The following is a 72,089-nucleotide window of genomic DNA, read 5'->3' as shown; positions in this document are numbered from 1 at the left end:
GGAATATAGAGATGTATTTTCCGAGGTCTTACCAGGATTGCCACCAACAAGACAGTTGGAGTTCACTATCGACCTAGAACCTGGATCAGCACTAGTGTCGAAGGCACCCTATAGAATGGCGCCTAAGGAGCTACAAGAGCTGAAGATTCAGCTACAAGAATTGCTCGAGTTAGGTTTTATTAGACATAGTGTATCCCCGTGGGAAGCACCAGTCATTTTTGTCAAAAAGAAGGATGGCACGTTGAGAATGTGCATAGATTATCGAGATCTGAATAAATTGACACTGAAGAACAAATATCCTTTGCCGATGATAGATGACTTGTTTGATCAATTACGAGGAGCGAGTTTTTCTTGAAAGTTGACTTGAGATCATATTACCACCAGTTCAAATTTTGACAGAATGATATACCTAAGACAGCTTTTCAAATGAGGTATGAGCACTATGAGTTCATAGTTATGCCATTCGGTTTGACGAAGGCACCAGTAGTTTTTCATGGATCACATGAATCGAGTGTTCCATCAATAACTGGATAAATTTATCCTAGTTTTCATAGATGATATTCTCATCTATTCGAAGAATGAGCAGGAGCGCCAAAACATTTGAGAACGATGTTGGAAACGCTAAGAGTTGAGAAGCTTTTTGCCAAATTCACCAAGTGCGAGTTTTGGTTGAACGAAGTAACTTTTCTAGGACATATTGTATCATCCGAAAGAATTAAAGTTGACCCCGTCAAGGTACAAGTTGTACATGAGTGGAGATCACCAACTACGCCTAACGAGATTCGCAACTTTTTAGGCTTAGCAGGATACTATCAGAGGTTTATTGAAGGATTTTCCATGATAGCAAGACCGAGAAAAGAAGCTAAGTACAATTGGAAAGAGGAGTGTAAAGAGAGTTTTTAAGAGCTTAAAGGAAATTGACTACAACACCAGTGCTGCTAGTCCCGGAAATGGATAAAGAGTATACCATCTACACAGATGCGTCAAAGAATGGGCTAGGATGTGTTTTGATGCAAGAAGGAAGAGTTACAGTCTATGCATAACGATAACTTAGACTCCACGAGATACATTATCCAACGCATGATTTAGAGCTTGCAGCCGTTGTGCATGCCCTGAAAATTTGGAGACATCATCTCTACGGAGTTAGATGTGAGATTTTCACGGACCACAAAAGTTTGAAATATTTTTTCGAGCAGAAGGATATTAACATGAGGCAAAGGAGATGGCTCGAATTAGTAAATGATGTTGACTGCAACATTAATTATCACCCTGGCAAGGCCAATGTAGTAGCCGATACATTGAGCCGGAAGGTCTCGTCAAAGTTTGGATGTCTTCTCACGAGAGAGAATGAGCTTATAAAGGACTTTGACAAGATGAGGATAGAGATGATAAAACCACCAGGGACGATAGCGAGTATTGTTGCGACGATGCCTAGTTTGAGGAAAATGGTGATTGAAGCACAAGGAAAGATGAGACAATGAACAAGTTACGAGAAAGGATAAGAGCATGAGATCTCAAGAGTTACCAAAAAGCATCAGACAATGCTATTTTATTTGAGGGGAGAATATGCATTCCCCGCGATGATGAACTTAAGAATACGATCATGAGTGGGACTCATGACACGCCTTACACCGCCCACCCAGGAGGCACAAAGATGTATCAGGTTGTGAAAAATAGATTTTTGTGGGACGGAATGAAATGAGACATAGCTTCGTTTGTAGAGCGATGCTTAGCTTGTCAGCAAGTGAAAGCATTACACCAACGACCCTATGGGAAGTTAAAACCGTTGGAGATTCCCGAGTGGAAATGGGATCACATAGCAATGGATTTTGTGATAGCTTTACCGAAAAGTCAAAGAGGAAATACAGCAATTTGGGTGATTGTAGATCGACTAACAAAATATGCACATTTCATACCGATCCTAATCGCGTATGGACCAGATAAGTTAGCACAATTGTATGTTCGTGACATTATAAGATTGCATTGAGTACCAGTGTAGATCACCTCAAAAAAAAAAAAATTACATCACGTTTTTGGATGAGTTACAGAAAGAGTTGGGTACAAGGATGAATTTTAGCATAGCAGACGATAGAAGATATGATAAGAACTACTATCCTTGATAGAGGAGTAAATCGGGAGAATGTGTTGCCACTAATTGAGTTTGCATATAAGACGTGAGACAAAGTTTCGAGATAGGAGACAAAGTTTTTTTTGAAGGTTTCACCCTCAAAGGGGATGAATAGATTTGGAGTTAAAGGACAGCTTAGACCCAGAGTTATAAGTCCTTACGAGATATTGCAAAAGATAGGTCCAATAGCGTATAGGTTGGTTTTGTCACCTAGCTTTGGAAATGTGCATAACGTGTTTCACGTGTCACAATTGAGAGGATATATATTTTCGGCAATTGAGTTATGAAGAGAGACCTCAGATGATGTTAGATCATAAAATTCGGCAATTGAGTAATAAGTCGATTGCATTGGATAAGGTCCAATGGAGATATGATAGTTAAGAAAGAAGTGGAAAGAGAGCTTGAGGATAAGATGTGAGAGAAGTACCCGATACATTTACAAGAGGTACAAATTTCGGGACGAAATTTATTTTAAGGGGGAAGGTATGTAATACCCGGGCTTTTGATGACGTGTTTAATTGCTTAAGTTTGAGTAAGTAGGGTATAAGATCCCTTGTTTGATTACTTTGTATAGAGATGAGGAGTTATATGAAGTTTTGTTGTTATATTTTAAAGATGTTGAGATGTTCTTTTGATGATGTGAGGATGATGTGTGATTTTATATCCGTAATTGAGTTTGAGTATTTGAATAATTCGAGATAATTATTTGAATGAGAACGGTGAACTCGGAAGTGAGATCTGAGTCCGTTAAGACGTTTTTGAAATTTTTGACTTTTTGACGATGAATAGTAAAATACTGCTATTTCGTCTTTTTGTCGACTTTCAAAATCTTACGTGCATGTCGTCGAGAAATATTCTTAATTTTTCGATACGAGTCCAATAATGAAAGTTTTTATTTTGGACGACGAGTGAATAGTAAATCGGGATTTCTCGATAAACGAACCGAGCTCGTTTATCAGAATTTCGAGAACGAGCTTGCGTTTTCTATATTTATATAGAATTACGAGTGTAATGAAAGTGAGTAGGAGTTAAGAGGGTGAGTAACGAAGAATGTGGGTAATTAGTCGTTAAAACGAGACGAAACGGGATATTTAACGACTAACGGGTTAATATCTTAAATATCTAAGGCTACCCCACCAAAACTGAAAGATATTATGGACTAGATTAGGATATATTTGATATATTCTAATACTAAGTAAGACAGTTCAAGTGTGAATTCCTTAGTCGTAATTGTTGACTCAAGTGTGAATTCCTTAGTCGTAATTGTTGACTAAGGAAGACAAGACAATTTAGAATTGTCTTCTTCGCTTATAAATAAGGGAGCTTGGTCTTACGAATCGATATATGAAAATATACGAAAACATTAGCTTAGAGCTTTTGACTTCCGATTTGAGCACCGAGACGAGCGCCGATCATCTTTTCGATCACGTATCTAAGTAGGTAAGATCTCTACCTACGTTTTGATGGTTTTCTTTTCGATTTTCGTCGACGTCGAAAAACGTCGATTCTCGACTTTATTTTGAAACGACGTCGGATCGTCGTGAAATTTTAGTATGTTGTTCTTGGGTAGATGTTGAGCATGTTTAATGAAGGGAGTAAGAACGGAACGAACCGTAGCTATGAAACCCATGAGGGCAGCCCCGTTTTTCACATATTAGCTTGTCTTTCGATTTTTGTTTGATCGTTTTGACTTGATATTTGTGCTTAGGGGTATGCTAGAATCGATATATATTAAATTCGTATTTTTCCAAGCACGAAAATTGTATAAATTTTTAGAGTATGATTATTTAAATTCGTGAAGTTTGAGACGTTGCATAATGAATATTATTGCGTATATGTGTTCTACGATATCACATGAGCATGCTAATTGATTTACAATTTATGGATGATAATTGTTGAACGAAATTAAAACTGGAATTCTGTCAAAATTTTACAGCAGTTTCAAGCTTATGTTTCGATGAGTTTTCATTGCTTGATGGCTCTGAAATTTTAGTATGTTTATCTATGATTTGTGTATTTCGTTTCTGCAAAATTTCATGTCTTTTGGATGATGTTTGCTATTTTAAAGATATTTTGAAAAATCCTTGACAGAATCTGTCAACTATTGGTAGACTTCACAAAAACGTTTATATCTATTAATCCATGAAGGATTTTGCATCACCGTTTTTTTTAAACGAAACTAGACTTCAATACTTTTCTAAAAACATAAGATTTCGATTTTTATGACCTCTGAAACAGAGCAGTTTATTATTTCAAAAATGCCCTGTTCTGCTGTCATATTTGTCCAACAGTAAAAGTGTATGAGTTTCATTGTTTATTTGGCAGATCATATGAACGTTTTCTCTTGTGAAAATTTAACCAAATCTTCAAGGATACCTTTAGTTTTGGATGATTAAATTTGATGGAATTTTATTAAGGTTTGCCTTGGTTTCTAATGGCCTAAACAAAATTGGCAGAAACTGTCAATCTTTGACAGCCTGCACTAAAAGAGCAATATCTCCAAAAACCTTTAACCTTTTTGGTTAACTACCATTTTTAGAGTGAACTACACTTCATGAAGTTTTTGAGATCAATTGGTATGATAGTTTATGATGATTGAGTTGGTTGTTATGAATTTTTAAAGATGACACAAAAACAGCAAAACTTTCTAGAAAACAACTTGATTATATTTGTTTTGATGGATGATACGATATGACTAAATGGTGTGAGTTGTGAGAGTTATGATTAACGCACATAAATGTTGGTATCTGACACTCGAACAATTGGTGTCGAGTATAAATGATAGTTTACTGATAAAGAGTTTTGATGATTTTGAATTGTTTGGTTTGCGTTGAAAAGATGTCAAGATGTTAAGTTTTGAGTCGAGAGACGAGTTCACGTAGTGAGATTCACGCGTTGAAATCTCGTGGCTGACATTATATATGAATAGGTCATGCCGAAATTTTTAGTGAAATCAGAATTTGAGCATAGTCAATTCTTGTTGACCCGTGACTCAAATACATGCCTAATGGAAAGTTTAACTTTCTAATCGGTTAATTAGACGAGATGAGAGCGAATAGATCTGCTAAGAAAGTGGACTTTTCGATGTGTTAAATATTTCTTTTAATTGAAGCGCTGCTAATTATAACATAAGGATGTTATAATTAATGAGTAATGACGAGAGATAATAATTGTTATATTGATTAACAATCAAGAGAGATGAACATTAGAGATACTAATGTTTCATAAAAGAGATTAGATTATTAATCGAGGTTTCTTTTATAACTTCTCGCCAATTCTTCATAACGATGAAGGTCCTTTTGGGAAGTAACGACTTGAGGGAGAGAGTGACGTTACTCATTGATACAGAGACACAACGAGGTGGGCATTACTTTTACTATACGTATATAGAGATCCCCTGCGTGTCGTAGGCCTCTTATACGAATGAATGCATGAGATGATTTAACTGTTAATTTCAGTTTTATATATATCTATCAAATGAGTTTAATGTTACATTTGAGCAAGTTATTTCGTTACAAAATATTGGAGTTAAAGTTATTTCAAGTATTGTCTTGCCATAAAATGTTTAAATTTTAGTATGATATCTATCTGCTTTGGCTTTGCCAATGATGCAATCGAATTCGGGTCCTGAGCAGTTGATAGCTATCCTGCCAGGGCTAGTGTACACCAGTGACCGTGAGTCATCTAGCGGGTTGGCCGGTCAAGTGACCGTGAGAGGTGGCCACCTCTTCGGCACACAGTTTCAGATATGATAGATTACAAAAGAACTTAGTCTGATCAGACGAACTTTAAGAATCACAAATGAACTTAGTAAGCTTGGGCCTTTTTAGCGAAAAACTCCCTTGCTGTACTGATTATGATGGCATGACAATTTATAGTTTTGAAGCATGTATTTTTATACCTAGGCATATGTGCCCACTGAGTGCTTTTGTACTCAGCCCTGCATATGTTTTCTAAATGTGCAGGTTGAGCTGATGTGATGATGGTGCTGCAATGAGCGGAGTCTCCAGGGTTGTTAATAAATAGTTAACCTGTCTAGAATATGTCTTCATACATATGTCTAGCTACTTTCCGCTGCAAGATGTTGTTGATGTTATAGTATGTTATGTCATACTTTGAGTCTTAAGAGAATGGTTTCATACGATGTATAACTTGATTAATGATATTAATTAAGTTTTATGCTGTCTTTCATAGACTGTTTTCAATTGAGTATTAATGAATAAAAAAAAAATACGAGTTTTATTAAGATGAGTAAGTTTTACGGCTATAAATGACGCCCCTTTTCTTCCCCTTCTTCTTTAACCCCATCCCTAGTCGTGGATCACTCGGCCTAACTATCCCTAGTTAGGGCGGGCTGTGACACGTGAGGTGTTTAACTTGCATTTTTTTTCAGGGGAAAGATGTACGATTTTATTACTCAATATCCTGACGTACAATATCCCTTAGCCAATGTGGAAAAGCATGCGTCCACTGACAAGAATTCTCAATCCTACGCGCATACTGCGCTAAATTATGCGTGGCCTCATTTGCCGATCTATACATATGATAGACACCAAGAAAAAAATTACTCCTGGCTGCCTCCATAATCTCACGAATGTCTTCCGGCAAAAATTACTCCTGGCTGCCTCCAGAATCAGTTAGAGCTTTTGTCCTTCGCTTGAACAGTCGTTGACTTAAGTTAGTTTGTCTTCTTGTTAACTGAACGTCTCTAGTTCACGGTGTCCTTCGTATCACCAGTATCTTCCTTCAGTTGTTCCATCTTAAGTCAAGCTTTGATCTTCTAAGTCTTCAGTTTCTTCGGTCTTCGACAAGGGGAAACTTAAGTTACCTATAAACTCCAGTCTAGCTAAAAAATTGAACTCTAACAGTTGAGTTCACCAAGAAGACCTATGCTAGAAAGAGAAATCTAAGTGTTTTGGTATCATCAAAACTAGGGCAAGGATATTTCATTAATTTCCCAATATATCCTACTATAAAATGGCGTGTATGATAGGGCTTACATTTAGGATTAATCTAGACCATCAAATTTTATAAATCCAAGTGATTATATTGGTTCCTATTTTATAGCCTAAGAAGTGTTTTTATTTTAGTCTCCCCCTATATATATATAGAAACAACATACTCGCATGGTCATTTTGAAGAAGGAAACACAATATTTGCCAACTAATTGAAAAAACACAAAATCTGGCCATTTTTTTTTTTATGTTTTAGGGCTATTTTGCTCTTAATTAGGACAGACTAAATTCGGGCCGGATTCGGGTTTGCGAGCGGGTTAGACACACATTACACTATTAGTGCCATTAGTGTCATATATTCAGTATTGCACGAATGGTACTTATGGCCATATTAGTGCCATTAGTGCGATATGAATGATACTTATGGTCATATTAGTGCAATTAGTGTCATATACTTGTGTGTTGATATTATTTAGATGAGTACAGTTATATGACAATTTTGAACATTTCCACGTAGGATTTAGATTATCCATTTAGGGTTTAGATTTTCCATTTAGTGTGCTGCATGAATGGTACTTAGAGCACCCACAGTGGGTGACCCGATAGGGGAGACTCGAGTCACCCACAACATCGGGTCACCCACTACAATCTCCTATGACTCGAGGGTGACCTGATAGATCAAGCTTGACCTGATCTCCGTTTTTGAACGCGCGTTTGATGCACGCGCCCCTATTAAAAAAATTTAAATTTGAAACAGCTTCATAGCCGTTTGTTCTCTTCTCTTTTTTTGATTCTCCCCAACGGCTTCATAGCCATTTTTCTCCTTTTTTTTTCCTTTCTATAAATACCTCTCATTCACTTCTTCAATCATACACAAATACCTCTCACTCAATCTTTCTCATTTCTTCATTCACACATACAAAAAATGGAATGATTCGATGATACTTCGTCGTCTTCCTCCGACGAGGTAGCGCAGACGATCATCGATGAGATGCAGGAGCAGAAACAATTGTTTGCTCAAATGTACTCCCAATCGGCGTCGGAACGTGTTGTTCATCACCGAAAATACGTCCACCGTGATCGTGAGGCTACCCATTTACGTCTTATGCAAGAGTACTTCAACGACAGTCCGACGTACAGGTCTACATTTTTCCGACGTTGTTTTCAGATGCAGAAGGAGTTGTTCTTGCGCATCGTCGAGGCTGTTCAAGGTAAAGATACTTACTTCCAGATGAGCCATGATGCACAAGGTCGGGACTCTCTCACGCCTTTGCAGAAATGCACGGTGGCTATCCGCCAATTAGCCATCGGCGTCAGTGCGGATACTTTCGACGAGTATCTCAAGGTCGCCGACACGACGGGACGTCTATGCCTCAAGAAATTTTGCAAGGCTGTCATTCAGGCTTACGGAGCCGAGTATCTTCGACGTCCTACGCAGGCGGACATCCAACGCCTTCTTTAGATGCACGAGCGCGATATGGATTTTTCGGGATATTCGGGAGTCTTGATTGTATGCATTGGGCGTGGAAGAATTACCTAAAGGCGTGGCACGACGTATATACACGCGATGATCAAGGGGAGCCCACCTTGATCTTGGAGGTCGTTGCATCCCACGATTTGTGGATTTGACATACCTTCTTCGGTGTCGCCGGTTCGAACAACAACATCAATGTTCTGAACCAGTCGTCTCTACTCTCCGACGTGTTGGATGGAACGGCGGCGCTGGTGATCTTTGAGGCCAACCGACGCTACTACCAGATGAGCTACTATTTGTGCGACAGCAAATATCCAGAGTGACGCTGCTTCGTCAAGAGTCCGTCGATGACGACCAATCCAAAGAAGGCGAGGTTCAAGAAGATGCAAGAATCGGCACGGAAGGGTGTCCAACGTGCCTATGGAGTTCTTCAAGCTCGATGGGGAATCATTCGAAGTCCGGCGCGGGGATGGTACGTTGAGAATCTCAAGGACATCATGATGTGTTGCATCATTCTCCACAACATGATTGTGGAGAACGAAGGTGAAAGAGCTGCCCATTGGAGAGATGACGACGCAGGACACAGGGCGTCTAGCAGTGACTCGCCCTAGAGTGCTCGAGGGACCCCGGTTTGCCTCGAGGAATACGTACAAAAAGTTGTAATTCTCCGAGATAGACAGATACATGCTCAACTCCAACGTGATTTGATCGAGCACGTTTGCACGTTTCGGACCTCTGGGGCCGGAATAGTTATTTTATGATGTCTTTAAATTTTTAAGATTTATATATTTTTCTATGTAATTTTTAGAATTTTAAAATTAATGCAATTTAAATTTGAAGTAAATTATGTTATTTAAATTTGTGCAATTAAATTTAAATAAAAAATACAGAAATCAAAACTTAAAAGATCAGGTCAGCTATCAGGTCACCCCACTGTGGCCTCTTGACTCAATGTGGTCCCCCTTTTATCAGGTCAGCTATCAGATCACTCCCACTGTGGATGCTCTTATGGTCATATTAGTGCCATTAGTGCCATATACTCTCTTATGTAGTGTTGCACGAATGGTACTTATGGTCATATTAGTGTCATTAGTGCCATATATTTAGATTTTTTTTTTGGTTGGCACATATGGCACTAACCTGCACGCAAACTTGAATTCAACCCGAATCTGGTCCGTCCTAATTAAGGGCAAAACAATCTTTACACGTAATAAATAGCCAGATTTTGTGTTTTTTCAATTAGTGGCCAAATATTGTGTTTTCTTTTTCAAAATGACTATTTCAAAAGCGCTATATATATATAGGGTCAGCTTCAATGGAGACCACTTCCCTATATAGAGAATAGAGACCAAATCAGAGCCATTGATCTCACCAAAATCAATGAATCAGATTAATCCGAATTCTTCAAATTTAGGAAATCCCGTAAATTCCTCATTTTCCAATTCTGAGAACCAACAAACATTATTATGAACTTACGAACATACTAATGTTCGTCGATGTGTTCGTATAAAAAACAAATGAACATACTAATGTTCGTCGATATGTTCGTGTAAAAACAAATGAACATGCAAATAAACATACTTATGTTCGTAAGTTCATAATAATGTTCGTTGGTTCCTAGAATTGGAAAATGAGAAATTTACGGGATTTCCTAAACTTGAAGAATTCGGATGAATCTGATTCATTGATTTTGGTGAGATCAATGGCTCTGATTTGGTCTTCATTCTCTATATAGGGGAGTGGTCTCCATTGAACTCTTCCTTATATATATATATATATTTGAGCTAGTTATTAAGTAATAAAATCAACTTAAGAAATACAAGTGAATTGCAGTAAAAAAAATGTGAATTATGAAACACGCACAGTTACTATATTTCGGTACAAAAAGAGTGAATTCGCTACACAGTTTCGTACTAAATATATAATTTAAAATTAAGATATTTTGTGGCAATATTAGGGCATCATATCAGAAAATTGAGAAGAAAAAATGTGGGGGTCCGACTATTCAAAAGTTTTAGATAAATGTCTGAATCATAGGCCACATACGCAGGTCGGCGGAAATCCGTATAAATCACTCTCTCTTAATTGATTGTTTTTTATGGTTTAAATACGTAGAGATCAACTACTCAAATGACTTATGTACCCTCGATAAAAAAAAAAAAGAATAACTAAATAATCAAATCCTTAATTAAAAAAATATTAAATACTAAATGGTCCCCTCAAAATCACTTAAACCCCTAATTATGAACATAATTGAAAAACAGTTTTAACCACTCGGGGTAGTCACCGTCTTTCTTGGAATAATGATCGATAAATAAGTTTGAATAATTGAGCACTGTTAATTAATTTTCGTGTTTATATTTAATTACCGCAAATTATGTTGTTGGTTTTTTGAAATTTTTGTGTATTTCAAATGAAACGTGGCTTTTAATGGTCCTTGCTGTCAGAAGAGAGTAATTTAGGTCTAAAAAGGAAAAACCAAAAACAAACAATAATGGAGCTAATACTTGCATGAATGTCATGAGAAGAATAATTAGTGATATTTATTGATGCATCACTCCACCAAATTTTCAAAAATTTCCATTAATTATCACATCACACTTGTCTGCGTTTTAGTAATATAAAAAACAACTTTTTCGTTAGTAATTAATTCTGATGATTAATTTTTACAGAAGTAAAGGGCATTAGTATTAATTGGTGAATAATCACTGATTTATTTTGCTATACTTTACTTATAGAATAGATTGTAATAATTAATATAAATTTTAATTCTTATTTAGATTTGGGGTAAGTATTATCTTAGAGCATCAACAACGGCGGGTGCAATGGCGGGATCGAACCCGGCCTATCGCACCTGCCACCGTTGCCGCACCCGGGTGCAATGGAGGTGGAGCATTTGAACGCTCCTGCTGCAAAGGTGGAGCGAGGAGAATGGGTGTGCTACACGCGCCCCATTTCAGTAATTAAAAATAAAAAAATAAACGGGTGGAGCGAGGAGAATGGGTGCAATACCATTGCTGGACTGGGTGCAATAGAAGTGGTCCCACTTCTATTGCACCCACTATAGATGCACGGTTGTTGATGCTCTTATAAGCCCTTTTTTTGGACAAACTTTAAACTATTTGGCATTACAAGCATTAACTAATGAAGGAATATTATTTCTCAAATATTACATGACATATAGGAAGTATGCCGTGAAATACTTTGATGAAAATGTTACTTGGGAAATGAAATTGCTGGCTCAAGTTGCACTTAAAAAGTTATAATTAAGATATGCAACCCAGATTTTAATTTTAAATAAAGTTTTTACCAATGCATTATATTTTCATTTTGTTTTGGAGCAGTCATTTTACGTTCGAAAACTCCAACCGCGAAAAACTGAACGTTAGTAATCAAAATTGCAATTTTGGGCGGTTAAAGTTTTCCAAGTTACAATATATTTCCTTCGAATATTTGAAGCTGGAAGCTTACCACCCTCGTAAGCATATTGCTAAGATGGTTACTTAGATTTTAATTGAGTGACATAGAAGGTGTTTAGCTAAAGTTAATTAATTCTTTAAAATAGTTTATAAGTTGTTTCGAAGTTCAAGTGTTTAGTAAAATAAGTTCATAAACAACGTATAAGCTGTAAAAATAAGTTTCTAAAGCTTATAATAAGCTTATAAAAAACTAAGTGTATTAATTTACTCCAACTTAATTTTTCATAATCTTATATGCAACAATGATTTTATAAATATTTTTTAACTATGATTTGTTATTTTCATCTTATACACTTTAAAGTTTATCTATTTTCAATTTTCTTTCTTGAACAAATATTTTATCTCCCTAACACAAAATTCTCTCACTAACTTATAAGTTCAATTATCTAACCACTTTAACAACTCATAAGTTTTTCAGTAACTACATGTTATAAGTTATTGGACCATATAAATTCTTTGAAATAAGCTTAGACAAACACTCTCTTATTTTCCTTTATAAGTTTGAGATATAAAATAAAAGATCATGCATCCCTAGAAGAAAAGTTGTTGGACTCCGATAGATATACCGACGAAAAGCTCGTCGTCGACGAACTACCAACAAACTACCGACAGTCCATCGTCGATAAGTCACCATTCGAATCATCGACACCATTAACAACAGCGTCAACGACGGCAAGTGGTGGTAAATGTTTCCGCCGAGTTTCTGACAGTATCATCGATGTCATGGCCGTCGGAGTGATGGTCGACGGATCGAGGCCGTCGATAAGTTTTTTTAAAATCAATATAATTAAATTTTAAAAACTTTGCCAATTATATCCTTTTCATCGGTGGTTGTCGACGTCATCTTTCGTCGGTGAACCTTTCTGGCCGTAGGCCTTAAATTCAGATAAGGACCTCCTTCCCGCCTTTTCTTCGCTTCTCCATCTCTCTCCCATGCCCCTTTGTAAATCCCGCCGCCGCTGCCCTCCGCCGTCAACGCTCTCCATCACCACCTTAAGTTACTTTTTCTTTTTTCCATCTCTAGTGCTCTCTCCTATCTCTATCTCTCACTCACTCAACTCTTCATTTCTCTTCGCGCTCTCACCCCGCCGTTCTATGTATCTCTCTTTCTCTCACTTACTTCTTTTCACTCTCATAGTTGTTGCCGTCCACCGCCGCCGAGCTCCATTGTCGCAACTGTGCACCCACCCTTGCATTCACATGTATCTTTGCATTAGTTCATTCAATTAAGCCCTAATTTTGGGTTGTTAATTCAAATTTTGTCTATAGGATAGTAATTTGAGTAGTTTTTCATATTGGTTAATCTCTAATTCATAAGTGATTTTTCTAAGGATTATGCGTTCTTGATGTTGAATGCATAGTGCCATATATATTCTGTAATAGCTTGGTTTCACACTTGACGACTATCCCCACAGACCAACACGAGTCTTTTCTATAGTGTTTTGTCTTCATTCGCACGCTCCTCGGGGAATCACCCATGTTGAAATGGCTCCAAGCTAAGCACGCTTAAGTTTGGAGTTTCTTCCACGTGATCACTAGAAAAGAAAATGTATCTTGTTGATATGAGTAGCACCTATCAAATCATTTAAGCTCTCATAGAATATGCAGTCTCATACCTACATATTTCCATAATCCCTTTCTTTCTGATGTGTTTGTTGGTTCGTTCATGTACCCCTCCGCTTCGAAGCACTTATAGGAGCCGCTCTTTGTTCGTGCCTTGTGCACCGGTGATCACTCTTTACTTTTGCCCCCAGGCTTCACATATTCTGACTTTATTTTTTTTTGTTTTTTTGCTTGACCGACCATTATGCAACACTTGAGTTTTTTTAAGCTTGTGCCATGCTATATGATATATATGGCTTTTATTTTTGACAATTTATTATATATTTTAAAGTATTGTGGTCTCCAATTTTTTAATATTATTGATTAGTTATTGTGAGGTTAAGAAAAATGATGGTGATTTGGGGAATAGTTACTTAGTTTATAGTTTGTGGTTATTATTTAATTACTAATGTGTGATCTGCTTGTGAAATGATATCTAGCTTTGTGGGAAATTAAATAAGGGGTGCAATATTTGTATAATGAAGATATGGAACAACTCTTTTAACAATGTATAGAGAATTTTTGGAAAATAATTTATTAAATTTGTTTATTGATGTTGTTGCAATTAATTAAATAGTGTCAAACGATTTTTGATGATTAAGTAGTATGATAAGTATTTATATATGTCATCCTTGTTAGTATACCATTCCATCTTAGAAGTCGAGGTCAAGAAGAGCAGAGGCTGAGAAAGAGAGTTAGCATCGAGGATAAGTTTTTTTTTTTTTTTTTTTTTCATTTTTTTCATTCTCTTTTATTTAGATGAGCATGTATCTAGGTAATAAATAGAGATTAGATTGGAGATTTGTTTTTTTTTTTTTTAAGTAAACATGAAATTCTCATTCAAGTGAAAAGAATACCAGAAGTACTCAAATGATGACAGTTTTACAATCTTGATATCACTAATAAGACTGTAAGACTAGAAACACCGGGAGAAGAAAACTAGAAAACTGTCGGCATACAATCGATAGGAAATGAGCTCCACTCATTCAACGACACACAAAAAGATAATGGAAATTGAGACCAACCATTTTCACTAGCAAAATTTGATACTCTCCACAATGTTCTCCACGGACGGTATTGAGTTTTTGAAAACCTTATCATTTCTCGCCTTCCAGATTCTCCACACAACACATTACCAAATAAGGCCAAAATTTTTCTTCTTCACTTTACCTAAACCAGAACTCACAAATTCCTCAAAATGCTCTTTCAAAATAGCCGCATAAAGCAAAGGACGATGAAGCCAATCACAAACTTTAGCCCAAACCAAAAGTGCAGCATAGCAAATACTCCCTCCGTCCGCCAAGATTATGTCACTTTCATGTACAATTTGTACATGAAAGTGACATAATCTTGGCGGACGGAGGGAGTAATAAGAACATGACCTGAAGATTCATCCTGAGCCGAACACATAGTGCAGATGGCGTCTTCTTGTGACCGTAAAATTCTCCTTCTGATCAAGTTATCATTCGTTGACAATATGCCAAGCATTGCTTTCCAAGCAAACGCCGAGACCTTCAATGGAATGGCTTTCCACCACAAGCTTGGCCAGTGATTTGTATCTTCTTCATCGCTTCGTATTGCATTTGCAATGGTGAAATACAGGTCCCTTGAATGAAATATCCCATCCTTCGACTTCTCCCGAAATCGAGAGTCTGGTCGATTGTGATCGAACTCCAGCCTGCAAATACAGTTCCAAAGTTCCAAAAAGTCATAATAATCATAGGCATTGAAGGCACGACTCCATTTAAACACCCATTCCCGAGAGACTCCATCAAACTGAAAGAACTCATTCATATTACAATGTTTTTGTTTAAACAAACTATACAATCCCCTAAACCTATCACACAGCCTGCCAACCTGTTTCAACCATGGATCTTCCCAAAATTTAATAGACAACCCATCGCCCAAAGACAAACCAATGTTATTACAAAATAAGGTCTGATTTATGCTTAATTTACTCTATTTTTAAGGGTTTGTTTGTGCATGTTTTAAGATAATCTTCTGGAAATTGGTGCGTTTATGGTGTATTTTATGCTTTGCATGAGATTTAGGCTTTAGAGATGGAAGAATGCAGTTTTGAATGAATTTGGAAGAATTTGGCGTTCTCCAGGTGTTCTGGTTTCCGAAGCAGAGGAACCGACATTTCCAGAGCAGAGAAATCACCATTCCTCTGGAGTCAGAGAAATCAAAGTTCAGTGCAGCGAAATCCGCAAACGCCAGAGGAATCGAAGCGAGCGCGGAAACGCCAGAGGACTCATAAGGCGCCAGAGGAGTCGCCATTCCGGAGCGCTAGTCGAGGTCAGAGGAGTCGATGCCAGAGGATTCGCTTCCCCGCTGCCAGAGCGGAGAAATGCCAGAGCGGAGGTCCATTTCTCTGGCGCAACCTATTCCGCTGGCGAGGTCAGAGAAATCACTTCGCCAGAGAAATCAACATGTCAGAGAAGTCGCTAGTCAGAGAAGTCAAGTCCTCAATTTCAGAGGAGTCACCATTCCTCTGAAGAAAGCCAGAGCTGAAGAAGACCAGAGCGGAAGACATTCCACTGGTGACCCATTCCGCTGACGAAGTACCAGAGATATCACCCATTCCTCTGGCGAATGCCAGAGAGATCATCATTCCGCTGGCGAGGTCAGAGAAATCATCTAATCCTCTGGCGTGACCCGTTACTCTGGTGACATCCATTCCTCTGGCGAGAACTGCGAATTCGGCGAAAAGTGGGAGTATTTTCCAGAAGCGCGCATCCAGCTGGAGAGTTGCCTTATTTCACACGATTCTATTACCTTTAGAATTCCACTTTGCATGGCAACTTCCATGGTGATCCGAAGGAAATCTGAAGCTTATAAATAGGTCCTCTTTTGACCTATAGAGCACCAACCCCCCGAACCCTAGCATTCATACTTTAGTTTTTAGCTTTAGATTTTTATTGTTTTCTAGTTTTCAAGGCTTGGATCAAGATTGAAGATTCAAGCGCTACTTTAGTTTTTATTCGGTTTTTATATAATTCGTTTTTACAATTGCGTTCTTCTTAATTATGTTGATGTTTTATTTTACTATGTCTAGCTAGTTTCCTTTAGCTGATTCTAGGGTTTGTAAATAGTTGATTGAATTTATGTGATTTATTTGTTAATACCTTTGTGCCTTCCAGTTTATGATTCATAATTCCTGGTGCTTAATTTCTTGTGAATTATTTGGCCAATAGTTTGCATGTTTAGCTTTTCGGTTTGAGACCTAGCGGAGATAACTGTTTAGCGGATTCAGGAATGTATGGTATGATTTTAACCTTGAGACCTAGCGGAGATAGGTGGATCATAGGGAGCTATTCTTAGGAGCTATTGGGAGTTAGTAGATTTTCTTGAGACCTAACGGAGATAGATAATTTACTAATCCACGATCGTTGCTGCTCTAGCGAGAGTAATTGATTAATTAAGTGATCTCTCATCATAACTGGATTAAATTGGTACATATGATTAATAGATTAATTATGTAGATTTAATTGATGAATTTACTACCCTAGGATCAGTTGTCTTTTAATACTTGATTTTTCCTACGTGATTTTAATTATTGTTATTAGTGTTTTAGTTTAAGTTAATTAAACTTTCCTTCTTTCGTTTGCCTGAATATTACTAGAGTTTAATTAGGATTACTTAGAGTGATTCGTTGTAATAGTCCATGTGGATACGATACTCGGTTACTTGTTATTTGTGCTACAATTGCACTGTGTTAGTTGCGGTAATTTGTTGCTAATAATTTAGTGATCAACTTTTTGGCGCCGTTTCCGGGGACTATTTAGAATTTACTTTAATATTTCTGATTAGACTTAAGCATTATTTCAGGCGTTATAAGCTTATTTTTATTTTCTAGTTTTTAAATTTCTATTTTTGTTTGTTGTCTCAGGCGTGTATGATCACGAGATCCAAAGGAAATGAACATCTAGTACCTTTGAACTTGGAAATCGAAAAGCAATACAAAAGAGACAACCGCGAAAAGAAGAAGCAAGCAATGGCAGAGCAACAGAATAACATGGACCTTGAAACTCCTGTGCGAGCCGTGACAAACCTTCAGAGGCAGCTAGATGAAGAGAGAGAGCGCAACCGGGCTCCTCCACCAGAGCCACCACTGAATCACATGTATCAGCCTCGGGTTGATCAATTTCAAGGAGGCAGATGGGGACCAACTGTGCAGGCTAACACGTTTGAGCTAAAGCCGGGATTGATAAACATGGTGCAAGCTGAACAGTTTAGTGGAGCGGCTTCTGAAAATCCGCATGCTCACATTACCCAGTTTCTAGATATCTGTGACACTATTAAGCAGAATGGAGTGCCACCTGATGCCATCAGAATGAAGATGTTTGGATTTTCTCTCAGAGACAGAGCAAATGAGTGGTTCAAGAGTTTGGACAGAGGTGCTATTACTGGATGGGAGGATTTGTGTAGAGCTTTCCTGGCAAAATACTTTCCTGCTTCTAAAGCTCAGAAAATCATTGCAGAGATTTCTCACTTTTCCCAGCTAGGAGATGAGACCATTCATGATGCCTGGGAAAGATTTCGTGAGCTGCTCAGGAACTGTCCACAACATGGTTTCACGGAGGATCAACAAATCATTCACTTTTATAATGGTTTGACTGGTCTGACAAAAAGTATGGTGGATGCTACTGCAGGTGGATGTCTTCTCCATAGAAATACAAAGGAGGCTTATCGTGTGATAGAAGAGATGGCCTCCAACAGTTATCAATGGCCGAATGACAGAAATTCTACGAGAAGAATTGCAGCTGTAAACGAGGAGAGAGATGATTTTAAAGAGAAATACGAAGCTCTTCAAAAGCAGTATGAGTTGGAGAGAAAAGCACTGCTAGCCAAAATCCCTCAGCAGCCGATTTTATCCGATGTGGCACAGTCTGAAGATGCTAATTTTGTCCAGCGGCAGTACCAATTCCATAGGCCAAACTATCAGGGACATCAGGGTGGAAATCTCCCGTATCATCCAAATAATAGGAATCATCCAAATTTTTCCTATTCAAATCCCAACAATGCTTTGCAACCTCCACCAGGATTTTCTGTTTCTAGTGGGGGAGTAATCAATGAGCCAAAGAAAGATTCAATGGAGGAAATGATGAAGCAAGTATTGGTGAAGGTCACCGGGATGGAGGCAAACTCGGCAAACTTGGAAACCAAAATGTTCAGCATGGAGCAAAATGTGTCAGCACTGTCCAAGCAAGTGCAGATATTGGAGACTCAAGTTGGTCAGATGGCCAACCAAGCAGCTGCGCAGCACAAGCCAGGCCAATTTCCTAGCAATGCTCAGTTCAATCCGAAGAGCCAATATCAACAACCTCAGCAAAATCAGCAATGTCATTCCATCCGGGTGGTTGATAATTCAGTTGAGGATGAAGAACAGCGGGATCATACAGAGCAGAGGAATCACTATTCCTCTGCAGAGCAGCGAGACCGTACAGAGCAGAGGAATCACTATTTCTCTGCAGAGCAGCGGGACGACAAGAATGGAGATGAGAAAAATGTAGAGCTTATGGAGGATGATGACCTGGAGACGATTGTGTGCGATTCGCCGCCTACTTCTACGGTATCGTCGAATACCTCTGCTGTTAAGAAGCCTATTCCTACTCCTATGTTTCCCAGGCCAGAGTACAAGCCTGTAGCACCTTTCCCTCTTTCATTTCCGAGGCCAAGATTAGATGAGCAAAGCTCCAAATTTTTGGAAACATTTAAGAAGTTGGCTGTGAATATTCCTTCCGTGGAGATCTTGAGAAATAAGCCAAATGAGGTGCAAATTGTGAAGGTTGTGATGGAAATGAAGAGTGCATTCAATGAATTTGAAGAGATGCTCGCAGTGAAGGAGTATCAGTTGGCTCCAAAGAGGGAAGATCCGGGCAGCTTCAATATTCCTGTGAAGATTGGAAAGTCACTGTTTGAGAAAGTGATGTGTGACACCGGAGCAAGCATAAATGTCATGCCTCTCAAAGTGTATAGGAAGTTGCAGCTGGGGGATTTGAAGCCAACCAAAAAGATAATTCAGCTTATTGATAAGTCTTGCTCTAAACCTCTAGGAGTTGCGGAATATGTGCTTGTGAAAGTGAGTGATGTTTTCTTCCCAGTCGACTTTGTAGTGTTGGATATTCCGGAGGATCCAAAGATGCCTTTGCTGTTAGGGAGACCTTTCCTTGCCACATGTGGAGCAAAGCTTGATATGCAAAGAGGGACGATGACATTGGGAGCCTATGGGGAAACTGTGATTTTCAAGAAACCTCCACCAAAGGAAGTTCCCCAGAATGAAGTGGTTAATTTGGCTGACAGTTTTCTAGCAAAGTCGGAGGATGAAGAAGTTGAGAAAAATGAGCTGCCCAAGGATGAAGCCAAGAAAAAGACTCCAAAACCAAAAGAAGTTCTGACTTTTGAGATGTGTCTGTTTTTGGAGCATGATGGGGGGTCTTTGAAAACCCATACCCCCAAGAAGAAGAAAGTGAAATTCCGGATTTTTCGGAACAAGAATGAGAAGGGGGCAATGCTGGAGGAGGATGTTCGAGCCAAGAGAAGTGTTTTGGTGGAGAGGGCACCCAAGAGTAGAAAAGCTTTCCAATGGTTAGAGTGTTGTTTCCGACCTCCATGAGTTTTTGAGGTATCGTCGAGCTCTAGACGTTAAATTAACCACTTGTTGGGAGGTAACCCAATTGTTTTTCTTTGTTTTGTTTTCCTTTCTTTTCGTTTTGTTTTGTTTCGTTTTGTTTCTCTTTGTTTCTTTGTTTAGTTTGGGGCAGGTGTTTCTCTGCCAGATTTCTGGTGGTCTTCATGTCCAGCGCAACCATTTTCTTCGCTGCCCTACCCAGCGCCGCTACCCTCTTCTCTGCCCAAGGCCACAAACCTTTTCGCCACCTCTCACGATGGTTTAGCTTTTCATTGCCGATAATCAGGGACGTTTTCTACACTCTTCGTATTTCTTTTATGCCCTGAGGACATGGCATGCTTTAAGTGTGGGCGAGTGGTGTTTTGTTGCTTATATTTTTCAAAAATTGGGCGAAATTGATTTTTCTATGCTTAGTTTTTGGTCTCGAATATGGCTAATTTTTATGAATTTGTGGAAGAGAAGATGGTTTTCGATGTGCATTTTGGGTTTGTGAATGAATGGAGGATATTCTTGTTTTACTTTTGATATATGTTTCTTGTTTGTGCAAAGAATTATGAGTTTTGTTGCAACACTTTTGTAAGTTAGTAAAACGTGATTTGTCCGGTAGATGCTAGAAGGAGTGTTGTCATTGTGATTGCCTACGATCGTATCTTATATGTGAAAATGTTGGAATATTGCCAACTTCAAAATTGCCAGCTCTGAAACATCTGGCCTGTTCTAAAAACGTGATAGCTCTGAGTCTCTGCTCCTCTAGTTTAACTATGAGCATGGGAAACCACGTGAAAAGACTTTGGATTACATCCAAATGGTTTTATTTCATGAATTATGGCTCAACTGTCGAAATCTCAAAGCACACAAAGTGTGAAAATTGGTGATATTGATTATAAAGGCGATCACATTAGGGAATTCACTTCTAGCGGAGAATTGGGTCTGATCGAATTACTTACATTACTCTTTTGTTGCTTCTTAAACTTTGAGTTACTTGCATGATCGAGAGATGTGTGTTGAAGGTAAAATTTTGAATTGACTTTGTGAATGTATGGATGGAAATTTACATTGTTGAAATCAGTCTCTTCCTAGGATTCATATAGATTTTGCTTGAGGACAAGCAAAAGACTAAGTGTGGGGGAGTTGATTTATGCTTAATTTACTCTATTTTTAAGGGTTTGTTTGTGCATGTTTTAAGATAATCTTCTGGAAATTGGTGCGTTTATGGTGTATTTTATGCTTTGCAGGAGATTTAGGCTTTCGAGATGGAAGAATGCAGTTTTGAATGAATTTGGAAGAATTTGGCGTTCTCCAGGTGTTCTGGTTTCCAGAGCAGAGGAACCGATATTTCCAGAGCAGACAAATCACCATTCCTCTGGAGTCAGAGAAATCAAAGTTCAGTGCAGCGAAATCCGCAAACGCCAGAGGAATCGAAGCGAGCGCGGAAACGCCAGAGGACTCATAAGGCGCCAGAGGAGTCGCCATTCCGGAGCGCTAGTCGAGGTCAGAGGAGTCGATGCCAGAGGATTCGCTTCCCCGCTGCTAGAGCGGAGGAATGCCAGAGCGGAGAAATGCCAGAGCGGAGGTCCATTTCTCTGGCGCAACCTATTCCGCTGGCGAGGTCAGAGAAATCACTTCGCCAGAGAAATCAACATGTCAGAGAAGTCGCTAGTCAGAGAAGTCAAGTCCTCAATTTCAGAGGAGTCACCATTCCTCTTAAGAAAGCCAGAGCTGAAGAAGACCAGAGCGGAAGACATTCCGCTGGTGACCCATTCCGCTGACGAAGTACCAGAGATATCACCCATTCCTCTGGCGAATGCCAGAGAGATCATCATTCCGCTGGCAAACCATTTCTCTGGCGAGGTCAGAGAAATCATCTAATCCTCTGGCGTGACCCGTTACTCTGGTGACATCCATTCCTCTGGCGAGAACTGCGAATTCGGCGAAAAGTGGGAGTATTTTCCAGAAGCGCGCATCCAGCTGGAGAGTTGCCTTATTTCACACGATTCTATTACCTTTAGAATTCCACTTTGCATGGCAACTTCCATGGTGATCCGAAGGAAATCTGAAGCTTATAAATATGTCCTCTTTTGACCTATAGAGCACCAACCCCCCGAACCCTAGCATTCATACTTTAGTTTTTAGCTTTAGATTTTTATTGTTTTCTAGTTTTCAAGGCTTGGATCAAGATTGAAGATTCAAGCGCTACTTCAGTTTTTATTCGGTTTTTATATAATTCGTTTTTACAATTGCGTTCTTCTTAATTATGTTGATGTTTTATTTTACTATGTCTAGCTAGTTTCCTTTAGCTGATTCTAGGGTTTGTAAATAGTTGATTGAATTTATGTGATTTATTTGTTAATACCTTTGTGCCTTCCAGTTTATGATTCATAATTCCTGGTGCTTAATTTCTTGTGAATTATTTGGCCAATAGTTTGCATGTTTAGCTTTTCGGTTTGAGACCTAGCGGAGATAACTGTTTAGCGGATTCAGGAATGTATGATATAATTTTAACCTTGAGACCTAGCGGAGATAGGTGGATCATAGGGAGCTATTCTTAGGAGCTATTGGGAGTTAGTAGATTTTCTTGAGACCTAACGGAGATAGATAATTTACTAATCCACGATCGTTGCTGCTCTAGCGAGAGTAATTGATTAATTAAGTGATCTCTCATCATAACTGGATTAAATTGGTACATAGGATTAATAGATTAATTATGTAGATTTAATTGATGAATTTACTACCCTAGGATCAGTTGTCTTTTAATACTTGATTTTGCCTACGTGATTTTAATTATTGTTATTAGTGTTTTAGTTTAAGTTAATTAAACATTCCTTCTTTCGTTTGCCTGAATATTACTAGAGTTTAATTAGGATTACTTAGAGTGATTCGTTGTAATAGTCCCTGTGGATACGATACTCGGTTACTTGTTATTTGTGCTACAATTGCACCGTGTTAGTTGCGGTAATTTGTTGCTAATAATTTAGTGATCAAGGTCCCCTCTTTACTTTTCAATAAACCCATCAAATCTCTCCACCACAATGACCTGCTCTTAGATTCAATATTAGACACCCAAGCATTACTAATGAGTCCATATCTCGATTTGAGAATCTGTACCCATAACGACTCTTCCCCCGACAACAGTTTCCATAACCATTTACACAAAAGACTCACATTAAAAATTCTAATATCTCTCACTCCTAATCCCCCGACACTTCTGCTTTTGCACACTTTATCCCATTTAACCCAGTTAACTTTTTAAAAAATTTTAACTTTTTTAAAATTTTCTTCCCCCCCATAAGAAGTTCCTCTGAAGCTTGGTTAAAGATTTCAAGATGCACACAAGAGCTTTAAATAAAGAAATGTAGAAGAGTGGAAGGGCAACCAACACTGAGTTTAGAAGAATAATCCTTCCTCGAAGAGATAAGAATCTCTTTTCCCAACCCAATAACTTCTTTCGAAACCTGTCGATGAGTGGTTTCCAAACTTCTTTTTTCCTGTGATTCGCTCCAATCGGTAAACCAAGATAGGTGAAAGGGAGCTTTCCTACTTTACAACCAATGATTTCTGCATAGAGTGTTGCTATTTGACTATTAATACCAATACCATGAAGAGAGCTTTTCTGAAAATTCACACGAAAACCTAAAGCCACCTCAAACAGACGGAGTAAGCTTTTCATCGTTTTAGCATTTTGGACAAACGCCTTGCCTATTAACATTGTGTCATCTGCAAACTGTAAATGACTCACCTTAATTCTATCTTCTCCAATTTCACAACCTTCAAACAACTGTTCTTGTTCTGCTTTTCTCATTAGGCAGCTAAAGCCATCTGCAGCAAGAAGAAAAAGAAGCGGAGATAAGGGGTCCCCTTGTCTGATTCATCTTTCAAGATTAAATACCCCCGATGGACTCCCATTAACTAGAACAGGCATATAGATGTAGAAGAGAGACAACTTCTGATCCATTTTCGCCATTTCCAATCAAAGTTCATACCTTGCATCATCTCATCCAAATATTCCCAGAAAACCGAGTCGTAAGCTTTTTCAAAATCCACTTTGAATACCATTCCTTCCAATCTCTTTCGAACCACAAAATCAATTGATTCATTAAGTACCAAAATATACTATCCAAAACCTGTTTGTTCCCCACAAAGGCACTTTGGTTTTCGGATATAACTGAGCCCACCACTTTTGCTAATCTATTAGCCAAAAAATTTTCCAATCTATTAGCCAAAAATTTTGCCAAAATCTTGTAAGTGCATTCGATCAACGAGATTGGACGGAAATCAGAGATTGCTTGAGCCAAACTTTTCTTTGGGATCAGAGTTACAAAACAAGGATTTCCACCTTTAACAATTCTTCCTATCTCATGAAACTCCTCCAAGAACTTCATCACATCACCCTTAACGATATGCCACATTTTCTTGATAAAATTGAAAGTAAATCCATCAGGTCCCAGACTTTTGTTACCACCGCAACTCCACACAGCTTTTCTAACTTGGAGATAGTTGTGTTCCATTTCATTTTGTTTTTTAAATTGTACCATGGAGTTTGTATTGAGCTTGTTTTTTTCTTTATTTTGTAATTGATTTGAAACCTGATGTGCTATATTTGCATGTTATGTGCTTTATGATTGTCTGAAAAGTAATTTGATGTTTACTGATGAATAGAAAAAAAATTCTGACCCCATATTTTTTAGGCATTTGTAGAAATGAGTGAAAGAGTAGATGTATAGACCATTTCTACATGCTGGATCTTTTTATCCTGAATTTCTTAGAGGTCCTCAAGGATTCATAAATTTTGCTTGCAATAGACGAGATCTAATAGATGGGAAAAAACTTAAATGTCCGCGTAGAAATTATGATAATGTACGTTACAACACTAAAATGTTATTCAATATCACATTGCAAAGAACGGATTGTGCGGAATTACAATATTTGAAGATTTCATGGGGAAATTGAAATTCCCACGACTGAATATCTTAACTTTGAAAATATTAAGGATAATGAAAATAATTATCACAATGTAATGATGGATGTTGTTGCATCTCAATATAACATGCAAACATTGTAGACCCGAATTAGTGCATGCTTATTTCATCCTTCATGTGAACAAAGATGCTACTTAGGTTTAGACTTATTGGGGTATGTAGTCAAGGATTCTGTGTTTAAGTATTAATATTGTCACGTAATTTAATGTATCAGTATTAATTGTGATATGTCCATCATTGTAGAAGAAGGTGCATGAAACTGTTGCTGGACATAGCTAGTCTGTGGATGGAGTCTGATCTACCAGAGTTTGATATGACCAAGGTTTACATGGAGGCTATAGACGGGCTGGATAAAAAGAAGAGGATGTTCAGAGTTAGTAGACTTGCAGCGAACTTCAGAAGTGATGAGTCGAGTGGAACATCTCACTTTCACGTACGACCCTTTCTATTGATCCATGACGCCTCAAAGAGATGGAGCAGAAATTGCAGGAGGCCCATAAACAGAGAGATGACTTCATGGCTCGATTTGAGGCTCAGTACGAGGCCCAAAGGCTAAGAGATGAGCGACAACGGTAAGTGATTGAGGTTATGCAAGCTCAACTAGAGGCACAACAACGCCTAATTGAGTTGATTGTGTCTAAGCTTCCACCACCTGGACCACCTCCACCTTCTTGATGTAGTGTTTGGATATTTTAAAACTTGTTTGTTGTTGTAGCATTGTGTTGTGAAATTTGGATAAATGAATACTTGAATATTTGTTTTATTGTACAAGTATTTTATGAAAATGTTTTGGTATTTTATACTCCCTCCGTCCGCCAAAAGTGGACCATTTTTACTATATCAGACGTCCGCAAAGAGTATACCACTTTCCTTTTATAGAAATGGTCCCACCATCTACTTTAATCTTTTATCCTTACAAACACTCTTTATTTACAAAAAAATCACTACAAATTCAATCTCAACTACACATCTCATAAAGTGGTGGGACCCTTTCACCACTACATCAAAATTATCACCAATTTTATTAAATCTCGTGTCCAGCCAAAATGGTCCACTTTTGGCGGACCGCGGGAGTATTATTCATTGTTTTTGATAATGAATTTTTGTAACTATTCAACATGTTGTTTATAACTAGGTAAAAAATAAAATAAAAATAAAAATAAATACTTCATATGTCCATAATAGAATAATCCCACAAATTTTAATAAAAATAGTTGAGTATATTATAAGTGGAGAAGATGTCTTATTTAAAAAGTAGTGTTAATAATAAACTTTAATTGTATTGAAACTGGAGAAAGGGGTCCACCATATGATAAAAAGTTTCTAAAAATAAAAAGTAACTAATTTTTATGAATATCCCAAAATGATAAAAAAAATCGATTTTTTTTTTGTGAAGGGAGACAATTTTTTTTTTCATATTGAAAATTTAACGACTGACTTGAAGTCGTTGACAACATATTCCCATTTTTTTCATATTAATAATATGTTCATTTTAATTCCATTTTCTACATATCAACAGTTAAACGCCGTCTTATAATCTTTCATTGAAGACGTTTATTATATATTTTATTCAGAATATAATTAAATGAAAAAGAAAAAAAAATACTCTCTATCTACAATATGAAAAAAATGAAGAAATTTAAAATTTGAAGATTAGTGACAATTAATTGAAGGGCTAATGAACCGTTAATTAACTTGTCATGTAATAAGTTTAAATTTTACATAAATTATGACATTGATTTATTCTCAATTTACTAAGGGTTAATAGCCGAAAAATACACGAATTTTCACCGAATTTGCATATTGCACATGACCTTCAAAAATAGCCCCAGAATACACCACCATTTAATTTAGTTGTAAATTGCACACGACGAAAATTCCGACAGCTCTTAAGTTTGACCGACGATGACATGGCATTACTCGTGGCTTTTTTTTTCACGATGGCAAAACGACATCGTTTTGCCTAGAAATTAAATTAAAAGGTGATTTTAATTAGGGTTATTAGCCTGTAAATACACAAACTTTTTATATTTTCTGAAATTTAACATGACTTTTATTTTTAGCCCACAAATACACGAACTTAGCATTTTTTTTCTGATTTTTGACATCGACAAGAAAAAGTTCTAATTTACTATTAATGTGAAGGCCGGTATACCATGTCATTCACTCTCTAATCAAAATAATGAATCAAATTACTCTATTCAAGTGCATATTTCGTAGTCCACGTCATGTATTCTTGCCTCCACCTCAACAATAAACAGAGTTTTTTCATGTCGATGTCAAAAATCAGAAAAAATGCTAAGTTCATGTATTTATGGGCTAAAAATAAAAGTCATGTTAAATTTCAAAAAATATAAAAAGTTTGTGTATTTACAGGCTAATAACCCTTTTAATTAAACAAAGTCTGATTAATTAATTAAACATAGTAATCCGGTTCATATTCTCCAACTCAACTGCCGTCACGAATCCGTCGTCCGCCATCTCTACCGGCAGCGCCACCTTCATTTCTTCAACATTGAAAATCTGGTTCATCTTCTGCTCCGCGCAGAGCGGCCAAGTAATCATGGGCAACGCCATCTCTACCGGCAGCAGCGCCTCCAGATCCGGCTCCTCCGCACCCTTCCCCAGCGATTCATAGCCTTCATCCTTTCTCCGCTCTCCCTCCTCATCCCCAGCCCACCACGCCTTCTACTTCACCGGATCGTGGATCTCCGCTGCCCACAACCCACCATCGATTTCAACATGTTTGTGCTCATTCTTCTCTCGTTTCTCATAGACACACACACACACACACACACACACACATGTTTCTGCTCCATTCCTACCGCCGCCGCCTAAAGCCCTAGATCCCCAAAGTTGCCGCCGCCTCGCCTTCCTGCAAACCCCTCTTCCTTCATCGTCCTTGCAGAGGAGCGTCGTCCAACACACCAATTACTTTTCCCCCGTGCTTTGATTTACGTTGCCCCGCCGTCTCCCTCTTCCCCCACGATTTTCGCCGCCCCGCCGTGCTCCTGTCCTAATTTCTCAGATCCGGACCGACACCTTTCGAAACATTAATTTCCGCAGCAGTCACAGGTTAAAGCTCGTGCACCTGCTCTCCACCACTACCACCACCACCGTTTCCCCTCATTTCTAAGAGGAAGGCGGTAGCCGAGATTTGCAGAATGAGCGACGAAGGCAGTCCAGACGGGAAGAAGGTCCGGACAATAAATTAGGGGATTTTTCCATTTTTTAAAATTTTTTATTTAATTTAAAAAAGCTTGACAAAACGACGTCGTTTTGCTACATCGGAAAATCGTCCACGTCAACAAAATCCGACAGCCACGTCACCACCGATCAAGGTGTTAGTCAACGCATGTGCAATTTGCGATTAAATTAAAAAGTGGTGTATTCGAGGGCTATTTTTGAAGGTCATGTGCAATATGCAAATCCAGTAAAAGTTCGTGTATTTTTCGGCTATTAACCCTATACTAAAATATCATTAAAATTGTTTAAAATTAATTTAAAATTAGAAATTGTCTTTTCAATATAGTATAAATTCATTAAAAATAAAGTTCATAAATACTACTTCATCCGTCAAATTAATAATGTCTCAATTACTATATTGAAATGTCCAACTAATAATGTTCCATACTATTTTTAGTAAAAAGTTAACAATTTAAAATATTATTAGTAGTGAGTCCAACTTACTTTATACATCAACTCATTTAAAATAATCCTTAATATCTTTTATCAACTCACTTTATACGTTAATTATATTATTTTTAATCTTTACACCAAAAGTAATGGAACATTATCAATGAAACGGGAAGAGTATTTGCTATTTAACCATATCTTTAGCCACATTTACGAGTTGAAAGCTCAATTTCTTCTAGTGTATTATTAGACTATTAGAACAATAGCACACTCTGATAGATCTGGGATTCTGGATACAAAATCTGGATACAGTGAGCTTCGATTCGATTAGGGGGTGTATTAGTTCAAGACTTATCTAGATTTTAAAAGTCCGTGGATTTTAAAAGTCTATAGAATTCTCACGGATTCTTCATGATTTTGAATGGATTCTTGGTCGAATTTTTAAAGAATTAGCAAGAATTTGTCGTGATTTTCTCAGAGTTGAAATCCACAAAGCCAGCGGGCGTGGAGACCTCGCGAGCGCTAGGTTCACGCGAGCGCTAGGGTTGTAAATGAATCGAATATTTTTGCTCGATTCGAGATTCGATTCGAAATTGCCTGATTCGTATTCGAAATTATTCGATTCGTATTCAATAACAAATATTCGATTCGATTCGATTATTATTCAAATACGTATTTGAAATTTTGATATTCGATTCGATATATATATATATATATATATATATATATATATAATTTTAATTGAAATTTTATAATGTTTAATTCTGACTCTTATTGTATATATCTACTATATATATAGAATATTAACATTTAAAGTATTATTTTTGTTTTTTAACCCTCTCTTTAAAAAAAATAGTAAAAAAAGAGTGTAGCCCTAAATCTAATTAGCTGCAGCCTGCCGCCTCTTCTTTCCCATTTCCAAATTGCAATTGAGGGTTTGAAAAAAATCAAGCCTCCATCGCTCTCTGCGCCACTCTTCTCCCTGTCGATCGTCGCCTCCATCGCTCTCTGCGCCACCTGCAGCGCTCGTTACCGGCCGCCAGCAACCCGCTGCCTCGCCTGCATCGGTCGCTCGTCGCCTGCATCGCTCGCCGCCGCGCCGCCCAGTCGCTCGTCGTCTCCACCCACGCCGCTTCCATCCTCGCCCGCCTCGACCTCGCTAGGTCTACTCTCCTTCTCGAGTAGCGCAGGTCTTCTCCCCGCCGTCAAATCCGACTCCGGTTTGGGTTCTCTGGCCTCTCGCATCTCCCTCTGTCTGCGCCGCGATTCCATGGTTGCCGCCTCTCTGGTCTGTGCCGCGACCCCATGGCCGCCTCTCCGGTCTGCAATCGCAGTTATCTCCCGCGACCCCATGGCCGCCTCCTCCTTCTGTACAGAGATCCCTATTTATTACGCCGCTGGAGTTTGTAATCGTAATTAGGGTTTTGAACTGAGTGATTTGGTAGTTTTCCTCTGCATCTTCTTGAATCGGTTGTCATATTTTGTGCAGATTTGGTTTGCAATTTACATTTGGGATCTGCATTTTTCGATATGGGGTTTATTTTTCAGTTTTCGTGTGTGCGATTTTGGGCTCTGTTTTTCGACGATGTCGCCGGCGGCGGCGTTGTTGCCAGAGAAGAAACAGTATCACGGATCGAATAATATAGAATACTCGAATCGAATCGAATATTTTCGAATCGAATAATATAGAATACAAGTCGAATACTCGAATCGAATATTCGAATCGAGTATTCGAAAAAAAATTAAGGTACTTTGATAAGACGAATCGAATACTCGAATCGAATCGAATAATTCGAAAATATCAACGAATCGAATACCGAATCGAATTTAATATTCGAAATCGAATCGAATCACGAATCGAATATTAGTCTCATTTCACGAATACGAATCGAATATGTTGATATTCGCTTCGATTCGATTACAACCCTAGCGAGCGCTTGAGGCCCAGCGCTCACTGGCTTCTTGAATTAAATTAAATAGCCACGCTGCGATTGACTTTCTTCTTCACCGCTTCTCTCTCCTCCACTCCTCTTCGTTTCTCTCTCCTCTTTCCCCCCCCCCTTTAAGTTGACTGTGCAGAATTACACAAGAAGATATTGATTTACAAGCAAGTGATGATTTACAACCCATATTCTCACTTCCTAAATCATAAACCTACAGATTCAACGTCAAATTCCTCTAAAGAAGAAAAGATTGAAATCTCACGAGAAGATTGAGATGGTTGAAGAATTCTTTCTCCGCATATACACGATACAAAATTCCATAGTCATCTTCAAGACCAACCATCATGTTGCAGAAACATCAGATTTGCATTTTATACAAATCAATTACTATATCTTTTATTAATTCTGACCAAAAACAGAAACATAACTCAAATCACCGGCACCTAAATCGTGGCCACCACCGCATCTCTCCATTTTCCGGCGACCATAGAGAGGGAGAGAGAAGAAAATCTGGTTTGTCCGCCCTAAATAAATGCCCACACATTTCTATGCGTGTACATCGATCACTGATGTTCATAAATATAGGGGTATACACGTGTCAACGTTGGCGCAGCTTCCTAATTTGTGCTTGGCGTGGCATAGAGGCACAATAAATGAGTTTGAGATAACTCCAAAATTTCAGCTCTGAAATTGTTAAATGGAGCAGAGGAATCTTTTACGCAAATGAACATAAACCGCAAACCAAGAAGCCAGCGGCCGCAGCGCCCCAGCGAGCGTTGGCTTCGTTGGCCGCGGGCGCTGGCACCCAGCGAGCGCGGGGATTTTGCAAGATTTGTGAATTCTCGTGGTCTCTCTTCGGATTTGTTCATGCCTATTTTTTCAACGAAATCAATGAAAGTCATTCCAACTTTAAAGTCCATAAATTAACGAATACACCCAGATTTTCATAGACTTTTAAAAGTCTTGAACGAATACACTCAGATTTTCATAGACTTTTAAAAGTCTTGAACGAATACACTCAGATTTTTATAGACTTTTAAAAGTCTTGAACTAATACACCCAGACTTTGAAAGTCTGCTGAAATCTATTAAAGTCTTGAACTAATACACCCCCTAAATTGTGATTGTAATTAATAAAATCTACTCCCTTCGTCCATGAAAGAACTTCCTAGGAGGGAGTGACACGGGTATTAAGAAAATATATTATTGAGAGTGGATAAAAGGTAGTTGAGTGTATTGGGAGTGGTGAAAAGGTGTTATAATTAATATTGAGAGTTGTGAAAAGTGAAAAGTAAGATGATTATAAGTGGTGGGGTATAGTCTAAAAATAGGTAGGAAGTTCTTTTGTGGACGTCCCAAAAAAGAAAGATAGGAAGTTCTTTCGTGGACGGAGAGAGTATTAGATATTGATGAAAATACCCAAGATAGCAGTAAGCACAACCTGCATTACATTACACAAAATAATTTTGTTACTTCATGGACGTCCAAGATTGTGAAATTCCTCCTTATAAAAAAAGAGATATATATTATCACCGTCCCCCCTTCATCCATTTTAAAAATAAAAACTAACAATTTCTAATACTCACTCACTCACAATCAAGATAAAAAATAAATATAACCGGTCGAAGAAAACAACCATTAGGAAAAAAAACGAAAACGATAACGAAAATAAGTACTGTAACACTCGCAGATCTATGTTCGTAACAGCCCCAGAATCAGACCTTCATAAAACATTTGAAAAAAAAAAAAAAGATTAATGAGGATAAGATGCAAGTGTAAGGATCTAATACTGTGTAACAATTAGATATTAAATGTATAAGAATGAAATAAAATGTGTAAATAATTAGAAGGAGAGGGGTACAGACATAAAGCAGCGGGTTTCACGGTACAAAAGGACGAGGTTGCAAAAGCTGTTTTAGTGACACGTGGCAATAGTAGCAGCCGTAGATTCGCATGCAGATGCATACCATCTTTAGATTACTCCTAGTTGATGATCAAGACAGGATATAGCGTAGAGGGAGAGAGTCAAACAGTGCGTGTTGTAAATGTGTGTGAGAGAGACTCTTATACGTATTCTCACCGAGGGTAGAGACTAGAGAGAGAGAGAGGTAAAAAAGCTGATGTTGTTTTGCAAATTAAACCGAAAAAGAAAAAAGACCAAAAAGAGTGAAATAAATCCGAATAAAATAAATAGTTAAATTGGTGGTGGCAGAGAAGAAAAAGAAGAAAGAAAAAAACAAAAGGAAAGAGAAGAAGGCAGTTGCTTTTGGGGAGGCCATGGCGGCGTGGCAGAGCTGTTATTCTGCGTCTTTAATGCCAACAACACACACGCAGAAGAGCCACAGAATTGAAGGAGCCGATTAATCATCTCCTCTCCTATTCGCTTACCACAAAAACCCTCTCTCTCTCTCTCTCTCTCTCTCTCTCTATAGTTTTCTCTCTCCTAAAACCATACATACACACACTCGTCCTCGTTTAAAATTAAAGCTTGGAGAGGGTATGTAGAAAGGAGCAAGTGTTGCTTAAAATCTCCACATGCAAATACTGGGCAGTAGTGATTCGGGCAGAAATCAGAAATTGCGTGCCACATTCCCAAAACAGCAAGAACTAAAGCGCATCATATCAAGGCTATGGAAGTAACACATACAAAAGGAGCTCATCAGTTGGTTCCGAGATGGCCGGCTTTTTCTCACTAGGCAGCGGAGCTGGTCGCCCCAGCGGCGCCAACAACCCCGATCAGGAGAGCACCAGCCACAACCCCAACCACAACCCGCCGTCGGACCTCAATCCGGAGAGCTGGTTCCTGTTCAGAAATGAGGAGATTTCATACAAGGGTTTCGAGCTGTGGCAGCCGCAGCCGCAGCCGCACCAACACCAGCAAGCGGAGAATTTCCTGCAGCCGCGGAACCCGCTGCAGGATCTCTACGCGTCGGCGGGAGGGCCGAGCCGACTCAGCATCGGCGATGATCAGTCGCCGAGATCGGGGTTCCTAATGATGAGGAGCAGCGGCGGAGGTGGGATCAGCTGCCAGGACTGCGGGAATCAAGCCAAGAAGGATTGCACGCACATGAGATGTAGAACTTGTTGCAAAAGCCGAGGGTTTCAGTGCCAGACCCATGTAAAGAGCACTTGGGTTCCCGCTTCCAAGAGGAGAGAGAGGCAGCAGCAGCTGGCTTCCTTGCAGCGCCGAGACACGCCGCCGACTAGAGAGAGGGAGAGAGAGACCTCCAAACGCCACCGAGAGTCTCCCAATCCTCTTGTGTGCACTCGCATCCCCACAACCACGTCAGGTAAATATGGATGATCGTTTCAGACAATCGAATCTAATCATAAAATTTTGTAGAAATCCAAGAGAGGGTAAAATCTGTCTGGGGTCGTGTCAGTTTTGGTCCATTGAATACTGCATTTCCCAGTAGACAAACATGATATGAAGAGAAAGCCCGTAACAATTGCGTGTAGCGAGAATCCACCCCACCTCAAACCCCATCATTTTTTTCGCTACTTTTTTCTTTCCAACACTGTTTTGGGGTTCCCTGCTACCCCTTTTTCTCTCTATCTTTCTCCATCTACTTGTAATCGTAGTGATTCCTAAATTTGAACTAGTATACATAAAAAATTTGACATTTTTGATGGACAATATGAATTAGGGTTGGAGATGGGGAATTTCCCTTCCGAAGTAAGCGCAGAGGCAGTTTTCCGGTGCGTTAGAGTGAGCCCCATGGATGAGGCCGAGGAGCAGTTGGCATACCAAACTGCGGTCAACATCTCCGGCCATGTTTTCAAAGGAATTCTGTACGATCAAGGCAGCGAGGCTCAGTACATGCCCGGTGAGACTTCTTCCGGCGGCGGAAGCGTCAGCGCCGGAGCAGCTCAACACCTCAATTTAATCACCGGGGCTCCGGCCACTGCCACCACCTCCGCCGCTCCGCCCTTTCTCGACACTTGTTTATTCCCGCCCCCAATTCACTTCGTTGCCGGTACGCAATTCTTCCCACCTCCAAGATCTTGAGAAAAAAATATTCCCTCACATTCATCTTCTCTCCTTCTCCTTGTGTTATGACTTAGTTTGTAGGGGTAGTGATCAGCTTTTCCACATAGAATGGTGTGTTACTGCAGCTGTAAAATGGGGGTGAGAATGAGAATGAGATAGAAACAAAAATATTGTATTTGACAGACAAAAGAGAGAGCAGGAAATGAGGGGATTATGTTTGATTTTTAGTTCATATTCCGATGCAACCGTTGAATTATTATTCTTGTTCCATTTGAAATTGCCATAAAAAAAGGTTTCTATTTTGCGCTGTAAACATGGGCGTGTTGTTTCCTTTTCTGTTTGTTTCTATAATATTATAGCAAACCTTTTTTCGAATTTCTCTGAGTGTTTGCAGTATTTGAATTATATGGGAGTTCGTTGCCTCTTTTTCTTCCCCAGATTACGCGTTGTTTTTGCCTATTTGAAATTCTGAGTTGAGGTTGCTTCTTTATTTGGACAAGTCTTACAATATACATATATTTTCTTTCTTTCTTTCGATATATTTATGGTTGTCCAGCCATGCAAGAATATAGTATATATATTTCATTACTATAATAATATTTCTTTTTTTGACCAATTTGTGAAGCTCTCTCTCTCTCATTTTTATTTTTATTTTTTTGTATTTATTCACACTACATGTGATTTCCGGCGGTCTTAATTTGACATGAATGTTGTATGCAGAAAAGCTTCGTTGCGTATAGCCATGCATGTCTGATGCAGCTTCAGGTGCATTGAAAAATGAAAATAATGTTGGGATTTAATGTATATATATATATATATACATGTGTGTGTGTCTATGTGTGCGCAATAGATTTTGTGCTAAACAGAAGCATTATATTCTGCAGTTTACCTTTGTTCAGACTGTGTCTGACCTAGTAAATGTTGCTCGTCATTTGTCTTATCTCAAATATAAAAATAGTATTTCCTAAGTTGGAATTTCTGATATAGGCAGAAATATTCTCTTTATGGGTCATATGTAGATTCACCCTTGCTTAATTAAGACTTACTGAATATATTAAGTAATACAATTTCAGTTTAATTAGTGTTGTAAACTCATTATTGTGATTTTTGCAATCAAAGTAGATTAGATATATAGAACAGTAGTAATAATTGTAAGAATGACAAGCTCTGCCTCAACTTATAATGTGTCGAGAGAGTGAGAGCGAGAGGAATTACTGAAAACTTAAATTGTAAAGAGATGCAGTGGAATTATTGTACATGTTTCATTATGAAGAGTGGGTTTTGCTTCGTACGAGGCTAATAGAATGAAGATGACAAAATTACAATCCTGTCCATTCTGGAAAGAAGCCCAACATTTTTGAATGAATATATATATATATGTAGTAATTCAACAGCTCATCGCAATCTCATTAATGGTTGTTAGGCACCTCTTTCTTGGCTCCCATGAGCTAACTCTCCCTCTTTCTCAGTTCTTGGAGAAATTAAGGTTGGAATTTAAGTTTGTGTAAAATCTAGGATAAAACAGTAGTCTCATGATCTTATTCATAGGGTCCTTAAATTTCTTTACTGGCTGCTACAATTCAAGTAGGGAAAAATAATTGAGGTGTATATTATATAATATGACATATATAGCTGTTAGTTTGAAGTTTGAATTTTTATCTATTTAAAATACTATAGTGAGGCAGATTGGGAAACAGCACGCATGTATGCACAAATGATTACACTATGTTTTTAATAGACTTAATACCAGAAACTGATAGTTCATTTTTCCCGTTGGGCTTTTGGAATGGAAGTAGTTATAACAAGATGATGTATAATACATCTATCTTTCAATTCTATTTTTATAGTGAAAGTTGTAAATAGGTGGGTGTTTTCTTGTATCTACAGCATTGCATTAATGATCATATAGAGACGTTGCGAAATGCATTATATGAACTTATCATAGATATATACAATTATATGTGGAAGTAGTTGTAAAGTAATTTTTTTTGGTCAAATATGTGTAGTCCTTGCTTCTAAACATTTGTTCAATCTTGCATCGTTGGTAATTTAATACAAGCAGGTTGATATCTTATAATTATCATCTAGTTCAATTGGGTTTTGGCATCATCTCATTGTTCCATAGTATTGTATACGTTTATGTATACTGATAGTGTCATTTTATCTGACTTATTCCATTGCTATCCACTATGTATTTCTTGCGCGTCGACATAATATAGAATGTTTTCTAAACTTGTTTTAAAGAGCTTATAACCTTTGAAAGCTTATAAGATGTTTTCCTCAAAAAAATAAAAGAATTATAAAATGTATAGTTTCTTAAGAGCATCCACAATGGAGAGTCAAGGGTGGACTCTTAAATGTGGTGTTCACCATTTAAGAGCCCACCTCCACTATGGGAGAGACAACCCTTGGCTCTTAATTTGTAAAGGGGAGGCTTGGAAATGGAAGGTGCATAACACGCGCCCATCCAAATGCACTTTTGAGCCCGGAGCGCTGGAGAGAAGTAGTGGGCTCGTGAGCCGCAGGCTCGACAATTGGGGGGGGAGGGGGGCGGCGCTCACGAATTGGGAGGCTCGAGCCCAATTCCGAGACCCCATTGCTGATGCTCTAAGAGGTTATAAGTTATTAAAGTGTTTATAATTTAATTTATAATCTAGAGAGATAATTTTTAGTTAGAAAGAGAAAATAAAAATAGATAAAATTAGAATGATATATGATGAAAATAAAAAAATCATAGTTGAATTATTTTTGTAAAATGAGTGTTACTTATAAGATAATGAGAAAATAAGTTGGGGTAGAGGAGCTTATTTTTTAAGGATGCTTATAAGTTCTAAGAGCTTATTTTTAGTTTATAAATTCTTTAAGGGCTTATTTTGTCGAATACTTTAAAGGAGATTATGAGCTTCTAAACAACTTATAAGTTGATTTAAAGAGTTTATAAGTTCGGCCAAACATCCTCATAGTAAGAAACCTTAGGTTTTGAAGTAAACTATGCAAGTGCATTAGTTTTTGCTTGGATGATAATTGTGTGAATCTGTGATTTTTGACACGATTTTTAGAATATTTTGATAAACGGTATTATTTATATTATTATTATTATTATTATTTGAAATTGCGTTGTTCTAACGTCGAAAAATTGGAAATGTTGAGTTTTCTATAAATCAAAAGGTGGTTGTATTATTAAAATATTTTGAAAGTAATATATAGAAACCAGTCGTGGTTTATATAACACACCAATCTCTTACTTAGATGGGTATATCACCAATCTTTTTCTTGCAATTGTCATATCATTTTATACATGTAGGGATGAATTTTGATAGAAACTTGGAATTAAGATGATTATTGGTTCTAGGATGTTTTCAAAAATAATAATCAAGAATGAAATACAACCAATAATAAATTAGATTTGACACATGACTAAAGTTGGAAAACAAAAAAATAGAGTAGCTCGTGATACCTTAACTTTGAACAAGGTAGTCATTTGTTTTCACATGAATATTGGATAAGTTACGTAGTTATATAAATAAAGTATCAACAAGTTAATTATTCGAGATTCTGACATGAGTGGTTTGAAGTTTGCGATACTTTATCCTTATATATGTAAGGTAGTATTTCATTTGCGTGTACATTTAGGCGAGATTCGTTAAATTTACGAAAACTCAGGATTCACGTATATTAATTATATGGGACGAAATGGATTAAGCTGATTAATATTGGTTCTAAATTCTCATTAGAAATTCCCATCTAATCCACAACCAATATATATGGGCGCTTAGGAGCCACACAGAATTGAGTCAATTGACAGATAAACAAATCTAGTTTGCATCCTCCCATGTAAGCATGTAGGGGGTTTATTCTACAGAATTGTGGTGGGTCTCTCTCTACCTATGGTTTTCATTTCTCGAGAAAAAAAAAGAAGAAGATTCGACAGAAAGTATTCTAATAACTTGATATCAATTAAGGGGGACACAAACAATCTCAATAAAGTGGCTTTTATAGGTATAATTGATAATCTCGATCATTTAATGGTATAACAGTTTCGGTGCTTTCACTAATCGCCGTCGCAGGAATTTCGAAATACATTTAAAGTGTGTATTTCTTGTGATTAGATTTGCCAAACAAACGTGGAAGAAATTAATTTTCCTTTAGGCTTGAAAAGTTTAATTAGAATGAGTAGGTGTTGATCGAAATATTGCACCATTTTAGGGATAACAGCCATCGCATATTATGTGACTTGGAAAGTTCATAAACCGAAAGAAATAAACATATTGCACACGTCAAATTCTCATATATTATCAATCAATAAAATTTCGTAGGTTTAGCATATAATTTGCCAAGAATAGTAGGGTTGCGTTGCGTTGCGTCGTCGACAATACTACTTTCCTTGGAAGTTTCCGTAGTTAGCAAAAGGTTTGCCTAATGGTTCTCCATGATTTAGCTGCGATTACACTTTTGAATACTTTCGTATCACGAGTAGTCTTCTAATCACACTATCATTTTTAAATTTCTTTTATCATGTTTCACTTTATGAGACATGATATTCAATTCGACAGGGACGATATAATGCTATAACATGCGTTCATTTATATATAACATAACAAATACCATCGTTTTTCTTTTTGTAAAGATATAAGAGAGTCGTGAATCTTTTGTTTTGCCTGGGGGAGGGGGAATTCAAGATCAAACCCTAGCCCCTCATTCGTATAAAGACAAATATATATATATATATATATATATATATATATATAGAGAAAGGTTAAACAGAGAATGACAAATATATAGAGAAAGGAGAATTAATCTTGATCATTAAAATTTACCAATCTAACGGTTATATTATTTTCGGACTTACTGCCATATTTTTAATCGATAAGGTCAAACTAGTAATGTACATACTCATGAAAATCGATAATTAATACATTGAAGATTCTATTGATTCATTTATATTTGGTAAGATATTAAATATCCCAATCTTCACGTAAAATCTGTTATGCAGCCGTTTCTTTTGTTATCATCACATATATTCTCATTAAAATCTTTATCTTGTGTTCCATAGTCACGAAATAAAATTATATAGTACTGCTATGTCTTCGTTTGTTTCTCTGGTGAATTCAATAATTTGTTTTCTTTTTAATTATTTGGTTAATGTGCCAACGAAATATATTTTTTTTCTTTCTGAGATGACTTTTTGCTAAAGATTTATTATTATGTATGTTATTTTGGATCGAGTACAACATGAAAAAAATTACTTTCACATTTTCACTGATTTATCAGATTATTTTTTATATTTTAAGTAAAATATAAATATCAAATTATGTAGAATTTAGAAAAATTGTCCTCTCTTTTATGTTTATTGAAATATTTTATGTCAGCAAGAAAAAATTCGAATATTTTATCAAGGTGTTCGTAATTTTTTTACGTTTGTTCAAAATGCTTTATGTTAAATATTTTATGTCAGCAAGTAAAATTCAAAAATTATATTTTAGATGTTCGTAACTTTTTGACGCCTGTTCGAAATGTTTTATGTTCAAAATTCTCAATTCTTTTATTTTCTTAAGATGAAGTCACCATCTTTTAATCCATAATATCTCAAAGGATTCTCAGGTTGTAGCATCATTTCATATAGCAATTAAATAAACATCATCAACAAAAATGTGTAACTTTCAAGATCCCACACCATAGTCAATTGCACTTCACGAAATCCACAACATGATGAGCTAGAATAAAAATTCGAACAACACTAGCTCACTAGCGAAAATGATGATGTTTCGAACCGAGGACACATCCAAACATGAATTTCAATTAGAGTTTGAAGTTTAACCTGTAGTCTTAATTAATATGCCATATTAACTCCAAATATTAACTCTCTCCATTGCTGAAAGTTGGCCTAAGATATAATATTTTGAACAAATATAGAGAATAAATTGAACAGCCAAAGAAAAATTGTGAACATGTGACTGGAAAAAAATAAGATGTTTATCAAATAATGCAATAAATATTTTGAACAAATATAGAGAATAAATTGAACACTCAGATAAATATTTCGAACGTGTGGTAACGAAGAATCACAATTTGTAAATGAACAGATTACAATTTCTAAATGAACAGAACATACTTTTGTAAATAAACACATCACAAATTTTAAATGAACAACACATTTTTTCAATGAACAAATTATTCTTACAACTACTCCTAGTTGTTTCCAGCACCTTTTCCAGCACCTTCATTTTCAATAGCAGGCTTGTAATTTAGGGTGTCCCCTTTGCGGAGGCTGATTGCTGTTGCCATTGGAGGAGGATTCGGTACATCGACTTGGCCAATATTTCGTCTCCTACAGCAATCTCCCTCTCGTCATAATCTAGCCTCCGTCTTGATCTCTGGTTGCTCCGCGGCGAGACGCCACATCCAAGCGCGTAGGCCCTATTCTTGCACCTCTTTCTGCAGACCTTGAGGGGTACATCACCGGCTGTGGCGGCAATGATTTTGAAGTGATTTCCATGTAAAAACTAACGCCAAACACACAAATTCACCAAAACTATAAAACAACCTGATAATTAGCGACATTATGATTTAAAAAAAAATGAAAGCAGCTCCAACCATATTCTCAAAAGCTACTGAATGTTCTAAGAAATTGTGTAATGAAAGTACCTAACGTCCACCGTTGATGAACAGGTTATCGTGGAAGAAGAGGTAATGTAGGATATGGTATCCCCTAACAAGAGAAATATATTACTCCATATTTAAAAATATAATATGAACATGTAGAAAAAAGAATCCGAACAGATACCTCAAAATTTTCCATTAACTAAGTATTAACACAACTAAAAAACTAATTAAACAGATTATATTAACCCATGAACACATCATACAATTGTTTCGCACAGATCACACACTAATACAAATACTCGAACAATTAATTAATAAATTACAAACAGATAAGAAAATATGTCAAATATAGTTACTTATTTTACCTCCTTCATCCGCAGGAGCAGACGTGTCCATTCTTGGGCGTTTATTTTTTATTTTTCTGAAGATCCCTCATTTGAATTGAGAATACATTCAGTTTTCATTCAATAAGTCTTCTAAGAAAAAAACTCAAGCACATCAAATCTAATAAAATCATAGTATTTTATGCCCAAGGTGGACCAAATCTGTCAAGAATAGTTCAAAATATAGCATAAAAAAGTTTCATCATCCAGTCAATACAAATGCATATATTAAACAATATAACCACAATCATAAACCCTATTTGAAAAATGAGATAGAAAATCCAAAAAAAATTCGAAACACAATACCTTGATTATTTAGATCCACCAAGCGTGATTCAAATCGGCGAACACAGTATGCAAAAACAAGCGAAACAGAAAATCATATTCAAAAAACTGAAATCCCAATATCTGAAATCTCATAATCTCAAAAGACTTTCAATTTTTCCAACAATTAATTTCTTCATCGTCAACAACAATCAGTTGTTCGAAACAGAAAATCAAAGTATTCGAAGCAAAAATCTAAATACCTTTTGTTCAATCGGTTGTTCAATTACATGAAGAGGTAAAAAAAATGGAAAAACATCGACATACCCGTTCGATTTAAGCAAATCTTCAAACGCTGCCCCTTTTCGAACAAGTCGCCGGCGATTCTTCAAAAATAGAAACGAAATAACAAAAAAAAATTATCGAACAGCCAGAGTTTGAATCGATTTGTTTGTTGAAAAATCAAAACTTCAAACGAAACCCTACCTGTCGTCGAAAAGGCAGAAACTCTACCGATCGTGGTTCTGTTCAGAAATTGTGGGCGACGACTTGTGGGAGACGACGCGGTTAATAGGAGTAAATTACGGACCTTCCGTTTTTTCTAGCTTGTAAAGTTACCCAAAATGCCCTAATTCTAATTAAAATGTATTTTCAAACATGGGAAATGCTAATTAAAAAATGCTGGCAAATTTAATTGGAACCACACGATCCAGCATTTTCTAGGGACTAGATTTAATCTCTATTCTCTATAGATAGGGTCATTCTTTGTTTAACTTGACCCTATATATATATATATATATATATATATAGGGAGCCGCTCCAATGAGACCCCCTAATTTTAGTGAGATCTAGGGCACGATCTGGTGCGTTTATTTTATCAATCCTATGGCTGATATTGTATCTGGAGGGTGATTTTTTTTCGCAGGGTTCGAATCCTGGAGGGAGCAGAATATTTTAAATTTTGTTATTCATCAGTATATACTGCATTGTTCATCAGTATATACGGCCCTGTTCATCAGTATATATTTCTTATTCATTACGAATTTTTTAAATTTTATTTTTCATCAGTATATACATCTTGTTCATTAGATATATGTTTTGTTCATTAGTATTATATGTCTTATTCATTGTACTCATGTTACACGAAAAATAGAGGGTCTCACTGGAGCGCGCCCCTATATATATATATATATATATATATATATATATAGGGTTGGGTTAATATAGAAACCACCCTTAAAATTAAAACTAAGAACCATTATACATCGTCGATAAGATCAAAATTAACTGTCAGGATTAAATCTTTTCATTTCACACGGATTAAGCAAAATTCGCTTCATTATAGGAAAAGGGTAAAAATGTCACGTGTATCTATACCATAATCTATTGCAATGATGATGGAAATTAGATACGAAAAAATCTATTTTACTAATGTATGCAATCTAATTTTATAAAGGTTTTTAATTGATTCATTATTCTATATGACCAATGCACCGATCTGTGCAAGTAAATAAATGAGACAAAAATTTGAATAATTTTTTCATAATTTTTTTAATTTTTAAATTTAATAAATATTTAATAGATTAATTATAATTTGCTTTTTGATTGAATTAAATAAAAATAAATAAAAGAAAAAAATAACAAAAGAAAGTAGATTGAATAAAAAATGAAGAAAAAAGTAACTAACCTATTTAAGATGTACACGACCTATATTGAAGTTGCATACGAAGTATATTGGATATTACGTATATTGGAGTTGCACACGACGTATATTTGAGTTGCACACAACGTATATTGAAGTTGCACACAAGATATATTGGAGTTGAAGTTGCATACGAGGTATATTGGATATTATGTATATTGGAGTTGCACACGGCGTATATTTGAGTTGCACACGACGTATATTGAAGTTGCACACGAGATATATTGGAGTTGCACACGACGTATATTGGAGTTGCACACAACATATATTTGAGTTGCACACGACATATATTGAAGTTGCACACGAGGCATATTGGAGTTGCACACGACTTATATTGAAATTGCACACGATATATATTGGATATAACGTATATTGGAGTTGCACATAACGTATATTGAAGTTGCACACGATGTATATTGAAGTTGCACACGATGTATATTTGAGTTGCACACAATGTATATTTGAGTTGCACACGACGTAAATTAATATCAGTTTATTGTTGATTAAAAAATTAGTTATTATTATATTTTAATTCTTCACTAAAAATCTAATTATTATTATACTAAAAACAGAAATTAAACTATTTGAGTTTATTTTCATCAAATAATCAAATGTTTGAAAAAAAAATACAAATCATATGAAATAATTCATCTTGAAAACAAATTGTGTATTCAATGTGTGACCATATATATCTACAGAAACAGACAAAATAAGGTCACTAACAAATCAAATGGAATAATAAAAATAAAATAAAAGCAATCCCTCAATTCTCGGCCACTATCGTATAAAGAATTATAAAAAATTACATTAATAGCCTTATACGCATAATATAGTAATAAATGAATTGATATATTAAGCAATTAAATCTACACCGTATATTAATGAAAATAAAGGGCTGAGATTAGGTTCCTAGTTCTCATTTTAACAGAGGTTCCTAGTTCTATGAAAACACAAAATTAAATAGAGAATAGAGACATGATCTTATTCATTGATTTCGTGAGATCAGATGGATGAGATTCACTACCATATCTAATGTTGATATACAACAAACGAAGAGTGTTATATATATCCAATGATATGTTTGTACTTTTAGAGATATTATAACCGAAAAGTACATTAAATAGTCTAAATCAAAGCATATTATAAATGGAAAACTCGGACCTCATGTACGTTACATATTAGAAGCACAATATCTCATATCACTCTTACTTCTGAAATTCATTAGCTTAGCCCATTTGTTTTCTAAAAGTCGCCATTAAAAGAATAACTGGAGAAAGGAGTTTTGTCATATGGATGTGCAAGGTATGGATTTTTTTATTAAATTTTATACTACTGATGATTGGAAAAATTAGATAGGTAGTTAGAATATTACGAGTTCCAATCAATGCGTTCGATCAATATGTACAAATTGACTAAATATGAAGCATGTCTTTCACAGAGATTGTGCAGAATATTAGGAATTTCAATCTGTTCGATCAATATGGCAAATGTTCCATCAATTATAATAGTTATAATATGAACACTCAGTACAATAGGATGAATGATTTTGTTGTGTGCTTGTTCAATATCACATGTTATCAAAATGAAATTAGGTAATTATATTTAGTGACTATATTTATATGTCAGTACGATGAACATGTTATTTTTACCTTGAAAAAACGATTGCCGATTCAATATCTAAAATATAAACAGGGACTTCATGTATGAACACTCCAGACAGGGAGCTGTACTTTCCTCAATGTCCGGATTCAATCAAACCTTACCATGGGCAGAAATTTGATACTTTACCACAAGCTCAAGAATTTTACAAGAAATATGCTACAGCGTGTGGTTTCGAGACTCGATTGAGCGCTATACATAGATCAAGCGATGGAACTATTACGTCCCGATATATTGTGTGTAGGAGGCAGGGTGTGTGGCAAAAGGCGAAGGGATCTATTATGCAAGCAAATGAGTCTAAGGCAAAGAAGCGGAAAACTACATCTTGCAAAATCGCTTGCATGGCAAGGGCAGTGTTCAAACTTTCAACGGGAGGCCGGTACAAGATCACTGAATTCAACGAGGACCACACGCACTCCATGGTTCCAGTCGATACACGCAATTTGATGCACAGTAACAGGAATGTCGACGAATTCCAACAAAGGCTTATCATATCCGGTATCAAGGCTAACATTGGCCTAATGCGTACCTTTCGCTTGGCCAAAGAGATTCTAGGTAGTTATGACGATGTCGGATGCACTGGCAACGACTTTAAGAACTTTGCGAGAGACTTGAAGGTGCATTCTAAGGGATCCGATGCCCACATGTTGTTGGAGTCTTTTTCCAACAAATAGGAGTTAGGAAACGGATTTAAATTCTTTCACCATGTAGATGAAGACAATAAATTGTGTCGACAAATTTGGGCGGATGAGATATCTATTAAGAACTACAAGTTATTTGGCGACGCAGTGTCGTTTGATGCTACCTACTGCACCAATAGGTATACATGCGTTTGATGCTACTTAATCAATACTTCAATTGTTGATCATACGATGCCAAATAGTCACGTTCGTAGTCTTCATTCAATGGAAGAATTGCTGAATAACAATTTCTGAACTTAATATGACACGTTTGTTGTAATTCTGCTGTAGATACAAGATGATTTTCACTCCTTTTACCGGTAGAGACAACCACGGGAAGTGCATCTCTTTCGGTGCATGATTAATCTCTCACGAAAACATGGAGTCGTATGCATGGGTGTTGGATAGGTTTGTTGATATAATGGGCCATGCACCTCGTTTATTCATTACCGATCAAGATCCAGGACTCAAGAAAGCCGTCGCCTCTTCTTGGAAAGAAACCCGTCACAGGTTTTGCATGTGGCACATAAATACGAAGGTTGCCGAGAAGTTGCCTCAGAAGTTGAGAGAGGATGCCGATTTTAGGGGTATTTATGATGGACTGGTTTGGAATGAGAACATCGATCCAATAGTGTTTGAAGAAAATTGGAATAACATGATTGAGGAATATGACATTGCCTCAAACAGATGGTTCTCCGACATGTACGAAGATCGTGCAAAGTGGATCCCGGCATTTTTTAGAGATGTACCTATGAGTGGCTTTTTCCGAACCACATCGATGTCTGAAAGCGAGAATAGTTATTTCAAGCGCTTTATCCAAAAGAAATCTGATATTGTGTTATTGTATACTAACTTCTGCAGTGGTCTTGATTCACAGAGATATAATTACAAGCAGGTGACACATGCCGACGAGACACGTTCTCCCATGATGAAGACAAATCTACCCATTGAATGTAATGCTGCGGCTGTATACATAAATGCGATGTTCAAGGAGGTTCAGGAGCAGATAGACTGTTCAAGCAGAGCTTGTGCAATGCGGAAGATGTTTTCCGATGGCGACGACATCATTTATGAGATTGAGGATAAACTAGATGGTCTCTCTACTGTGCGCCGTTTACACCCCCATGACGACGTGGTATGTAGCTGCAAATTGTTCACCCGGAAAGGTATCCTGTAATACCCGGGCTTTTGATTACGTGATTAATTGCTTGAGTTTGAGTAATTAAGGTTTAGATCCCTTGTTTGATTTACTTTGTAAAGAGATGAGGAGTTATATGAAGTTCCCTTGTTATTTTTAAGACGTTGAGATGTTCTTTTGATGATGTGTGGATGATGTGGGATTTTAAATCCGTAGTTGAGTTTGAGTATTTGAATAATTCGAGATAATTATTTGAATGAGAACGATGAACTCGGAAGTGAAATCTGAGTCCGTTAAGACGTTTTTGAAATTTTTGACTTTTTGACGATGAATAGTAAAATACGGCTATTTCGTCTTTTTGTCGACTTTCAAAATTTTACGTGCACGTCGTCGAGAAATATTCTTAGTTTTTCGATACGAGTCCAATAATGAAAGTTTTTATTTTTGGACGACGAGTGAATAGTAAACCGAGATTTCTCGATAAATGAACCGAGCTTGTTTATCAGAATTTCGAGAACGAGCTTGCGTTTTCTATATTTATATAGAATTACGAGTGTAATGAAAGTGAGTAGGAGTTAAGAGGACGAGTAACGAAGAATATGGGTAGTTAGTCGTTAAAACGAGACGAAACGAGATATTTAACGACTAAGTGGGATAATATACTATCTAACCTACCCTACCCTAACCACTCCACCAACCACCCAACCCCACTCACTCACACATATTATACGGCTTTATCAGCCAAACACTCCACTCACACTTTAATCTCACACATACAACACCTAAAACACACACTAGTTCACGCCATTTTCATTTTAGCTTGAGCTCAAGCTTTTGACCTCCGATTTGAGCACCGAGACGAGCGCCGATCATCTTTTCGATCACGTATCTAAGTAGGTAAGATCTCTACCTACGTTTTGATGGTTTTCTTTTCGATTTTCGTCGACGTCGAAAAACGTCGATTCTCGACTTTATTTTGAAACGACGTCGGATCGTCGTGAAATTTTAGTATGTTGTTCTTGGGTAGATGTTGAGCATGTTTAATGAAGGGAGTAAGAACGGAACGAACCGTAGCTATGAAACCCATGAGGGCAGCCCCGTTTTTCACATATTAGCTTGTCTTTCGATTTTTGTTTGATCGTTTTGACTTGATATTTGTGCTTAGGGGTATGCTAGAATCGATATATATTAAATTCGTATTTTTCCAAGCACGAAAATTGTATAAATTTTTAGAGTATGATTATTTAAATTCGTAAAGTTTGAGACGTTGCATAATGAATATTATTGCGTATATGTGTTCTACGATATCACATGAGCATGCTAATTGATTTACAATTTATGGATGATAATTGTTGAACGAAATTAAAACTGGAATTCTGTCAAAATTTTACAGCAGTTTCAAGCTTATGTTTCGATGAGTTTTCATTGCTTGATGGCTCTGAAATTTTAGTATGTTTATCTATGATATGTGTATTTCGTTGCTGCAAAATTTCATGTCTTTTGGATGATGTTTGCTATTTTAAAGATATTTTGAAAAATCCTTGACAGAATCTGTCAACTATTGGTAGACTTCACAAAAACGTTTATATCTATTAATCCATGAAGGATTTTGCATCACCGTTTTTTTTAAACGAAACTAGACTTCAATACTTTTCTAAAAACTTAAGATTTCGATTTTTATGACCTCTGAAACAGAGCAGTTTATTATTTCAAAAATGCCCTGTTCTGCTGTCATATTTGTCCAACAGTAAAAGTGTATGAGTTTCATTGTTTATTTGGCAGATCATATGAACGTTTTCTCTTGTGAAATTTTAACCAAATCTTCAAGGATACCTTTAGTTTTGGATGATTAAATTTGATGGAATTTTATTAAGGTTTGCCTTGGTTTCTAATGGCCTAAACAAAATTGGCAGAAACTGTCAATCTTTGACAGCCTGCACTAAAAGAGCAATATCTTCAAAAAACCTTTAACCTTTTTGGTTAACTACCATTTTTAGAGTGAACTACACTTCATGAAGTTTTTGAGATCAGTTGGTATGAGAGTTTATGATGATTGAGTTGGTTGTTATGAATTTTTAAAGATGACACAAAAACAGCAAAACTTTCTAGATAACAACTTGATTATATTTGTTTTGATGGATGATACGATATGACTAAATGGTGTAAGTTGTGAGAGTTTTGATTTACGCACATACGTGTTGGTATCTGACACTCGAACAATTGGTTTCGAGTATAAATGATAGTTTACTGATAAAGAGTTTTGATGATTTTGAATTGTTTGGTTTGCGTTGAAAAGATGTCAAGATGTTAAGTTTTGAGTCGAGAGACGAGTTCACGTAGTGAGATTCACGCGTTGAAATCTCGTGACTGACATTATATATGAATAGGTCATGCCAAAATTTTTAATGAATACTTTGATATATCATCAAATAATCATTATAATTTCTAAGTGAAATTAGGATTTGAGCATAGTCAATTCTTGTTGACCCGTGATTCAAATACATGCCTAATGGAAAGATTAACTTTCTAATTGGTTTATTAGATGAGATGTGAGCGAATTGATCTGCTAAGAAAGTGGACTTTTCGATGAGTTAAATATTTCTTTTAATTGAAGCACTGCTAATTATAACATAAGGATGTTATAATTAATGAGTAATGACGAGAGATAATAATTGTTATATTGATTAACAACCAAGAGAGATGAACATTAGAGATACTAATGTTTCATAAAAGAGATTAGATTATTAATCGAGTTTTCTTTAATAACTTCTCACTGATTCTTCATAACGATGAAGGTCTTTTTGGGAAGTAATGATGTCACGACCGCACTTGCTAAGGATAGCAATTTCGGGGAAACCGCGACTAAGGGAGGGAATTTAGGAGCGGGAGTTAGAAAGGGGCATATTCGGTTTCTTGATGACTCGACTTGTATAAGGAAAACAATTGAAATTAACTAGAATTTAACGAAAGTCAAAAGGAACCGTACATAATATTATCCAAAAGAGGTACTCAACGAGTTTGAGTACATTATTAAATAATACATATTGTTTTGACAAGATAACATAATGTCTTTAGTAAAATCAGTGTTCGCAGCGGAATAACAATTTGAGTATATGTATGAAGACATATACTCTACTCTGAGGTAATCATCCTAGATCGACAAAAGCTCCGCTTGCACACTACATCCACGATCACAGCTCAACCTGCACATTTAAAAATACATGCAGGGCTAAGTACAAAAGTACTTAGTGGACACTTGCCGAAATTTACATACATGCATAATATTTTATTGTCAAGCCTTTCAACAGTAGTAAGATACGAGGGTTTTCCTTTAAAGACTCGTATTTACCAACATAATATCATTTCTTTCATCAATAACCCGCGCAGGTATTTTATATCATTAATCACCATATCAGTAACTCGTGCCGAGATGGAGGCCTCCCTCTACGGACACTATGATCGGCCAACCCGCTAGATGACTCACGATCACAAGGTGTACACTAATTCCGAAGGGATTTGCGGTCCCATCCAGAATCCGAATTCGATTAACATCAGATAGGCAATTAATAATAAAACATAAAGCATTTAGGCATTGACAATATCATTTAAATTCATAAGCATAAAGTCTTAACAATTCTAATATATAATTTTAGTTTATACGTAGAAAGCCTACCTGAATAGCAGACTCACGGTTTAGCTCTAACTCTGGTGCTTAACCTTTAATTCGAGAAAATAAAATAAGATTCTAATTCTCGAAAAATCTCAATAAATGAGGATGCGTGAAATGATTATGCATGACTCATATTCCTTTAATTAAATTATGAGATGCTAATCCTATTTAAGGAATTAAAGCTCGTCTTATGAAGTCGGATTATTAATCTTATCTCGTCAAAACCTTAAACTCAAAACATTATCACATAACTATCATTTAGGTTCGAAACTATTTATTCGAACATCAACATGCGCATTAATCATAACTCGTTCTATTTATGTCATCAAGTCAAATATTCCGTCATTTAAAAACAAATCCTATAATATTACATAGATAAATTATATCATCATAGATCATGCTTTCTTATTTAAAAATCATTTAATCATTTTCAAATAATCCATATTAATAAGTCATTTGAAAAGAATTAATTTAAATGAGAGTTTAACTCAAAATATTTCATTTTATAATCCATTTATAAATACTTGAAATAAAGAACTCCATTTAAATAATTAATTTAAAGGTCAATATATAATTAAATTAATCAAGCTCAATTTAAATTAATAATTAAGAGCTCAAATAATTTAAATAGATATAAGCCCAAATTAATTAGATAAATTAAGTCTATCATGTTTTTCTTTGAATAAGGCCCAAACATATTGAGGCCCAAGATAATAAAATCATGAAGCCCAATTAGTGAGCCCATCATCACCCTTAAAATAATTAGTAAATTTTAATATTAATCACTAATTAAAATAATTAGGATAAATAAAGAAGCCTAAAATAATAATTCTTATTGGGTTAAATAAATAAATTTCATTGGACTTAATCAATTAAATCGTAGGAGCCTAAGTAATATAAATTCGAGACCCATTATTAATAAATAATAGGAGTCCAAGTAATAATTAATGTGGACTGGAAAGAATTAATCTTAGTCCAATAGACACTTTAATCGGCCCAAATGACGAATTAACAGCTGGGCTGAACTAAACAAATCTGAAACAGGCCCAATAGAATTAAATAAATTCCAGCCCAAGAACATTAAATAAATTCGGCCCAGATAGAAATAAAAAGATGGCCCAATGAATTAATCCCCGGCCCAACAAATAAAATGAACTAGGCCCAATAAAAGAGTCCAAAAATTCTCCCCATAAGTCTTCACTCTCGGTTCTCTCACTACCGACAATTCTCCTCTCCCTCTCTAAATTATCGGTTCTCTCCCTTTCTTTCTTTTTTTTTATTAAAGCAGGCACTCTCTCTCTCTCTCAATTATCAAGAAAAGAACACTCTCTCTCTCTCTCTCTCAATTATCAAGAAAAGAACACTGTTCATCATCTCTCTCTCTCGCTCGATCCAGCCGTCGCCGCCCCGCGTCCTGGCCGTTCCGGTCGCCAGCGAGGCCGGCGTGAGGCAGGTGCGACCACGCCGCCTGCTCCCTCTTCTCCTCTCCCTCGATTTTTTCCCCCCTCTCTTCTCCTCTATCTCTCTCTCCCATCCTCACACGCTCGCCGCCTCCCATCTGCCCTCTCTTCCATCACGTTTCCGGCAGCGGACGAGCGCTTGCTGCTGCTGCTCCGTTCTCGCAGTGGCTAGCGGCGCTTGGCCTTCGGCAGCGCCACCCCGTGCGACGGCGTCTCGCATCGCTTCGGGTCACGCCGCCTCGCCTCCTACCAGCCAACAGCCGTCTGTCTTGGGCCTCCGCCTGCTTTAGCTACGAGCGGTCAGTGGGCTGCTGCCACCTGCAGCACCGGCAGCTGCGACTTCGTCAACTCAGAGTGAGGCTCCGACAGACCCCCTCCCAGCTCTCACCACTTTCTCGACTCTCACTCTCTCTCCGAAGGTAAGCAAGAAGGATTCAACTCAGATTTGAAGAAAAGAAAGATGGGTTCTTGGAGAAATCTGAAATTGTATAAATGTTATGTCCTTAGGTTTTCTTGTTTCCAAAGGTTCTGTACAAATTCTTCTTTGTTTCTGAAGATTACGGAAATGTAGTTGAGAATAGGAGTATGAAGTTGAACCTTACACACCACAATTCAGTTCACAAAATAGCATAGGATTTTGAGCAAAAATCAAATACTGTAAATTTCAGTTCATATGTGCATATGTAAACATGTTGTGAAATATCTGAACAGCCGTATGAATTGGTATGAATTGGTGGTTCCCTGAGGGTGATGATACCTTGAGTAGGTGGATAATAGTCTCTGCAGATATTGTATATCACAAAAATTAGGAATCAATTTGGGAAGAGAATGGAAAGATGCAGAAATTTCTTTGTTGCATTACCTTAAAATTGGCTGTGAAATTGGGCTGCAGTAGTTGAAAATGGTGGTGTGAGAATGGTGAAAGTGGCTGTGGTTTTAAAGAAAAATGGGGTGGTTTGGATGGATGAGGATTGTGGAATTTTTTTCAACTTACAGGTATGAACACTTTCAGCCTGCATGTATGACTGAAGAATTTCTTCAGCATGCGCTCAAAATTCTTCAGCATGCTTAGGATTCAGCATGCTTAGGATTATACATGTAATAAAATATCTAAGAGATTAATATATTAATTATATGGTTCCAAACTCATTTAAATACATTAAGACATATAAGCCTAATTCTTATTGAAGCATAAAATCCATTTGAGCTTGCTTCTAACATAAATTAAATTACTCATGGGCTTAAGTAAACAATCGATAAAAGATTCATATTTAACACTTCAGTGTTAAATTCTCCACAATAAATTAATGGACTCAAAATATATTTTGAGTGCATCATCTATTGAAAATAATAAAAAAAAATAAATCATCACATATATAAATTATCAAATTCATATAAGTTCGTATTTTATTTATGGATGCTGAACTCTAATACATCCTTAAATCAGTAATTAAAAGTATATAATCCTTAATAAAAAGTCGGGTCATTACATACTATCCCCCTTAAAAGAAATTTCGTCCCGAAATTTGCATACCTATGTGAAAAGTTCTGGGTATTTTTCTTTCATCTGGTCCTCAAGTTCCCACGTTGCTTCTTCTGGTCCATGGTGTCTCCACAGTATTTTGACTGACGCGATCGATTTATTCCTTAACTCTTGCACCTTTCGGTCCAAAATGGCTTCAGGTTTTTCCTCGTACGTCAAGTCTGGGTTAAGAATCATTTCATCTTGGCGAATCACGTGTTTGGGGTCAAACACGTACCGTCTCAGCTGTGACACGTGGAACACATTGTGGACGTTTCCAAAACTAGGTGGTAGTGCCAACCTATACGCTACGGGACCTATTCTTTCAAGGATCTCATAAGGTCCTACAAAACGGGGTCTCAACTTACCCTTAACGCCGAATCTAACGATCCCTTTCGAGGGTGATATTTTAAGGAAAACCTTGTCTCCAATCTGGAATTGTAGTTCGGTTCGTCGGGTATCAGCATAAGACTTCTGTCTGTCCTGAGCCTCTTTAATTCTTGCTCTAATCTGGCGGATGGTCTCAATCATCTCGCTTACTGCATCTGGCCCAAGGATTTTTCTTTCACCCACCTCATCCCAGTAAAGTGGTGATCTACACTTCCTTCCATACAGCGCCTCATAAGGTGCCATATCAATGGTTGCCTGGTAACTATTGTTGTAGGCGAATTCGATCAATGGCAGCACTGATTCCCAACTTCCTCCTCGGTCTAGCACCACTATTCTCAACATATCTTCAAGGGTCTGAATTGTCCTTTCTGATTGTCCATCTGTTTGAGGGTGAAAGGCGGTGCTAAAGTTTAATCTCGTTCCCAACTCTTTCTGCAAACTGATCCAAAATCTAGAAGTAAATTTTGAATCTCTATCTGAAGTAATGGATATTGGTATTCCATGTAGCCGTACAATCTCACGAATGTACAGTTGGGCTAGTTTCTCCGATCCATGGGTAATTGGAATCGGTATAAAATGAGCGCTCTTCGTGAGACGGTCTACTATTACCCAAATAGCTGTGTTGCCCCTATTTGTCTTGGGTAAACCCGCCACGAAATCCATCGCTATGTGCTCCCACTTCCATTCTGGAATTTCCAATGGCTGTAATTTCCCATATGGTCGTTGATGTAAAGCTTTCACTTGCTGGCATGCAAGGCAACGCTCTACAAACGAGGCTATGTCTCGTTTCATCCCGTCCCACCAAAACTTCTGTTTTAGATCTTGGTACATTTTGGTACTTCCGGGATGAGCGGTATAGGGCGTGTCATGAGCTTCACTCATGATCTCGTTTCTGAGTTCCTCGTTATGGGGAACACACAATCTTCCTTCAAAAAGAACTGCGTTATCCGTTGCCTCTTGGTAGCCTCCTGGCGTGCCTGTTCGGATCTTGAGACGAACTTTTTCCAAGCTCTCATCCGCTCTCTGGGCACTGACGATCCTTTCTCTGAGGTCTGGGACGGCTACTAGAGTTGCAATAATTGCTCTTGTCGTTGCCGGTGGCTGAACCACTTCTATCTTCAATTTGTCAAAATCCCTTACAAGCGTGTCCTCTTGAGTGAGAAGAAGTCCTAATTCGGATTGAGTTTTACGACTTAAAGCATCAGCTACTACATTAGCTTTTCCCGGGTGGTAGTTGATACCGCAGTCGTAATCTTTTACGAGTTCGAGCCATCTCCTCTGTCTCATATTCAAATCTTTCTGCTCGAAAAAATACTTAAGGCTTTTGTGATCAGTGAAGATTTCGCATCTAACTCCGTATAGATGGTGTCTCCAAATTTTCAAAGCATGCACAATTGCTGCCAGTTCCAGATCATGAGTGGGGTAGTTCAACTCATGTGGCCTTAGTTGTCGCGAGGCGTAGGCAATAACCTTTCCTTCTTGCATCAACACACAACCTAGCCCATTTTTGGACGCGTCTGTGAAGATCACGTATTCTTTATCGGCTGCTGGAACTGCTAGCACTGGTGCAGTTGTCAATTTCTTCTTCAGCTCTTGGAAGCTGGCTTCACACTCTTCGTTCCACTTATACTTGATTCCTTTGCGAAGTAATTGCGTCATTGGTCTCGCTATTTTAGAGAATCCTTCGATGAATCTCCGGTAGTATCCTGCCAAACCTAAGAAACTTCGGATTTCATTAGGTGTGGTTGGTGATTTCCACTCGCGCACTGCTTGCACCTTGGCGGGGTCCACCTTGATTCCATCTGCTGATACGATGTGCCCTAGAAACATTACTTCTTTCAACCAAAATTCGCACTTGCTGAATTTGGCGAACAACTTCTCTGTCTTTAATGTCTCCAGGATGATTCTCAAATGATTTTCATGTTCTTGGTCATTCTTAGAATAGATGAGGATATCATCTATAAACACTAAGACAAATTTGTCTAAGTATGGATGGAAAACTCGATTCATGAGGTCCATGAATACTGCCGGTGCATTGGTTAGACCAAATGGCATGACAATGAATTCATAGTGACCATATCTTGTGCGGAAAGCGGTCTTAGATATATCCTCTGGTCTGATCTTCAGTTGATGATAACCAGACCTTAAATCTATTTTTGAGAATACACTGGCTCCTTTGAGTTGATCGAACAAATCATCTATCCTTGGAAGAGGGTATTTGTTTTTAAGCGTCAGTTTGTTCAACTCTCGATAATCAATGCACATCCTCATGGTTCCATCTTTCTTCTTGACAAAGAGTACAGGCGCTCCCCAAGGCGAGACACTGGGTCTGATGAAACCCAAGTCCAAGAGTTCCTGTAGTTGCACCTTTAATTCTTGTAGTTCCTTTGGGGCCATCCTGTACGGTGCCTTTGATACTGGGGCAGATCCAGGTTCTAGATCAATGGTGAAATCTAGTTGTCTGTCTGGAGGTAGTCCCGGCAATATTTCAGGAAAAACTTCTGGAAAGTCTCGTACTATTGCCACATCTTCCACCCTCTTGTCTTCACTAGCTTCCCCGTTTAGGTAGACGAGATAAGCTGTGCTTCCTTCCTTCATCATCTCTTTTCTGGCTTGTAATGCGGATATCACTGGTACTCTTTTCTTCATACCGATGCCGTGAAATTCCGTCGGTTCCTTTCCAGGTGGTCGAAGAGAAATTTTTCGTTCACTACAAAGGATGGTGGCGTGATTCTCAGCTAGCCAGTCCATTCCTAAGATCATATCTACGTCCCACATGAGCAGAATATTAAGATTGTTTGCTACCATCTTAAGTTCTCCTATTTCAAATTCTACGTTCGAGCAAACATGTGTGGTGGTAGATCTTTCTCCTGAGGGTGTAGTGATTCTTAAGGCACACTTAGCTCGTTCTGATTCGATTTCTAAGGTATCTACGCAAGGGGCAGATATAAAAGAATGCGAGGCACCAGTATCGAACAGAATCATTATGGAAAAACCTTTAAGCTTGCCCATACCTGCCAGGTTTCCCTGGTTTTTCTCGGGCTGGTTTTGGGTGAGAGCAAAGGCTCTCGCCTGCTGCGGCAATGGTTGCTGCCGCCTCTGTTGCTGTTGGCGCTGTTGGTGCTTGTGTTGGTATTGCTGCTGGTATGGCTGTTGTTGGCGGGGCTGGTATTGGTATTGCTGCTGGTATGGCTGTTGTTGGCGGGGCCGGTGTTGCCCTTGAACTGCTTGCAGGGGCTGGGCATAAGTGGCCCTGATTGCCGCGCCCTGCTGTTTGTTGGGGCATTGTGAGGAGTAGTGGCCCTTCTGGCCACACGTGTAACAACTGTCAGTTCCAGCCTTACAGACACCACGATGTGGTTTGTGGCATTTTGGACAAAGGGGAACTTCATTTTGTCTTTGGCTGCCTCCAGCCGGGGCAGGACCCTGTTGCTTCCCTTGTCCTTGTTGCTGATATTGTCCCAACGGCGCATTTCCTTGCCATGGCCTCTTGTTAGTCTGGTTTTCATTCCCTCTATGGTCGTTCCAGTTGCGCTTTCCTTTAAAGTTCTGAGGGCGTACAGGTGGGTTGGCTGGCGCTGAGGTCTGTGGCGGAGCCAACCTTTCTACTGGCATCGCAGCTTCGATGTCCAGTGCCCTGTTCAAAGACTCAGTGTATGAGAGTCCACCATGACTAGCTAGAGTCATCCGAATCTCGTGCCTCAGACCGGCACAAAATTTCTCCGCCATTTTCTCATCAGTATCCACCTGTTGTGGAGCATAACGCGATAGATCGCAGAACTCTCTGTCATACTCGGTCACCGTCCTTTTCCCTTGTTTCGGGCTATAGAACTCAGCCTCCTTCTTCTTTCTGTAGCTTTTGGGAATATACTTATCATATAATCCCGTCTTAAAGTCTTCCCAAGTGTATGCTGCCCATTGTTCGGGAGTCAGAGTCTTTCGGCGGGCTTCCCACCAAAAGTCAGCCGATCCGGCTAGTTGGAAAGACATACACGAGAGTCGCTCCTCTTCTGTGCAGTGTAGGAAGGTGAAGATACACTCCAAGGCGCGTATCCAAGCTTCGGCCTCGGCTGGGTCGCCTGTCCCAGTAAATGTGGGCGGATTCTGTCGAAGAAACAGTTCTTCAGTCCTTCTAGCAGGGGGTGGAGGGGGTGGGGTAGGTTCCCTATCGTTTCGCCGCCCTTCAGGTATTTCATCGCGATTTCCATCATTGTTAACGTTTCTCCTAGGGGGGCGACCTCGTTTAGGCGGCATTCTGCAAAATATAAACACCCATTTTAACGCATTCTATACAAGAGTCTCTAAGGCAATTAATATAGAACTGTTTGTCAAATTTAACTTATCATAACTCCAAAACTAAAATATAACAGGAACCGTTGCATGCACAAGTCACATTATTCAAAGTTACTACATTCTTAACTGACTCGTGAAGAATAAAACCCGTAGAGAAACATAAAACATACACGAGATCGTCGTAGAAAACCCATGCTAGGGTCATTTATATCTCATGGAAAATTGTCTCATCGAGGGCTTTTACATTGTCAACCCAAAATGTAAGTAAAGTCTATCCAGTACTCCCTATGATGTACCGGCTTACTAGTTAAGCAATCACAAAAGGGTTTTTATTCACGGAACGTCCTAGAGACCAACATTTCCGTACTAATGCTAGCTAGAAACAACATAAATAAAATCATAGTCATTGGAACGAATTATCGTTTCCGGAGTACATCCACAAGCTAAAACTATCAAATCTGTGAACTCTGAGTCGCGGTACGACTGTTCCTCGGTGACGCCAGGGGGTCCTCTTCTGGATCCTCCTCGGGGTCCTCCTCCTCATCCTCGCCCGGCTCCCAGCTGGGCAACGGAGTCTCTCCCTGGCCCTCGCCTGTCTCCTGCATGATCTGGGCTGAGCGGAAGATGTCGTCCACAATCTCACGGATCGGATCATCTCTGGTGCTGATCCTGGCCGTGGCACGAGGCTTGATCGGAGCTGGAGTTGGCACGGGCTCGGGATGAGTACTCCTCATCGTACCATACGGTACTGTACCATCATCCTCCTGCATAGGGGCTTTGCCCCTATCTATGAACTCCCTCAGGTTGGACATGACCCTGTCAGCGTTGGCCATGGCAGTCGAAAGCCTTGCTTCTGCCGTAGGTATCATTGGTGGTGGAGGAGTAGCAGCCCGGGCTGATGAGTCAGGAGGCGATGGGAAATCCCTGCGAGCCCGTGGACGAGAAGGGCCTGCCTCGTCATCGTGCCTACCACGGCGCCCTAGAACTGAGGCTCGTGGTGGAGGATCTCGGGGCAAGGCCATCGAGGGCTCGGGAGCAGTAGTGGGTGCTTCCGCTGGCAAAGGCGTCCCCACCTGTACGTAGTCTCCCGGAAGGATGTAGGGCCCTAGAGGGGCGCGGCCCCACAAAGTGAAACAGATCTGAAGCTCCGCAATAAAGCTAGGGAAGTCTCCCATGAGGTCGTGGTAATCTTCTCGGCGAAAGATGTAGTGGGCAGAGATCTGCCTAGCCCATCCCTGCCACTCGGAAGGTAACAGTAAGATCAACCTCTGGATACCGTCATACCCTGATACTCCATGTGCACTCGCCTCGACCCAGTGTCTGTGAAAACCTGCGAGGAACTGTCCGAGGTTATCCCCGTGACATGGAGCATAGGTGCGGTAGGACCGCTCGACCTCCTCTGGACTAGCCCATGGGGGCAGTGGTCGTCGTCGGGTGAAAACAGTCCTCGCCATCTAACAAAGGAAGTTCTATCGTCAAAAGTAGCACACGACAAGTAACTTAAGGCGATAAGGTTCTAAATATCTAAAATTGGAAAACAAGTTCGGTTCAATAACCATAACGTGCAAAAACACTTCATCATCTAAATCTAGCATTTACACAAGTCATACAGGTTCTTAATACTTAATCACAGATTACCTAATTCGACTATCATATAGTTCTAGTGTCGTTGTTTACCGAACTTAGGGCTTGTTATGTGATGATGATATTTTCTTAAATCTAGCAACGAGCACTAAAAGTTTCAACAAAATAAGTTCAAAAGGCCAAGCTAATTCGAGATCTCATCGTAGAAAAACACTCGAATATTTAAGCTATGCCCATGCCATCAACGTACTATTGGCGTTCGTTATGCTGCTCAATCTTCATGCTCGTGGTTTCATCATGCGACCCTTCGTGTGATTCTTCTTTCTCTATTTCGACCGTCATTGTCGATGTCATCGTAACATGAAGAAAAGTTAAGCCATCTCCCTAAGTTCTCTTCTATGTTCCGTCGTGAGAGTGAGCATATATAACTTAACAGTTCTAAGTTCTTGTGATTCATACCATAGTCATACTTATTCATGCTTCATACATTTCAAGAAATTAACTTAATTAAAACTTGAAAGTACTTACCATAACCTCCGTTGAGCGTGACGAGATGTAGTGCCAAGCTTTTGTCAACTAGTTCAAAGTGTATTTACTTACTTAATCTAGACTCAACTTAGAAGGAATGATTAGTACTCAGAGCAAAAGAAATGCTCTGATACCATTCTGTCACGACCGCACTTGCTAAGGATAGCAATTTCGGGGAAACCGCGACTAAGGGAGGGAATTTAGGAGCGGGAGTTAGAAAGGGGCATATTCGGTTTCTTGATGACTCGACTTGTATAAGGAAAACAATTGAAATTAACTAGAATTTAACGAAAGTCAAAAGGAACCGTACATAATATTATCCAAAAGAGGTACTCAACGAGTTTGAGTACATTATTAAATAATACATATTGTTTTGACAAGATAACATAATGTCTTTAGTAAAATCAGTGTTCGCAGCGGAATAACAATTTGAGTATATGTATGAAGACATATACTCTACTCTGAGGTAATCATCCTAGATCGACAAAAGCTCCGCTTGCACACTACATCCTCGATCACAGCTCAACCTGCACATTTAAAAATACATGCAGGGCTAAGTACAAAAGTACTTAGTGGACACTTGCCGAAATTTACATACATGCATAATATTTTATTGTCAAGCCTTTCAACAGTAGTAAGATACGAGGGTTTTCCTTTAAAGACTCGTATTTACCAACATAATATCATTTCTTTCATCAATAACCCGCGCAGGTATTTTATATCATTAATCACCATATCAGTAACTCGTGCCGAGAGGGAGGCCTCCCTCTACGGACACTATGATCGGCCAACCCGCTAGATGACTCACGATCACAAGGTGTACACTAATTCCGAAGGGATTTGCGGTCCCATCCAGAATCCGAATTCGATTAACATCAGATAGGCAATTAATAATAAAACATAAAGCATTTAGGCATTGACAATATCATTTAAATTCATAAGCATAAAGTCTTAACAATTCTAATATATAATTTTAGTTTATACGTAGAAAGCCTACCTGAATAGCAGACTCACGGTTTAGCTCTAACTCTGGTGCTTGACCTTTAATTCGAGAAAATAAAATAAGATTCTAATTCTCGAAAAATCTCAATAAATGAGGATGCGTGAAATGATTATGCATGACTCATATTCCTTTAATTAAATTATGAGATGCTAATCCTATTTAAGGAATTAAAGCTCGTCTTATGAAGTCGGATTATTAATCTTATCTCGTCAAAACCTTAAACTCAAAACATTATCACATAACTATCATTTAGGTTCGAAACTATTTATTCGAACATCAACATGCGCATTAATCATAACTCGTTCTATTTATGTCATCAAGTCAAATATTCCGTCATTTAAAAACAAATCCTATAATATTACATAGATAAATTATATCATCATAGATCATGCTTTCTTATTTAAAAATCATTTAATCATTTTCAAATAATCCATATTAATAAGTCATTTGAAAAGAATTAATTTAAATGAGAGTTTAACTCAAAATATTTCATTTTATAATCCATTTATAAATACTTGAAATAAAGAACTCCATTTAAATAATTAATTTAAAGGTCAATATATAATTAAATTAATCAAGCTCAATTTAAATTAATAATTAAGAGCTCAAATAATTTAAATAGATATAAGCCCAAATTAATTAGATAAATTAAGTCTATCATGTTTTTCTTTGAATAAGGCCCAAACATATTGAGGCCCAAGATAATAAAATCATGAAGCCCAATTAGTGAGCCCATCATCACCCTTAAAATAATTAGTAAATTTTAATATTAATCACTAATTAAAATAATTAGGATAAATAAAGAAGCCTAAAATAATAATTCTTATTGGGTTAAATAAATAAATTTCATTGGACTTAATCAATTAAATCGTAGGAGCCTAAGTAATATAAATTCGAGACCCATTATTAATAAATAATAGGAGTCCAAGTAATAATTAATGTGGACTGGAAAGAATTAATCTTAGTCCAATAGACACTTTAATCGGCCCAAATGACGAATTAACAGCTGGGCTGAACTAAACAAATCTGAAACAGGCCCAATAGAATTAAATAAATTCCAGCCCAAGAACATTAAATAAATTCGGCCCAGATAGAAATAAAAAGATGGCCCAATGAATTAATCCCCGGCCCAACAAATAAAATGAACTAGGCCCAATAAAAGAGTCCAAAAATTCTCCCCATAAGTCTTCACTCTCGGTTCTCTCACTACCGACAATTCTCCTCTCCCTCTCTAAATTATCGGTTCTCTCCCTTTCTTTCTTTTTTTTTATTAAAGCAGGCACTCTCTCTCTCTCTCAATTATCAAGAAAAGAACACTCTCTCTCTCTCTCTCTCAATTATCAAGAAAAGAACACTGTTCATCATCTCTCTCTCTCGCTCGATCCAGCCGTCGCCGCCCCGCGTCCTGGCCGTTCCGGTCGCCAGCGAGGCCGGCGTGAGGCAGGTGCGACCACGCCGCCTGCTCCCTCTTCTCCTCTCCCTCGATTTTTTTCCCCCCTCTCTTCTCCTCTATCTCTCTCTCCCATCCTCACACGCTCGCCGCCTCCCATCTGCCCTCTCTTCCATCACGTTTCCGGCAGCGGACGAGCGCTTGCTGCTGCTGCTCCGTTCTCGCAGTGGCTAGCGGCGCTTGGCCTTCGGCAGCGCCACCCCGTGCGACGGCGTCTCGCATCGCTTCGGGTCACGCCGCCTCGCCTCCTACCAGCCAACAGCCGTCTGTCTTGGGCCTCCGCCTGCTTTAGCTACGAGCGGTCAGTGGGCTGCTGCCACCTGCAGCACCGGCAGCTGCGACTTCGTCAACTCAGAGTGAGGCTCCGACAGACCCCCTCCCAGCTCTCACCACTTTCTCGACTCTCACTCTCTCTCCGAAGGTAAGCAAGAAGGATTCAACTCAGATTTGAAGAAAAGAAAGATGGGTTCTTGGAGAAATCTGAAATTGTATAAATGTTATGTCCTTAGGTTTTCTTGTTTCCAAAGGTTCTGTACAAATTCTTCTTTGTTTCTGAAGATTACGGAAATGTAGTTGAGAATAGGAGTATGAAGTTGAACCTTACACACCACAATTCCGTTCACAAAATAGCATAGGATTTTGAGCAAAAATCAAATACTGTAAATTTCAGTTCATATGTGCATATGTAAACATGTTGTGAAATATCTGAACAGCCGTATGAATTGGTATGAATTGGTGGTTCCCTGAGGGTGATGATACCTTGAGTAGGTGGATAATAGTCTCTGCAGATATTGTATATCACAAAAATTAGGAATCAATTTGGGAAGGGAATGGAAAGATGCAGAAATTTCTTTGTTGCATTACCTTAAAATTGGCTGTGAAATTGGGCTGCAGTAGTTGAAAATGGTGGTGTGAGAATGGTGAAAGTGGCTGTGGTTTTAAAGAAAAATGGGGTGGTTTGGATGGATGAGGATTGTGGAATTTTTTTCAACTTACAGGTATGAACACTTTCAGCCTGCATGTATGACTGAAGAATTTCTTCAGCATGCGCTCAAAATTCTTCAGCATGCTTAGGATTCAACATGCTTAGGATTATACATGTAATAAAATATCTAAGAGATTAATATATTAATTATATGGTTCCAAACTCATTTAAATACATTAAGACATATAAGCCTAATTCTTATTGAAGCATAAAATCCATTTGAGCTTGCTTCTAACATAAATTAAATTACTCATGGGCTTAAGTAAACAATCGATAAAAGATTCATATTTAACACTTCAGTGTTAAATTCTCCACAATAAATTAATGGACTCAAAATATATTTTGAGTGCATCATCTATTGAAAATAATAATAAAAAATAAATCATCACATATATAAATTATCAAATTCATATAAGTTCGTATTTTATTTATGGATGCTGAACTCTAATACATCCTTAAATCAGTAATTAAAAGTATATAATCCTTAATAAAAAGTCGGGTCATTACAAATGACTTGAGGGAGAGAGTGACGTTACTCATTGATACAGAGACACAACGAGGTGGGCATTACTTTCATATATATCAAATGAGTTTAAATGTTACGTTCAAGCAAGTTATTTCATGATAAAATCTTTGAGTTAAAGTTATTTCAAGTATTGTCTTGCCATAAAATGTTTAAATTTTAGTATGCTATCTATCTGCTTTGGCTTTGCCAATGATGCAATCGAATTCGGGTCCTGAGCAGTTGATAGCTATCCTGCCAGGGCTAGTGTACACCAGTGACCGTGAGTCATCTAGCGGGTTGGCCGGTCAAGTGACCGTGAGAGGTGGCCACCTCTCCGGCACACAGTTCCAGATATGATAGATTACAAGAGAACTTAGACTAATCAGTCGAACTTTAAGAATCACAAATGAATTTAGTAAGCTTGGGCCTTTTAGCTAAAACTCCCTTGCTGTACTGTTTATGATGGCATGACAATTTACAGTTTTGAAGCATGTATTTTTATACTTAGGCATACGTGCCCACTGAGTACTTTTGTACTCAGCCCTGCATATGTTTTCTAAATGTGCAGGTTGAGCTGATGTGATGATGGTGCTGCAATGAGCGGAGTCTCCAGGGTTGTTAATAAATAGTTAACCTGTCTAGAATATGTCTTCATACATATGTCTAGCTACTTTCCGTTGCAAGATGTTGTTGATGTTATAGTATGTTATGTCATACTTTGAGTCTTAAGAGAATGGTTTCATATGATGTATAACTTGATTAATGATATTAATTAAGTTTTATGCTGTCTTTCATAGACTGTTTTCAATTGAGTATTAATGAATAAAAATGACGAGTTTTATTAAGATGAGTAAGTTTTACGGCTATAAATGACGCCCCTTTTCTTCCCCTTCTTCTTTAACCACATCCCTAGTCGTGGATCACTCGGCCTAACTATCCCTAGTTAGGGCGGGCTGTGACATATCCCTTGCATGCATATGTTTCTTGTGTTTAGGAATATGAATCTCGACACTATTCCTCATAAGTACGTTGCGGCGAGATGGTGCAAGTATAGCATCTTGTGTCCAAATGATTCAACAGATCAAGTGCAAAATCATGACAAGCATTCCAAATCTAATTTGGAGCTTCGCATATTCAAGATTGTAAGTGAATCCATTGGACACGTTAGGGGCAATGAAGAGTTGTGTAATCAATTATATGAGAATCTCATTGAAGTTAGGGACAAGTTTGCGAAGCTCGGAACACCGGAGAACTCATCCTTGTCGAAGAACAAGATTTTCGATGAGTTTTATGGATCGTCTCCAACCGAATCTCCATCTGTTCTGCCACCAGATGTCGCTAAGACTAAAGGGAGTGGTGCCGGTGGACGTAGAAAATCGGAAAAAGAAAAGGCAATGCTACTTGCACAGAAACCCAAGTGGCTTTGCAGGAAATGTAAGACGAGGGGCCATCATGATTCAAGAAACTGCCCTACAAAGGATGACGCAGATCTTAGTTCCTAGTTGATGAATTTCATATTTTTGAAATAATAATGTGGACTCCAAACTATTATATGTGTCGAACTTGTATGGTTTGTAATTTATAAGTATTGAAATAGTGGTGATTATTTCCGGTCGATGATTGTCATAGTGTTTGTGGTGATTATTTCATTTTGGAAGTTTGTCATAGTTCTTGTGGTGATTATTTGCGTTTGATCATTTCTTCGAATTCATGTGGCGAGTATTTGCGTTACTTTTTTTTTGGAAAAATAGCATTTGAATCTTAAAGACTGGTGCTTATATTTTTACTCCCTATTTGATAGTTGTCAAAGTTTGTGGTCATTATTTGAGGCTGATCATATCTTGGAATTCATGTAGTCATTATTGGCGTGATTTTTTTGACAAAAAGTAACAGTGAAATTTGAAAGTTTTGTACTTGTATTATTATACAAAGGAGAGCTCGCTTAATAGGACCCTCGTTGGTCATGAATTGGTCCTTGAACTACTGCGAATTTTATTGTTATAGTTATGGATTTTGTCAATATATTATGACATGTTTGCGTATAAAAAGTTCTACTCATTTTTATGATGAATGCAGCGGGAAACTTAGTTTGTGATGAATTGTGGTTTGGTACAAACATGCTGTCCGAACATACCCATAGAATATTGGATTATTGAGCTCACATGCATGTTCATTTTTGTGTTCGCTGAACAAAGCGGTGTGTATCTGTGTTAGTTGAAAATGTTATAATAAATTTCATAAATTTCATATTCATAATTTGAACATGTTCGGTGAACAAAGGTTTGTGTATCTGTGTTCGTTTCACATGGTATACGCAGTTTCGACTCTATTTTAAGGAATTGCAAAAATATGGTATTATTTGGCCATATTAAGCGTGAATTAAGAAGCACAACTTCGTTCAATGAACATAAATATGCACATACATGAACGATCAGCAGTGACCCTACTAGAGTTTAAAGTTATCTTATGACGATTCCCAAAAATAGGCCGCGTTTTTGTGGACTTGCAAAATTAGGCAAATTATTTTAGCTTCTGGTGCCTAACCAAGCGTTATTGGCAAATTATTATAGTGCCATGTTTGTACTATATTCAACGAACATAAATACGCACCTGCATTGATACGTACATAGTAAACTATGACGTTCATTATAACACGTCCAACGAACCTAAAAATGCACCACTATGTTCAATGAACACAAATACGCACATCAAGAGCGATGAAGACAAAACATTTTAGAGTTTAAAGTTATCTTGTGAGCATTCCCTTAGGTTGTATATAGATTTAAATCTGTACCACACATATTCTCTACATGGCGCACCAAATTATGACAAGGTATTCCAAAGCCAAATCCGAGCAGGGGGAAAATCGAAAAAAAAAATCAGATATAAAAAAATCAATATATATATATATATAGATTATCTGAAACTGACATATTTTCCACGCATAATATTTCACATAAACATGCATAACTTTACACACAAAAATGCATTAAATTGTATAAAAAATGAATTGCATTTCTCGACAAATCTTATATTTTTCCCCTCATCCACCCCAATGCATGGCACTAAACAATCGGTCATATACCTCTTGTCGCTGCCCCTCCCCCCCTTCTCCCCAGTATAATTTATGCATATAGTTAAATACAAAAATGCATATATATATATATATATATATATATATATATATAAATTCTTAATAAGAGTAATTTTTTATCCTAATAAGAAATTTGAAGATGATGAAATGGCATATGATATACAACTATATCAAAATGCTATATTTCTTTAAAAGAGTTCTAAAGAAGAAATTAGATACCCATATCTGAATTCCGGATATATTACTTGTTATCCAATTGAAAAAGATCTATTAAGGTCTTTCTCCATATCAATTGGCTCAAACTCATCTTAATAAAGACATTTTACCAATTTTCGGTAAAAAGAGTAGAGAATATTTTGAGGCAATTCTCGTTGAAACTGGATCTGTTGAAATTCAACACGGATTGAGGAAGCGAATACGCCTATTCTAAATGTGTTATTAAGAAAATTCTTTCTTCCTCAAATTGGGGATTGCCTACTTACCAAAGTAGACATGCAGCTTGAAACATATCAAGCTCTCCCAAACTTTTATAGCTTTCATGACTATATTAAAGCTTGGGATAATTTATTCATTTATGAAAACAAAAATAGAAAACATTCTTGGTGGATCAAATTTGATCTTGAGGATGTTACTCAACATATACCACAATGGTTTTCAATATTTTTCTTTTCATGGGGGTATCACCAATAATATTCCCTAGAAAAATTAAACTTATCTAAAGAAAAATCTTTTACCTTGGACTGATAAACATACAGAAGCTGTTAAAAGAATCAAGCTCATAGTTAAAGAACTCCCATGTTTATCTCTTGCTAATCCAGAAGCATTCAAGATAATTGAATCTGATGCATCCGAAATTGGATATGGAGGAATTCTTAAACAAAGAAATTCCGATAGTTGTAAAGAAGAACTTATTAGATTCACTTCTGGAATTTGGAATGATTCTCAAAAGAATTATTCTACCATTAAAAAAGAATTACTTGCAATCGTTAAATGTGTTGCTAAATTTGAGAGTGACGTATTAAACCAGAAATATATATATATATATATATATATATATATATATATATATATATATATATATATATAGGGTGTGGTTCTGGAGAGAACTACATTATTTGTGAGAACGGGAGAACCATCAAATCTAATGCATTCACTGTAAAAATTAATGCATTCGCTGTTAAAATTAATGCACTCAAAAAAATAAAAAAAATTGCTCCCTTCAGGATTCGAACCCAGGATCTGCATTTATCCAACAAGATGATACATCCACCGTAGATCTTGATGATCGAATGGCTAAAAATGGTTCTCCGTTCTTTTTTTATTTATGGTTCTTTCCTGAACCTCTCCCTATATATATATATATATATATATATATATATATATATATATATAGGGAAAAGTTCTATTGAGAAAGACAAATATTTAAAGAAGTGAGAAACAATCTCATCCATTGATCATGATCCATCAAACGGTTCAGAATTAAGAATAAATCTCGTGTCTAGATTTTGATGAAATATCAATAATTGTGATGAACATGTCAGTAATTTTTATGAACGGACGTATTTGTTGAAAAAATATATTTGTTTAAAATTTTGCACTCTAGGATTCGATCATCAAACGTTCAATATAATTATTGCTATGTTCATTAAAATAAGACATATAATACTAATGAACAAGACGTATATCTAACGAATAAGATGTACATACTGATGAAAAAAAAAATTAAAAATTGGTAATGAACAAGACATATATACTGATGAACGAGGAAGTATATATTGACGAACAATGCAATATATACTGATGAATAACAAAATTTAAAATATTCTGCTCCCTCCAGGATTCGAAACCTGTGAAAAAAATTCTCCCTCCAAATACAATATAAGTCATAGAATTGATAAAATAAACGCACCAGATCGTACCCTAGATCTCACTAAAATTAGGGGGTCTCATTGGAGCGGCCCCCTATATATATATATATATATATATATATATATATATATATATATATATATATATAGGGGTGGGCTAGAATAAAAACAGTCGTCAGTGTATAAAATATAAACGTTTTTTAATGTACGAATTTTATGTAGAACACGTATGAATTTATCCAACAGAGTTACGAATTGCGAAAAATAAATTTTTGTTACCTTTGATATTCGAACTCAGTACCACGAATTCATCCAACAGGGTTACGAATCAACCGTAGATCTTGATGATCTAAGGGCTGAAAATCATTTATATATTATACACTTAAGAGTGTTATATATATATATATATATATATATATATATAGGGGAGGGCTAATAAAAACACTCTTAAGTGTATAAAATATAAATGATTTTCAGCCCTTAGATCATCAAGATCTACGGTTGATTCGTAACCCTGTTGGATGAATTCGTGGTACTGAGTTCGAATCCCAAAGGTAACAAAAAATTATTTTTCGCAATTCGTAACTCTGTTTGATAAATTCATACGTGTTCTACATAAAATTCGTACATTAAGAAACATTTATATTTTATACACTTACGACTGTTTTTATTCTAACTCACCCCTATATATATATATATGTGTGTGTGTGTGTGTGTGTGTGTGTGTGTGTGTGTATAACACAAACATGCATAACTTTGGACACAAAATATGCATGATGTTGCCATAGTGCAATGCATTTTTGTGTGAAAAGTTATGCATGTTTGTGTTTATATATATGCACTAAAAAGTTATGCATGTGTGTGTGTGTGTGAGCATTCCAATGACATTTCCTATATGTGGTGAGATTAGATTTATTTGTGTATCTTATGACTAATATTTACCTAGAGGGAGAAATTTTGAAAATTTTACCATTTTTTTTAATATCATTATTCATCAGTATATATTGTCTTATTCAATACTATATACTGTCTTATTCATTACTCATGATCTCACGAAAAATAGCAATCTCAATGGAGTGCACCCCTATATATATAGGGAAGGGCTACGACACCTCTTAAAATAAAAATTAGGAAAAATGTATGAATTTTATGTGGAATACGTATCGTGTGAATTCACTGTATAAAGATATGAATTGCGAAAAATAAATTTTTGCTACCTTTGGGATTCGAACTCAGGAGCATGAATTCATCCAACGGATGATGAATCAACCGTAGATCCTGATGATCTAAGGGCTAAAAATGATTCTTATTTTATATCTTAAGAAATGTACTTATTTTAGCCCTCCCCTATGTCTATATATATATATATATATATATATATATATATATATATATATATAGAGAGAGAGAGAGAGAGAGAGAGAGAGAGAAGGGATCAATAGAGAATGCTAAATATTGAGAGAAAGAGAATGAGAAAAGCGGTCTGAATAAGTCAACAAATTTACTGAATACGAAAACAATTTTACTGAACGGATAAATGTGCGTGTTTATTCTGTAAATGTCTATTCATGCGGTCACGTGATTTATTCGGTAAAGTTATTAACTTATTCAGAACGAAAAATATTGACTTATAGGGGTGGGCTAAAATAAAAAAAACCTTTTAGAATATAAAATATGAACTATTTTCAGCCCTTAGACAATCAAGATTTACGGTTGATTCATCACCTTGTTGGATGAATTCATGGTTCCGAGTTCGAATCCCCTAAGTAACAAAAAATTTATTTTTCGCAATTCATACATTTACACAGCGAATTCATACGTGTTCAACATAGAATCATACATTTTAACTAGTTCGTATGTTAAGAAGTATTTATACCGTAGCTATCCCCTATATATATAAGGTTTAATAGAGAAAAATAAATGTTGAAAGAAGGGAGAAACAATCTCATCCATTGATCATGAATAATCGAACGGTCAATAATTAAGAATAAATCCTGCGTACAAATTTTAATGAACATATCAATAATTGTGATGAACATGTCAATAATTTTGATGAACGAACGCATTTGTTGAAAATCTCGCACTCCAGAATTCGATCCCCAAACGTTCACTTTTTTCAATTAATTATATGTTCATAAAAAATTATTAACATGCTCAACGTTTCTAAATTTCGAAAAAAAAATTAATTCGTTCGTAGAAACGAAACCTATATATATCTAATCATCAAAATAACCTTATAACAATACAGATAAATCAGTTAACTGAAACTAAAGCCGCACCACGTTTAATACTTACACATGCAAATAAATACAAATAATATAGTTAATGGCCAATAATTCATGAACGTGGATTATTGGCCAAATAATTCATGAACCCAACTTTGGTTATAGACATGTTTTATAAAATAGTATTTTAATACTGACATCACATTTTGATTTGTAGAAAAATAAATACGAACATTTGAAAAAATTTAAGCACTATCTGATTGTTT

General features: G+C 37.2%; 4 protein-coding genes, 1 long non-coding RNA gene and 1 other non-coding gene across 7 annotated transcripts; 4 read left to right on the top strand and 2 right to left on the bottom strand.

The window, feature by feature from the left end:
- Positions 1 to 18,109: 18,109 nt before the first annotated feature.
- Positions 18,110 to 18,216, bottom strand: LOC131024035 (small nucleolar RNA R71). The gene has a single exon (XR_009101631.1). It is a non-coding gene; the product is annotated as a small nucleolar RNA R71 (small nucleolar RNA).
- A 14,434-nt stretch (positions 18,217 to 32,650) lies between these two features.
- Positions 32,651 to 35,130, top strand: LOC131021658 (protein EXPRESSION OF TERPENOIDS 1-like). Its single transcript, XM_057950908.1, has 2 exons — positions 32,651 to 34,116; positions 34,474 to 35,130. Exons 1-2 carry the CDS (start codon positions 33,501 to 33,503, stop codon positions 34,833 to 34,835), a joined length of 978 nt encoding a protein of 325 aa, XP_057806891.1. The 5' UTR covers positions 32,651 to 33,500; the 3' UTR covers positions 34,836 to 35,130.
- A 5,718-nt stretch (positions 35,131 to 40,848) lies between these two features.
- LOC131021657 (uncharacterized) lies at positions 40,849 to 42,694 on the bottom strand. Of its 2 annotated transcripts, none has more exons than XR_009101026.1 (4): positions 42,554 to 42,694; positions 42,395 to 42,453; positions 41,463 to 41,526; positions 40,849 to 41,349 (listed from the first exon to the last, which is right to left on the bottom strand). It is a non-coding gene; the product is annotated as an uncharacterized LOC131021657 (long non-coding RNA). The 2 variants fall into 2 exon arrangements; XR_009101025.1 differs by having other exon boundaries at positions 40,849 to 41,320.
- Positions 42,695 to 45,472: 2,778 nt separating this feature from the next.
- On the top strand, positions 45,473 to 46,469 carry LOC131023430 (protein FAR1-RELATED SEQUENCE 5-like). The gene is made up of 3 exons (XM_057952970.1): positions 45,473 to 46,045; positions 46,103 to 46,248; positions 46,400 to 46,469. The coding sequence occupies exons 1-3, from the start codon at positions 45,473 to 45,475 to the stop codon at positions 46,467 to 46,469; spliced, it is 789 nt and encodes a 262-aa protein (XP_057808953.1).
- An 18-nt stretch (positions 46,470 to 46,487) lies between these two features.
- Positions 46,488 to 47,285, top strand: LOC131023429 (protein FAR-RED IMPAIRED RESPONSE 1-like). Its single transcript, XM_057952969.1, has one exon. It carries the CDS (start codon positions 46,488 to 46,490, stop codon positions 47,283 to 47,285), a length of 798 nt encoding a protein of 265 aa, XP_057808952.1.
- An 18,349-nt stretch (positions 47,286 to 65,634) lies between these two features.
- Positions 65,635 to 66,138, top strand: LOC131023428 (uncharacterized). The gene has a single exon (XM_057952968.1). It carries the CDS (start codon positions 65,635 to 65,637, stop codon positions 66,136 to 66,138), a length of 504 nt encoding a protein of 167 aa, XP_057808951.1.
- Positions 66,139 to 72,089: the final 5,951 nt, after the last annotated feature.

Source organism: Salvia miltiorrhiza, chromosome 4 (genome assembly GCF_028751815.1).
Source record: "Salvia miltiorrhiza cultivar Shanhuang (shh) chromosome 4, IMPLAD_Smil_shh, whole genome shotgun sequence".
Lineage (NCBI taxonomy): Eukaryota > Viridiplantae > Streptophyta > Magnoliopsida > Lamiales > Lamiaceae > Salvia > Salvia miltiorrhiza.
Note: the sequence above shows the minus strand (reverse complement) of the source record. Positions and strands in the feature narration are given on the sequence as shown.

Bases quoted from the DNA above. Each gene is read 5' to 3' on its own strand.
- LOC131021658 (XM_057950908.1), top strand. From the start codon at position 33,501: ATGGCCGGCTTTTTCTCACTAGGCAGCGGAGCTGGTCGCCCCAGCGGC. The intron at 34,117-34,473 runs GTAAATATGGAT...AATATGAATTAG, and splicing joins CATCCCCACAACCACGTCAG to GGTTGGAGATGGGGAATTTC.
- LOC131023430 (XM_057952970.1), top strand. From the start codon at position 45,473: ATGAACACTCCAGACAGGGAGCTGTACTTTCCTCAATGTCCGGATTCA. The intron at 46,046-46,102 runs GTGCATTCTAAG...TCCAACAAATAG, and splicing joins ACTTTGCGAGAGACTTGAAG to GAGTTAGGAAACGGATTTAA. The intron at 46,249-46,399 runs GTATACATGCGT...ATTCTGCTGTAG, and splicing joins GCTACCTACTGCACCAATAG to ATACAAGATGATTTTCACTC.
- LOC131023429 (XM_057952969.1), top strand. From the start codon at position 46,488: ATGGAGTCGTATGCATGGGTGTTGGATAGGTTTGTTGATATAATGGGC.
- LOC131023428 (XM_057952968.1), top strand. From the start codon at position 65,635: ATGAATCTCGACACTATTCCTCATAAGTACGTTGCGGCGAGATGGTGC.